Below are 71,780 nucleotides of genomic sequence, written 5' to 3' on the forward strand. Positions count from 1 at the left end.
GATTCAGTGGAATTGGCCCGAAAATTACGGCGAAGAGAAATTTATTATGATTCTGGGCGGTCTCCACATTGAAATGGCGGCTCTGAGGAAGGCAGGCAGTTGGTTGCAGGGTAGCGGGTGGGCAGAAACCCTGGTGCAAGCCGATATTGCCAGCCTGGGAACTGCAAACTCTTTCCTAAAGGCTGCTCACGTCACACGCACCAGGTGAGGCCATCTGATAACAGCAGCAACCCTGAACATCCTACAGCACAAGGCAAATACACTGAAGATGCCCAAAGTGATGGTCATGAGCCCCTAGAGTTTGGTGTCTGGTGTCAGTAAAGGGGTGAATGTTGTCCCCAGTTTCAGTACTGGGCAACCACCCTCAACCTAGAGTTAAGTATCTTTATGTTTGTTAGATCACTACGAGGATCAAACTTCTCGCTATACAGTTACTATTGTTTTGTATCACACAGTGAACAGTTCCAAGAGAAACAAGAAGTAAGCAGAGATTATTAATTTAAACTGTTATGTGACGTAGACCAAAATAACATGAGCGGAATAATTTGGCTCAATAAATATCAACAGAAGAATGAACATTCCTTTCATATTACGGTGCAGCTTCTGTTTTACTACCTGGAGAGATCTCCTTTGGTAAGGTATTAATATATTAATACTGTTACAGTTCAATGGTTTTATTCATTCCTATACAATATTGATTTAAATAAATATACATACAGGAATTTAACAATTTCATATAAGACATTATATATATCTTTTATCAACATTATCCTTCATACACATAAAGGTATTAACGTACATCTATTTAAAAGAAAAAAGTTTGCTTATTTATCAAAGTATGCAGCAAAATCATAATCATCATCATCATTATTATCTTTAAGCCCTGAAAACTTCTGGAAGGCAGATGTGAGATCGTCTGTTCTCTTGACGTTACGCTGGCTTTCTTTGCGTGTTTTCTTCTGCATCTTCTTCTGGAATTTCTTCATGGACATGGTTTGTGGATCAAACTCCTGTAGAGGAGTCTCCCAACGTTTCTTCTTCTCAGTACTGTCAGCAGGCTTACTGCTGCCTGAACCATCATCCATATTAATGCATACATCTTTAGGCAACTGTCAAAGAAAAAAATAATTGATCACTGTACTTTCATGGTCAGCATTCAAGGTACACAAATATTAAGCCCAAGCATGAAAGAACACGAGAAAAACAAGTACGATTGATGTAATATGACCAACACAAATATAAATATTTCATAATGGGAGATGGAATAGTAATAGAATGGCTGACAACTGTGTACAAGGTACATATGACAGAGGAGATGGTACCAAAGCAATGACGGTGACCATTTATAGTTACCTTATATAAAAAAAGGAGATAAAACATTATTGAAGAAGTCTTTTGAGTGTCAGAGGGTGTGTATTAAAGGACAAGCAAGGTATAGTTCAAAAGAGGATTTGTGGATCAAGAGTTTGTATTACGAGAACATAATTAGATAGTAAAGTAATGTAGGAATATATAGAAAGTTGGTGAATGTTGTCCAAAGATTTTATGGGTAGAATGAAAAATATGTCAAGGGTGTGATAGGAAGAGGAGAACTGAACCGGTATGGTAACTAGGAGTAAACGGAACACAAATCATAACTTACTGTCAGGCCTCCTTCAACAATGCCTTCCTCCTCTTCTTCCATCTTTTCCTCCTCTTCTTCACTTTCCTCTTCCAACTCTTCCTGATCATTGACCTCCATAACTGGTCCCAAGGAATCCACTACCATTGTCTGGGAAGGTCTATATGTGGGTAAAGCTTTCAGCATTGATCCCTCTTCTGACAAGAGACTGTCTATGTCAAACTCTTTACTTAACTCGGTTATCAATGTTGTTCCTACTTTAGTGTCGGGTACTTCTGGAGGTTGTGTGTAGAATTTGATATGACCTCTGCAATAAAAGTAATATTAGAATACAAATGATTACTGCCACAAGAAACAATATAAAGCATTTGATTCCTTACTTAAATACAGTCTGGTAACAAGTGGTAAAGAGTTCCTCAAGACACTGGGACAGAAAAGACTCACGTGTTCCAATCTTGTAAAACTTTGCGTGCGGCCATTGCTCTGTCTGGGATACCTTTCTTTTTCAATTTCCCCAAGCGCTTTGCCAGCAATGCCAGAAATTGATCTACCGTTTGAAAATCTGGTATCTGGTAGTAGATCATCAGCTGTGGAAATAAAACATTTTTATGGTACAGTACAAGAGTTTGTTTCATTACAACTTAAAGAATTATATAATTTCCACAAATATTAAACACCTAACATGCTGGGTCTGTTGTTCAAAGGTCTGTAGCAAGTGATGATAAATGGTATGTGAGCACACAAGTGTCTCTATGTTTATAAGACCCCCCCACCCCCCAATTAAGTCTAAATACACGCACGCGCACACACATTGAAACATGGTAACTTGCTATTGAGATACAACTGAAGGTTAATAAATCTTCTAGCTTTACTCCTTAACCACTTTAGTGTGATGTGGTTCATGTGATGCAGATACAGGTAGTAAAAGATGAAGTGAGATGTGGTAGACGTGGGTGACCCAAGATCAGTAAAACACACAAAAAAAGGACAAAATTGTAACACCAACATACACATACGTTCTTTCCCTGCTTTGTGCAAAACATTATGTAAACCTAAGTCATTTTAATGTAAAAGAAGCCATCTAATGCAGCGATTATCTAAAAACTAGTAACAGGAGGCAGGGTGGTACAACCAGAATCTTCCTTTCTAAAGATGTTTACCTGATTTTTGTTTGCTCGAGCCAGAATGGCCTCAACAGGTTTTATGGGGTCATCCAGTTGCTCAATCTTGACAGCATTTCTGAGTGCTGCTGAAGCATCAGAAGTATCCCCACCAGGAAGAATAATACCTGGGCAGTCAAGCAGTTGTATTTTGGAGTCCAATTGAACTGGTTGCATTGTTCTGTTAAAAGCAGATGCAACAATTTAGTCAACATTATTTAATGTCTACCAATAGGAACTGCAAAATTAATAGCTTATGTCTCTACATTTTGCATTATAAATAGCTAAATATAGACTTACAAATACATATGAAACTAGAACCGAGGAGAAAATTACAATCCTGAAGAAGAAAATAAAGAAATAGGGGCTGATCCCAAACCTTATCTTAGCTATAACCAAACCTGGACAGAATTCCTCAAGACTATGCCCAGGGAAGCTTTAACCATGAAGCTGAGGCTAGTTATGAGATTAACCTTCTCAATGACTATCCTAACTTATATAAAGTGGTAACGGTATGAAAGAGGCTACAGTTGCCTTGAAGTTAGATGAGTAATGATCACCACACGCAGCACAGCTTTGGCTCTGTTGTATTGTGAGACCATCCTGTTTCACACAACGGTAATAAGTAACTAGCAACCCCTTAACAGGATACTATACACAGACCCAACTCCTGAAGCAGGAATCATGAATGCACACTATCCCATCCACTACAGACCCTCCCAAGCTGCCCAGACCACACTGTGAATCAACCATCAGCACAGAGCAGATTCTCAGTTACTTGATGCATAATATCTTATGAACTGCTTATAAAATAAACAGCACTCTACTTTATTACCTTAAGCAACACCTATAACATTTAATCTTCAGACTAAGGGGTTCCTAAGCCACAAGCCTTTGGTATGTACATTGAAGAGTCCTTCTAAATAGGAGTAGATGACAAAGAACAGGTAAGGAGAGAGGATATTTCTTACTTTGTGAAGCCAGGTGTTGATCCAACGCCACAAGACTTGCTGCGCTTCAAACTGTTGATGACACTACTCTTCCCAACATTGGGAAGGCCTACAACACCAACTGAAATTGCCGTCTTGATGTCCTTGTTCCGGCAGTAGTTCTTCAGGAGCTGCATAAGAACATCAGCTCCCAGACATTTTGAAGACTGCACAAGTTCTTCCGATGATTTCATAATTCTGACGAAGTAAAAGTAATTTCTCCGATAATTCTCTCTCTATTTCTAATGTACTACAACTCTGAAGGATGGAAATAGGCGAGTGAAAAGTATAAAATGAGTAAAACTGTAAAATAATAGTGTACAGTGTGAAAGGTGTTATTACTTTGAGAGTTGCATGAATACTGGAAAGAGATAAAAGTGCTAAGCAATCTTATGCAAGTTGTACTGATATAATAATTTTACTACATGACCATGAGGATTTTTCTGGATGATGGCTCTCTAATTAGCATTGCCACAAATAATCTACAACGCATAGTTTCAACCTCAGTATAATCCAACGTACTGTACAATACAATTTTCCATTTACTAAGATTGTTTGTATTTGATTCCTTCCTGTCTAATTGGTCTATTTCACATATGGATCAAGTTAACGAATAAATTAGGTCAATACAAACCATTGGTGAATAATTGTCAACTTACTTAGCAGAGGACTGAGCCAAACGGGAACCCTGGAGTTGTGTGCTCGACTTGAACGCTATTGTTGGATATTCACGACGAAGATACTGTAACCACTTCTCAAGGTTCTCTCGAGGAACTAAGTCAGCCTTGTTCAGTAGCAATACAAGCTTCTTACCAGACTGGCCCGTCACTGTGGATTCCATTTGGGGCACTCGGGTTCCAAGAGGATCACGCGCATCCAGCACCTCCAAGACGACATCTGCAGCTTCAACAACCTACATAAGTAAACACAATGCTGTTCTCATCACCCAATAGCAATCATTATCTGGATATACGACAATTTTGTTTAGTGAAGAGCATCCTAAGATATTTTCCAAGAATCTCATTGTTAGTTGTTTCCTTTGGTGATGCAAGATATTCCAACTTACCTTTTTGAATTCTTTGTAATATGCCTTTGCAGATCTGTCACTCAGATTACCATGTGTGTTTGCTGTGACTGCTTGATCGGCCTCAAATTTGACGCCTCTTTCTTCAGCTGTACGAATGAGTTCATTGATGTTTCTAATGATTGGGGGAAGAGAGGCTCATCTTCCTTACTTTATAAAGAAATTAGACAAATATATTCATTATAAAACTTCTATGTTTAAATAAAAAGAAAAAACTGACCTTGATATCCATTTACTGACAAAACTAGTTCCCTGTAACCAAGATGCAATAATCTTGTATAAATCAATCAAAATATCTAGAATCTTTTGATAGGATAGTATTGAACCCATCTGTCACTAAGTCCTGCCTTAATCACATCAGAAGGAAGACAAGGTATCTACATCATGACCACTTCAGGCCTCCTAAGTTACTTGAATGAAAACCTTCGCTTCTACTCTTCCTTATGGTTGTCCGGGGGTTAAACAGACTAACCATAAAATTAGCCCTAACCACCAGTTACAAGTCTCTTGGATCTAGACCAAATGTTAACAAGCACATTCCACAAGCAAGGGAAAATAGTCTCTCTATAATTAAACAAAGGAGGTAAATAAAGCATTGTACAAGAGAAGAGTATTAACAAACCCAATATCTCTCTTTTTGGCAATGGCTTGGGCTCTCAGTTCACGTCTTTTAAGTTTATCTTCCTCCCTGCGACGCTCCTGGGCCGCCTTTGCTTCTTCTGCTTCCTTTATCACCTGGTCATAGAATGGAAGTGTCTTAGGCACTCCAGGATCTTTGGTCCTTTCTGAAATTAAATTAAATTTAAATTCCAATATTTTAATAAACCAGTTGAAATAATTATACAGCACGTACATCCTAAATGCTTAGAGCAATGTTCAATGTGGTAACTTCCCTTGATGGGTGACCTTCAGAGAGGTTTATGAGCTACTGTGCATGTCTAGCCCACTCTACCCTTATAAAGCCCTTACACAGTACAGTACATTCTTCCCCCTTTTTGGGCTGTAAAGTTCCCATCACCTGCCCTTTTACTTCACTCCTGTACACACACTTTGTAATCCCACCTCCCATAATTCTCTCCACAGAGCCATCACCATCATACTGTATATATATGTGACAGAACCCATAATAGGATATATGACCTATTATCTATTTGGATACACCCCATTTCGTAATCAATCCACATCGTCACCGACCGGGTTCGTCACCACTGACAGTCTCTGGTATTAGTGACAAATTGTAAGTTATTATTTTACACCAATAGAAATTACACATGTATACAGACGACTCGAGAAGCATTGTGTTATTATTATACATGAATATTAATTATTTAATAAAGAAAATGATTAAAACATTGGTAAATAAACAAAATACAGAACAAATGAAGGTGATTCGGCACCAGCGCACGAACCACCGAGCAGTGAGATGATTGCAGGAGTATTAACAATGTTTTTGTTTTCGTCTTTAATAAATTGTCTTGGTGTTTTTTATTATTTTATATCACAAGCAACAGTTATTTCCGTGTATATATTGATGGGAATGAACGGGGTGACGAAAGGGGTAAGGCAGTGGTTACGAAACGAGTTAAAAATAGTGGCGACGAAGTGGGTTGTTAACGATATAGGCAGACCCCATCTATTTCTTAAGTTAAAACACATTTACTTTATACTTACTTCTAAACTTTTCTGGATGTTTTCTCTTCTCTTTCTTCAGCTTCTTGTGGTGGTCTCTCACTTTCTTCTGAACCTTGTACTTGAGCTTTAGAGTCAAGCGCTTGGTTTTCCTTTCTGTTGACAACAGTAAATATGATTAGATCTCGATTTATAGTATTAATTCAGGTTAATTCAGGTGGAACCGATATTTAAGGGAAAGGAAGAAGAGAAATTAAAGAATATCACTATCAGAAAAGAGGATGTTCTTAAGAAGATAAATAAACTAAAGAAAACAAAATCCCCAGGACCGGATGAAATTTTCCCTCGAGTCTTGAAAGAGTGTAGGGAACAGATTAGCGGACCCCTCGTAAACTTATTTACAAAATCATTAGACACCGGAGTTGTGCCAGACTTGTGGAAACAGGCAAATGTAGTACAGTGGTCCCTCTGTTAACGAGCGCCTCGGTTAACGAGATTTCGGTTAACGATTTACCTCCTAAACCTAAACTTATCCAACTTGAATCCGTTGCTCCGAGTCCTATCCTGCTCGGATATTATAAGAACTTTATCTAAATCCCCTTTATTGATTCCTTTCACCCACTTAAATACTTTTATCATATCTCCCCGCACTCTTCGTCTTTCTAGGGAATGCAAGTTAAGTTTCTTTAACCTATCCTGATATGGAAGGTTTCTAAGTCCCGGAATCATTTTTGTCATTCTTCGCTGCACCGACTCTAGTGAATTGATATCCATTCTATAATAGGGGCACCAGAACTGAACCGCATAATTGAGGTGCGGCCTGACTAGCGCAAGATATAGTTGCAATAAGACCTCTGCACTCTTGTTACTTACACTTCTAGATATAAAACCCAATACTCTGTTTGCCGTATTTCGAACATTAACGCACTGTTTTCTAGGCCGTATGTCCGGGCTTACAAGTACCCCTAGGTCTCTTTCACAAGTCGACTTCTCTAGGTATTTGTTCTTCCAATATTAAGTACGCTGCACTTGCTGGTGTTGAATTTCATTTGCCATTTTTCAGACCACCCCTGCAGTTTATTTAGATCCTCCTGTAATGCATTTGCATCCTGCCCTGAATTAATCTGCCGCCCTATTTTGGTGTCATCCGCAAACTTGCTTATGTCACTGCTGATCCCAGTATCTAGATCATTGATGTCGATTATGAACAAGAGTGGGCCTAGTACTGACCCCTGGGGAACCCCACTGGTTACACGGCCCCACTCAGATTTAACACCATCTACGCTGACCCCCGCCAACCGCGGTCCGACTAATTACCCAAATGTAGCCACAATGAAGTCAAATAATGGTCCTACATGAATAAATCGGACTGCTAATCACTTCTCGACTAGTATTTGGTGTCACAGTCACAAAAAATTGGTAAACTTAATTTAATCTGAGTTGGGTTGTGTTAGGTTATGTTAGATTAGGTTAGGTTATGTTAGTCTGGGTTGGGTTGGGTTAGGTTAGTTTGGGTTGGGTTAGGTTAGTAAAATACAAATTAATAAAACTTCCAATATGATCTATGTCTAAATAAACACAATCAGTAAAAAAATAAAAAGTCTCATTTATAGACCAATTGATGTCATAGCGGCCTTAAAATACAACATTACCAAGAACTAACCATCTACTTACTTTTAGCGACCATTATGATGTAGTTAAGGTGTAGTTATTAGGTTAATGACACAGAGTTAACAGCAGGAGACACTCGTTCCCTCACACGTGTTTACTGTCCGCCATGAGCACCTTCTATCACTCCTGTACGGCCTCTTTAACAGTGTCAGCCAGCCAATGAGATCACGAGTTATAAAATATCTTCGTTCTGATTGGATATGAAGCTGGAGACGATACCACTTCTATCACTTCTGTACGGCCTCTTTAACAATGTCAGCCAGCCAATGAGATCAAGAGTTATAAAATATCTTCGTTCTGATTGGATATGGAGCTGGAGACGATACCACTTCTATCACTCCTCTACGGCCTCTTTAACACTGTCAGTCAGCCAATGAAATCAAGAGTTATAAAATATCTTCGTTCTGATTGGATATAATGGTGATTAATAACGATATAAGGAACACATAGCTACGGTCACAACAAAGATGGAAGACGTGGCAGAGGTGAACACTGTCCGGGTACGAGACCATTTAGCCCACTGGGAGGATGACAGGACACCATTAGCACCATTAATGCCACAGGAACGTGATTCTATTATTGAGTTAACGTCTGTGTCTGTCTGGAGGGCTCTACCGTCAGGGATAGAGGATGAGGAGGATAGAGGTGATGTGTTGGACTCTACCAGGGGAGGCCCTAAAGCTGACACCCTGGCTCAATATCACCTCCCTGATAGTCTCTCCCGATTAAAACTTGGAGATGTTAAGATAGAATCAAGTCAACAGGTTAGTATTATCTCATTATGCTGGAGTTTGATCGATTAAGTGAATATTCTTTGTAAGGTAGCAGTAGATATGATGGCACCCACTGTAGGGGCCATGGTCAGTCATCAGCCCAGGGTCCTCCCAACACCAGGAGTCACAATTATTAATGTTGTAGCCCTAATGACACAGGCTATGGCAGTCAGTAATTAAATCAAGTTCAAGTCTACCATTAAAGTTGAGATGGGTTATCGTTTAACTAACTACTGTAGGGCGTATCACCATAGAACATGATAACTCTCCTATCTAAAGAAAATGCTTAATATAAATGTTATGTTTATTTATCTGACAGGTAAAGATGACAAGCTTCACATATCCCGTATGATATTATTTAATACGGTTGTCACTTTGAAAAATATTAATGATGTCCGTTTCTAAAACACAATTTCCCTTGAATGTAAATAACAAATAATAATCGAATTCTGACTTTTACAGTTTCTCTCGTGGTTCGCCGGCGTGGAGAGGGAGATGTGCGAGGAACACGACGGGCCTTACCGGGACTATGTGAAGCAGTTGAAAGCTCACCGATCAGAATGCCATACACTCCTCGCACAGCTGGACCACGCCTTGGACAACCTGCAGTATCTCTCCTCACAGGTACTGCAGTGGGTTAAGTCTTCATTAAAACATTGGATCTATGAATATCCTAATAGAGTAATATCTTAATGTTATGTTCTTTCAGTAACTTTATGGCTTATTCCCTCCATCTAGCAACCTCCTCGGGTGTGAGTATTTTAGCCAGAGATATTTCCCGTCAAAAGTAGGTGTGTTCATATCTGAGTTTGATTAATTCTGTGTTTTATCGGCACATTTTTATGATTTTTTAGTGAACTTTTTTTATAGTTGTTCAGTCTTCCTTCACAGTATTATTATTATTGTGTTTGTTGTATTAGTATTGTGTTCAGTTTGATGTTGAGGGAGAGCTTTCATTTAACAAGTGGGAAATATACATTAATGCATTTAATTGTTTCTTTCAGTACACCAGTGTATCAAATAAGACGGGTGCTCTACACACCGACTGTGAACACTTGCTGGCAGAGCAGACACGACTTACCAATAAAGCAGACACTATTGAGAGCAAACTTACATACTTCAGGGAGGTCGACAGAATCAGTCAGAAGCTCAACTCTCCGGCATTCCAAGTTACTAGTGAAGGTTTTATTCCGCTCTTGGCCAAGATTGATGAGTGTATTGGTTACATGAATGGAAACCCATCATTTCAAGAGTCGTCTCTATATTTAGCTAAATATAAACATTGCTTGAGTAGGGCTCTTGGTATGGTAAAGTCATATGTAACAAAATCTTTAGAAAATGCCACCCAGCAAGTTTCGTCTAAACCCGGCACTGAAAAACCAACGACTGACAATGCTGCCGTGCTTTACTACGGGAAGTTTCGGACTAATGCCCCAAGAATAAAGTCACTGATGGCAGAGATTGAAGATAGAGTTGAAAACAGCCCTGAATACACTACCCTGCTGAGTGACTGCCATCAGTGTTATTTTTCTCAGCGACAGAGACTAATGGGCCCATGTGTTAATGATGCAGTTGCTCAGTTATCACAAAAATATGAACGAGATTACTGTAAGCTAGTGAGAAGTGGATGTGCTTTTCTCATCCACGTATGTGAAGATGAACACACACTTTTCCACCAGGTGAGTAGAGTCTATGTTAGTTCCTTCTTGTACTGTAAGATGGGGGTCATAAATGTAATTTTGTCGCTGCAGATTTTTGCCTATTTTTTTTTTTTTTTTTTTAGTTTATCAGAAGCTACCCTCAGACTGTCCGGTCAGGCTTTAGCAGGAATAACCATTCAATTATCACTGTTGTCTGAAGTTACCCCATGTCACAGAAAATGTACAATGTTTGCTGAATTTCTGTTGACATGTACATGTATGTATAGCCCATTAGTTCACATACCAATAGCTTACTTAACATGGGCTTTTAGCCTTCAAACTTAAACTGCAGCTTAAATAAACCTCAAACATTCTCACCGAACATAAACTATTGAACGACACCGACAATGTATTAACGAGTGTACAATATTCCATCCAAGTATCGGTAATTTATTTATTTATTTTATTTACCTGACCTACTCCAGATTCCAATGGGGTTGATTAAAAGGACCTTTTGCTGTATACTGTATTTGAAGTATTTTATAAAAGATTTAAACATTTTATCTACTACATAAGTAAAGCAGTCTTGAACTCTACTTTAATAACAGTTATAATATATGTGCAGTATTGAAAAGAGTGTCTACTAAATTTTGACTGAGATTTATATATTTTTTTTATTGTATATTTTCTTTGATTAATGAAAGTGAAAATTTTACAGTTTTTTACCGCTGGAACCCCAGACCTGGACGGATTTCTTCAAGGTCTCTGTACAGGACTATATGATGTTTTACGGCCTCACATCATCCACGTCGACCATTTAGAGACACTCTCAGAACTCTGCAATATCCTCAGAAGAGGGTGAGTGTTTATGTTCTTTATAGCCTGTTATCTTTAGGCACATTATACCCTGACCCCGTTCATTGACTTAATCCTATGACTACTGTGTAGGTTGAGTTTGGCTATGGTAGACATTTAACACTCCAGCCAGATGATGATGTGTATATTAACTCTATTAGCTTCTCATACACTGTGTTAATTGATCAGCCATATTTCATTTTGTTATGATTTGAAGATGCACTCGGCTAACTCTTCTTTGGGCACTAGATAGCTTAAATGATTGTGATTGTCTTTATGTAGGAGAAATAAGAATTTACTCATGTTTTAATTTTTCTAGTACACTACATAACATTATTGTACAGTAATCTAACATATTTTGATACAATACATTTATTTTACAGGATGATAGAGGAGCACTTGCAGAACAACCCAACACAGTTAGCTCCTCTCACTTCAGTAGTCAACCAGATGCTAGAGGATGCACAAGAAAGACTGGTGTATCGCACCCACATCTACATCAATACAGATATTGCCAACTTCCGTCCCTCACCTGGAGACCTTGCATATCCTGGTAAACTTCAATTGATGGAAACCATTGCCGACGGTTTAGCTAATCAGCGGAAAATGCATTCTCGCAATGCTTCTGTTTCTTCCATGTCCTCTGTAAGGTAAGTAGGGTTTTGTCTCACTGTATTAACTTATGTGTCTCCTAAATGACTCATAGATTATCTCATTAGGTCTATGGGGTTAATGCTACACTAAACCTCTCATCACTGGTAGCTGTGACTAATTTATTAGTAAGTTATGCCTTCCACTTGTACCCATAGCCCTTAAAAATGGTCTCAGAAGCAAAAGTTGCCACTCCAAGCCGAAGGCAACAAGCTGCATCATCACATCAACTGTGTTCACCTTTACCTTATCATTGCCCATATTTTAACTACCAGGATTAGACTACTCAGTTGCAGCAGCTATCTCGTGTCACTTTTAAGATGTCGATGTCTTGGTCTTGACTTTTTTTTATAACATCAGGTCAACTCAGCCACCACCAGCAACAAGCCAGTCTGTTTGGTGTGTGTCCCCGGGAGCTGGTTGGTACCTTCCACCTCCCTTTTCTAGGTGGCTAAAGGGTTAGAGTTTCAACAGGAATATATAACTAATTAATGGATTAATCTCTGTTATCGTATCCTTTTTTCTGTTACCTGGTACACATGGTAGGGTGGTACAGTACAGTAGGCACCTCTTCTAACAACACGCATTAAATTTAACGTTCAGTCCCTCATTTACTGGTGTTCTTTGATAATTATAATCTCTGATAACTTTCATTCCACAGGGAGACATGTTGGTTTACTTATGTCCAACCCATGTTTGTTGATAGGATTCAGAAAAAAACATCCATTGTAAAGCAGATGAATTATATATACTGTATGATCAAATGTTTCAGATCAGCAACCAGTGAAGAAGTTGCAAGCATCACCGGGGCCGCAGATGAAAGGTTTTCACGTGTGGGTACGTCACCAGCAGATCTTCACGGCATGTGGTATCCAACAGTCCGTCGCACACTCATGTGTCTCTTTAAACTCTATCGATGTGTTGATAGAAGTATATTCCAGGTACTGTAATGGTAATTTTTTTGTACCTGTAGCTCAAAAAGTTTGTAATACTGTACTGCTTATAGCAATATACATATTAATTTGGGGAAGTCCTAAAACTTAAAGCCTCTCTCTTCCTGAAGGTGACGCCTCATTTACTTGGGTAGAGTTTTCTTTACTTGTTATTTTACCTCACACCGATTAATTAATATTTTATAACGACAACTATTAAGTCCTTGATCTGGGATTAACCTGTTTGAAATTTGGCACAAAAGGCTACATAATTTATTCCCTTGTGCAGTAATGGAAGAATCTTTAGACCATGTCTACTGAGTCAGATCACTTAAGATCAAGACCCCCTTGTTCTGCACCCTCAAATTTATTCTAATGGCTTTAGCTGTGGTAAATTTCAATATATAAGGCACTTCTGCCTCAGAAATCTTGATTTTTTTTGTATATATTTATCATTTGTGAATGAATTGGCCTTCTGCTGCCAAATATCAATTTAAAGTGAAGATACAATTCCACAAGGGCATACTACAGTATTTTTCTTTACATAACAAAGTGAGAGAAGTGATATCAGAGTGGATGAAGCAAAGGGATACTTCCATTGAAAATGTAGCCACTTAATATTGTTGGTTATACCTAAAACAACTCCCAGGCTAACTAAAATAACTTGACATATTGATGGGTGATAATGATATGAATAAAAGTGTAAGTTGTTTTTTAACGTTGTTCAGATAATACGCTATACAGCACAGTACACTAGTAAATACGAAATGGTGGTTCATTAAAACACATACTGTAATATGGTTTATGTATATTCTTCTCCTTTTTCTTGTTGGAACAGGGTGTTTCATTGGAGGCACTAGCTGCGTGCATGCAGAGCCTGAGCCTTGCCTCTTCATCCATCAGCAAGACATCCTCACCCTTAGATGCTCAACTTTTTGAGATTAAACATCTCCTCATTCTTCGAGAACAAATGGCACCCTTTCAGGTCTGTCCAGGTGCTATGACTGAAATATGATCTACAATGATGGTTGACTAAGACACTTTGTTAAGCTTATAAAGGTGAAAGCTAAGGAGTTCTAATGGTTCTCCTGGCAGTGATAGATAAAGTCCAGGAAGCTGACAATAATCCTAATTTTTGATCGACAGTTTGCTGTCCCCTCAATGAGAGATATTTAATCATCTTGAATCTCTTGTTGTTGTTGTTAATAGGTTGATGCCTGCTTGCACGAGACCAGTTTAGACTGGAGTAAGGTCCGCACTGCAGCACTTGGCTTGATGCAGAAACGAGGTCGACTCTTTTCCTTATCCTCTACCAATGCTCTTCTAGAGTTCATTGTAGAAGGCACTCCACAGGTAAACATCTTTAATCATACCTTAAGGTTTTATGACTAGAAGTTTGCAGTGACAATCCTGTAATTACTTTGGTCAGATTTAAGCTATGAAAAGTGTCTCCACTTTCACATGAGCAAAGGAAGAATTGGGAAAGAAGGTACAAGTGGGAAAAAGTTTTACTACATGCATGTGAAGGATACTTTTGAAAAGAGTTATGACAAAGCCCCACTTTACATTCTCAAAGTGGCCCTGTTAGCACACCCTTGTCAGTAAGAGGAGGATGGCCACAATCTTGATATAGAAAACTGTAAGAGTTAAGTTTTAAAGTACACCTTTTCACATATCCGTTGAGATATTGTTACATAACTATTTGACAAATTTCATAACCGAATGACAGAACACATATCGAATGACAATCTAAAATAACTGTTCGTTCATGCTAACGGAAATGATTGACATAAGTTATGAAGTTGACAGACGTGAACAATAAACCGACAGTCTACATATAGTTTGAGAATGTAACAACAGGAGAATGACAGACCACCAACAGTTATTTTAGATTGTCATTCGAGATGTGTTACGTCATTCGGTTATGAAATTTGTCAAATAGTTATGTAACGATGTCTCAACGGATATGTGAAAAGGTGTACTGTATTTTTATTGGTTCATTACCAAAGCCTAAAGTGGAGTGTACCCACAGTTAGCTCTGTGGCTCATCTATCAATTGTTTTGCCACTGGAAGTTAGGAGTGTTAATGTAATGAAAGGGTTGATATTACTTGGTATCTCTCCTGATGTAAGAGAATGCCATACAATATCCCATGTTTTTAAGATTAATTACATTGTCTACATTTCAGGTGATGGAGCAGAGGCTGGACTCAAAGAGGGATCTAGATAATCGATTGAAAAAATTGTGTGAGCTTCTGATATTCACATGTACTGAAACCCTTTCCAGTCCATTGATAATGTTTCTAACAAAGGCTGAAGTTATACTGCAGATGAACCAGGAGGAGACTGTTAAACCCATCATGCTAAAGAATCAACCATTTGCTGTACCTGAGAAAGTGAGTTATGATTTTTATTGTACTTTGTGTTAGTGCCTCATGGATGGTCTTATTCGTGTGTGTTTTATAACCTTTTGTCAGTTGTAAAGCCTCGCTCACAGTATCTGTCGTGTATAATATGTACGGAACTGGCGGGAGAAATGTGATGTTGTGTGACAGTGAAACGGGACAGTTAAAAAAGATGCGAGTGGTGAGATATACTGTATGTGTAATGTGACATTGTCAGATAGGAAACCCTGTTCAAAACTAAGAGAATGGCTTGGTATTGAGAGAATTAGAGAGGTTGGCTGTGATGGTCCAGGCATGGAGGAGACCAACTGGGTCAAGAGATGAATGAGTATTAATGTGGAGAGAGATGAGCCGGGAGAATACCAAGAATGACACGGGGAGAGGGTGTAAGAAATGACCTCGGAGATAGGAACCTAACGAGAGAGGCTACTAGAGACTGATCAGCATAAAGAGCTGTCATTAGGAAACATGGTTAACCCTCTCAAACATGGAAAATGGTCTTAAAACAGTGATGATGACAGCCTCAGTCAGGAATCAATATTTAGTAGATGCAAATTTGACTAATGTACCCACAAGAATGAATGATCTGATTCAAATTGTTATACTGTGTGTCTTTACAGGTGGCCGATGTCATGAGCAGTTGTCAGAAGAATATTCGCACTCACTTACCAAACATTCAGCGCAGCATGCAGCTCTATCTGGCCAATCGCGATACAGAGTTTATCCTTTTCAAGCCCGTGCGTATAAATGTACTCGGTTCATTCTCCAGGGTCCAGAATATATTAGTCAATAATTACAGTGAGGATGACAGAATAATTATAGCTTGTCCATCTCAGGAGGAAGTCTCTGTTCTTCTCTCCTCCCTGTTTAAGAGCTAATGGTGCTAATGTATATATATATGTAGGATATATAATTAGTGGGGTTTAATACAACTTTATTTCTTTTGTAAGGATTTGAGTGATTAGAATCTTAATTATCAACATCATCTAAAGTTGGTATTTGTTATATCTGTATATAATTTTTTTTTATATTCCATAGCTAGACAAAATAGCTGGATGTATAAAGTTTGTGACATGGATAATCAAGAATATTGTAGTTTTGTTCCTTGTTAATTGATTTGTAGGTGGAAATGTAAGATTAGGTAAATCAATTATATATCTATGCAATATTTTTTCTTCTCATTATGTCATTTGAATAACAAGATACAGTATTCCCATGTATTGCATAATTGTTTTACCTGGTTTTAATATGCAATAATTCAAGTGTGTACTAAAAGTAAAAAATGAATTGCCTTATATCATGAAATCTTTAGTGTGTGTGGCACTTCCCTCACTCATCATGGTAGGAGGAAGCTACATTCTTGCCAAAGCATTTTGATTGCTTCAGAACTGGAATGAGTTTGTTGAACAGCTGTTTTTTTTTCTCTACCTAAGTTGCAACATAAATTGTATTGTAGTTGCAGTAAGGTTGTCTACATTCCATATCCCAAATTGTGTGTTAGGTGAAGTGTTCAGCCAGCTGTTCATCAGATATAATTAACCATTAATTTTCTTTTTAACTTTACCTTTGAATATCTTTTTAAAATTATTTGATTAATAGTTTATCATTTTATTCTTAGTCATATGAGTTACAGGAGAATGTGGTGTTCTGAGCACTTGTTTGTCTAATTTAAAGATGTGCTGTTTACTTTAATCAAATTAGTGTATCAGCGTATGATTAGGTGTGAGACTGATCACTGTTCTAATGTTCTTGAGGGTCTCAGACATAACATAGCATAGTTTCCTTTCCTGAGTATGTTGCATTGCACAAATTTATACTAAACTAAACTATGGCCAAATATTAGATATAAGCGAAACATGAAGCGTGAGTGACCTGATAATATCTTGGCAATGTAGGAGAGCTGCTTGTGGCTGTATTATAGCGAGTTTGTATGGCTTGGTTGTAAGGGAGTAAGTGCTCTTGTGTTTATGCATCATTAGGGTGTTGTAGATTCCAGTGTACAGTTCTTCACCCATTTTTTTATTTATATTGTTGTTTGTTGACTCAGAATATATTTATTTCTTTCAGTAACTGGTTTTGTATTTATTATCTCAAGTTTTGTTTGTGTCTTGTTGTCAAAGTGCCTTGAGTATGGTCTGTTAGGATCCTACAACATGCAGTTATACAGATAAGATGTTTCACTCATGAAGCCTTAATTACTTGCTATGACTTAATGACACTGATAATTAGAAATGTTGGCAAGGTTAAATGAACAACTAATATTGAATGACAAAAAAAAGTACTGACCATTTTGTGTCCTGTGATTTCCACAAAGTTGATCATAGTTCAGTCCATATCTACTTACCTAACCTTATTAACCCCTTCACTGCGGGGACACCACTTGGGTATTTTAATTAGCTAATGCAGACCATTTTATTTAGCTCAGAAGGGCTTAAGGATCCCAGATGTTAAGGCCATAACCTAAATACTAAACTTTTCTTATTATTAGTTGTGTGTTTGCAGGATGAGAAGTACAAGACTTTACTCTTTCCAAAACTTGCTGGATGGGTAAGTATTTTAACCCAATAAGAGAAGAGACTACAATACTTAATAGGAATGAATAAAACTAAATGTTGATTGAATATACTGCTAGCTCTCTCCTTGTTCCTATGATGGGATGTATGGAGAAGAATAGCTGAAGGTATTCTCTTAAAATGGACCATTATATGGGAATATATTTGTGATCAACTCTTCCCAGACTCGGTGCCTGTAGTGGATGAGTGGTGTCACTAGTGCCCTGAGTGAGGCATCTCTTCCTCTCTCAACCCAAATTTAACCAGTTGAAAAATTCCTCCCAACAGATCTGAAAATTAATAAATAAATTTGTGGTCTCAAAATCTTAAAAAAAAAAATAGAACTGAAAAGGAGATGTCAAGACCTGTACTGTTGGCTGATATTACTTTCAGATTATGCCAACAATTCTACAAGGATTGGTAACATTTACTGTAATCTAATTTCATTTATAAAGTATAATAAAAAGAGTTCATTAATTACACTGTTTATTCAATATCGTAATGCTGGTTAAAGATATAAATTAAACATGAATAATTTATCATACATACAGTAAACTTATCATTCTTGCAGTGATAGGCTTTAACAGTTAATGTACCAATGTTCACACTAATATTTCTCACAACTTTATGTACACTATATCACCGAGACAACAATATTAATTAAATTTTATACAAGAAATTCAATAACACTGGACTTTAAACAACTACGTTACTTATTAACAAATCAAATATGCATAAACAGAATTTTCTGGTCATACTTTATCTAGCTGCAAATTTTAATAATGAATTGTTAATGAAGATAATAACAATTTTCTGTACTAATATGAATAAAAGGAAAACTAACAATTCCTAACAGAGATATATTGTAGCAAAACATATTCATAACAGTCTATGTAAGTGTGAGGTTGTAACGCACTACTTGAGGTACGTATCTACATTTAAGAAATCTCAAAGTGAGTATTGTACAGTAGTGTATTCAAACCATTTCATCATCTCTTGCATAATCTTCATATTTATCAACTAATAACTGTGAATATTTACGAAGCTTAACTGAAACCTTATCTGAATCCTCCTCGTACTTCCCCACCTTCACGATAACAACACGAGAAATATTCAGGAAATCTGGGTTAACGCTGGATGGTCCTTTCACTACATCCACTTCATCTCCTTCATGTAACTGAAACAATATTTTCATAATAAGCAATCAGTGTTGTAGAGAACATGTATTGTTATATACAGTACCATACATACAGCCATTATTGTACACTTCAATATGTATACTCACTCTAAAAAGTATCTTTACGATTTTGTGTGAGGTAATACGACACAACGGAGGAATGATTATGACAACCCTACCGAGACGACAGGAGTCACAGTGTTCGTTTTGGAATTTATCAGATCTTCCGTTAAGATACATTTTGAAGTGAGTGCTTACCTGAGGCACACATCATGCAGTAAAGTCTTCAAACTAGATGTGGATGAGAGAAAAAATAATCATACAATACCTGTTTGCTCTTTTTCAATATTTTACTGCCATTAACACGAATTTTGCTTCCATAAAATGCTGCTTCCACTTTACTGAAATAAAATACATAAAAGGAAATTGTATTAATTCATATTTATATAATATAGGGAAGCATATTGCCTCAAACAATATATTCACCCTTAAAACAATATATTGCCCCTTTTTTTTCAATTTTTATTCCATTATAACATACATAATTGGCCCTAAACGTACTTTCGGGACATGCCCAGCCCAGCTTTCAAAATTGCGTCCATTCGAAGAGACGGCACTCGAGCTTTTATGTCCCTGAAATCTTTTCCAGACTCCAACTCCATATCATCATCCTCACTCTCGTCATCATCTGAAAACTGGTGAGAAAAAAAGTTTATCAGGGCTTCATTGACCCTTACCAAGAGCTTTAAATGTAGAGAATCAAACCATTTCATATGCAGTATATTAAAAAATATACAACTTTTCCCTCAATGAATTCTGCACCACTACACAAGGTGCCATTAATTCATAATTAACCTTATATAAGCATCTAATTGGGAAGACAAAAATCACAAAACTGATTATGATAAGTAAATTAAGAGTTCATTCTTCACATATGTAACAAATTCTACACCTATATTCATCTTGCATAAGTTGACATAGCCTGACTGGCATAAGAGCTGTCAATTTATAGTTATATCTCACATGAGTGATATGTTACCTCCTCTTGTCCACGCGTGCCCCTCTTCCCGCTCTTCCCCTTCGACTTATTCCTTGTGGCCAAGACCATACATGGGGTTTTCAAAGTCAGCACGTTAATGGGTGTTAGCTCGTCACTGAAGCTCCTCCTGAGATATGTGTTGGTCAGCGATGATAAATTCCTTGACGGTGAAAATGGACTGTTGAGTGAACTTTCCTCCCTGGTGTAGCCACTTCCATACAGCCCATAGCAGTCATTTCTCTTTGTTGTAATTAAATTTTTTGGGAAACACATTTGACTAAGACCACGGGGGTTTACACTTCTTTTTGTATATTCACGGATGATAATATTGTTGTTTCTGATATACTGTAAAACACAAACATTATTTACAACACAGAGAGCCATTGTTGATGTCTACCAACCAGCTGTTCAACTCAACTATATATTTATCATGTCCGTCCTCATTTATTCAAGTTTTTTATTATTATTTTAGAGTTTAATATCTTGATGGTGTACAGACCTTGATTTTCTTATAGATATTTCATTTATATAACATGAGTACAACAATACTAAAGGGTACAACAATAGGTGGTCAGTGTACGATAAACCTTGTTGTCATTACTGTTTACTACATGGTGCGGCACGAGTGACTGCGGCTGCGTGCGGTACTAGTGACTGTGGCTGCGGCAAGACTAGACTGACAGAAGTGAGGGAGAACCTGTCTTTTAATCATGCCTACTGTCTCTGTTAACCGAGATGCACTCTTTAAGGCTCTTGGTAAAACATATTGTAAGTATTTTAACTCTTGATGTTGTTTAAAGATTTGTCACTTATAAACACCATATGCTATACCAGGTGTCTGATGCAATGCTCTACTATGGTAACTTAATGTTTATCAGTAATTATTATCATATATTTTGGTTATTAATATCATGGAGTGTCATAAGTTACTTTATATAGACATTGTAGATAACAGTATTGACCCCTTGCATGAGTACTGATCTGCCATTCCATGTAAACTTAACCTAACCTAACCTGGTACTTCCATCCTAGGGTAAGTAGTTTAAGTAAATTTTATTGATTCATCTACAAAATTAATATGTGTAACTAAACTACTGTATATATTATAATTACTTTTCAGTACAGATGGGAATTCTATGGTACAGTATTATCGTTTCAGTCATCCGGGGAATCTTAGGAGGTTAAGTTAGGTTAGGTTATAGTTTTTGGATTATGTGGCTGGGTTGGTTAGGTTAGGTAAGATCAAAATCATTTAAAACACGTCAAAAACTGCCGGGAAAAACATAGGGATGACCGAAACGATAATTTTACCGATTCTACGATTGTTTCTTACATTTTTGCTTAATTTTGTTTCTACAGCGGATGAAGAATTTGATGAGCTGTGCTTCCAGTATGGGTTGGAGGTAGATGACATAGTTGATGAGCCGGAGAAAGGAATCACGTACAAGATTGAAGTTGGAGCTAATCGTTATGACCTTTTGTGTATCGAGGGAATTGCCCGTTCTCTGTCGGTGTACTTGGGGAAGGAGTCTCAACCCAACTATCGTGTGTTGCCGCCCAAGGAACCAGAGAATTACAAGCTCATAGTGAAGCCTTCAACTAGCCAGGTATGAGAGTTATGAGCTTATTACTTCATGCTGTTAAAGACCAATGAATCAGTGGAATAATATTTTTATTTGATAAGCTCTTGTGAGTTATAATTATGCATTGAATGAACACATACTAGTCTTGCCTCTCCCATTGCATCAATTATTCATATGTCTTATATTGTATATTTACTTGTCACGTGTAAAGTATACAGTATTTGGACTTAGTTTAAAGGAAAATTCTGTAGCTAGACAAGAGTACGGTTAGATTATGAGGTTGTAATAAACATTCATTGAGTTATCAGTTAATGGTACTTTAGTTCACTGGAGGTTGTTAAGTACTGTACTGTATCTAGTTTACCTTATAAAACCTTCTGACTGCTTGGTAGTAATACTGTACCAAATTCAGATTAATGAGTAGTATAGAAAACACAGGTTTGTGACTGGCTGGTTGTCCTTTTTTAGGTCGTGAAGTTGCGTTGTGTAATAGCTTATTAATGAACAGACTTGTAAACTTTTGTTACTCAAAGATTTGACGTGATAAATCTCTGCAGGTGCGTCCATACGTGGTTGGAGCCGTCTTAAGGAATATAAAATTCACTCAGGCCGTATATGATTCTTTCATAGATCTACAGGACAAGCTGCATCAGAACCTGGCCCGTAAACGTACCTTAGTAGCAATTGGTAAGTAACTATCAAGCTTGCAGTTTATATTACAAAATCATGTGTAAACAGCTTTAAAAAAGGTATTAATGAGACCCAAACTTCCCTTAACCAGCCTCAACATTCTCAGGGTACAGCACAGTTCAGTACACCTTTGTTACTTCACCTCTTTTAACTTTGCCAATGGTTTTATTTTCTTATTTTAAAGTGCCCTGAAATTGTTTGTTTTGTTTCCACACTATGCACCCTCCTCCCCCGTGGCTAATTTTGAGGTGGGTGACATTGAAGGCTGGTTTGTTGTGATTCATCAATAGAATGTGTAATGCTAATGTAGCAGTAGAGTGCCTTTACAGTGCTTAATTGTAGAGGAAAGATGAGACTTGTCAATTGATTAGTCTTAGTTGCCTTTTCAAGAGGTTAATCTGGGTTTTAGCTCAGTAGGCTTAGTTTGTTGCATGCTGCTCTGTCTAGCCTTTGTCATAAAATGGGATTTCAGAATCATTATAATTTTCTTAAAAATCTTAATTTTTATTCATAACCTGCTATTTCATTTTTAAAGTTTCATTTCAGTCTGTGATGATATACATAGAGTATTTGGTTATCTTTAGGCACGTACTATCTGGCAGATATTAAAATGATAATATTTTATTTATTTTATAGGCACCCATGATTTAGACACCATCATAGGACCTTTTATATATGATGCAAGACCACCACAAGACATTTCATTTGTGCCTTTGAACCAGACTCAAGCTTATAGAGCGGACAAACTTCTGGAAATGTACTCATGTGATTCACATCTTAAGGAATATGTACCCATTATAAAGGTTAGTTATTTTGTAAAGTTTGTTATCATGAATCATGCTCACTATTAGATCTTAGGAGTGATGTTTATTTACTTAAATGTTGAGGCCATTCCACTCCATATTCTCACTTAAGTCTGTATCTACATTATCCAAAAGCAGTACTGTATTGTCTTTAATTTTTAAGGGTTTTTTATGTAAGTAAATTAATTTTAAAAGTATTTTGTATGAAATTTATTGTCTTAATATCCTTCATGTATCATTGCCTATACCATTGAGGCGGCTTGTATGTTTCTATAGCATGAACAGTCGCCATGTTTAAGAACTGTGTGAGGGATAATGGTGTGGCAGACCTCTGTGGTGGGAGGGAGGTGGAGCTAACCTAAGAAAGATCTTCCATTTCTTTAGATCCTTCATATTTCTCATGAGATTCTTAATATCCTTCATCCTTGACCACAACATTAACAGGTCCCTTAGGTAATTTTCCTCAATATAACCAGCATCTTGTGCAATCCCACACAATTTTACCTTTCAGTTTTAATTACTCTGCTTGATCTAATTTTTTTCTTTGCAGGACAAACCTGTGTATCCAGTAATAACTGACCAGAAGGGGGTTGTGTTGTCCCTGCCACCCATCATCAATGGTAACCACTCCAAGATTACTCTAAATACACGTAATGTTTTCATCGAGTGTACTGCTACTGATCGTTACAAGGCTCAGATTGTATTGGACACTCTTGTGTGTATGTTCTCAGGTTACTGTGACCAACCTTACACTGCCGAGTCTGTTCAGGTACAGTAATTTATTTTTACTTCTCATTACAGTATTGTGGTTTAGCTTTTCATGTAAGTATACTGTACAGCAGACTACAGTGTAATGAGCATATAATATCAAGGTTCATTTCTTTTATGTTGAGCACTACAGGATTTTTTATTTGTAAAGTGAAATGTTGCTTTTGGGGAAATAAAATGTAAGGTCCTGTTATTATAATGCAGTTTGTAGGGTTTATTAGGCATTTTTCTTTTTATTCATTACATGTGACTAACAGAGGAGATAATGGAAATTTGCTGATGGAAATACTGGTATGTTTTTGTTTTCATATTAAAGAAAATAGATTCCATATTGGTGTGAGGTAATGTGGTAGTGTTTACATAGGAAGAAGAAACGTACATGAAGTTTGATAATATAGCTAGAGAGGTTATGTATGTGTACAGTAGTATAATCAAACTCCTACATGGATAGAATTGTATTTTAGGTTGAATATCCTGATGGAGAGAAGGTCCAGTACCCAAAACTGCAGTACCGTCAGCAAGTGGCGTCTGTTTCTTATTGCAACATATTGGCCGGAGTGAGTGAAAAGGCAGAGGACATTGCAAAAATGCTTACCTCGATGAGTCTTTCAGCTGATCCCGATGGCCAGGACAAAGTTGTGGTTAAGGTGCCTCCAACTAGGTATGCAAATGTTTTCTTGTTTGTCCAAAAAAATTTAATTATAAAAAATGGGAAGAAGTATTTTAGTGAGGTCTCGGTAATTTGTGGGTACCTCTATTACTACCTCTTAATGTGACTTGGGTGCTTCAGTGTGACTTAGAAATAAAGGAAATATAAAACTATAAAATAAGAAAAATTAAAAGTAGTACATAAGTGAATTTTTGTGGGATTCAGGGCAGTTGTCTGGTGTAATGGACATATGGGAATCTTTCAGAGGGTATAATAGGCAGGTACCTATGGCCAAGTAGTTTAGTGGGACCAGTTATGTAGTATTATTTCAGCCTATTTCCCATTAAGAGTGATAACATAGCAGGTTTGAGTAAGATGAAATGGTGAGGTGCAGAGGTCCCTATTCAGAGCTAAGTGAGGTAGACTGAGATGATTTGCAGAGAATTGATGAAACCATTTGTGTAGAGAATGATGAATTTATAGTATTTTAGTGGGATCATAAACCACTTTTGTAATCTGTCTGGTGTTTTTATATGTACAGTACAGTATGTATATATTTTTATTACCAGGTATGATGTTCTTCATGAGTGTGACATAGCTGAAGACTTTGCTGTAGCTTATGGGTTTGACCGGTTGGCAGCTGACATGCAGATGCCCCCTACAAATACCATTGGCCAGGAATTTGAACTGAACTATCTCAGTGATAAATTGAGGCTATTGATGTCTCAGAATAACTACACAGAAGTTGCCACTTTCTCCTTATATTCAAAGGTAAGGAAAGTTTGATTAGTGCTGTACTGTACCTGTACTTGATTCATGTTACTCTCTTATACCCCAACAATCTACTGTTGTCCCCTAAACCTGGAAGTGAGAATTATAAATGCCAGATATGGTTGGTTTAACTTTAGGGTCTAGTTTTAGGATTTTAGTATACGGTAGTGATAACAATGCATATGTACTGTGACACTACAGGTGATGCTGTAATGTCTTAAATATTACATGCCTGTTTTTATTTCATTGAAGAATTAAACTAAAAAAAAAATAACCTGGATTAATTTGATATTTATCCATACAAAATTTTTAGCACCAAGCATAATGATATTTGGGCTATCATTGAAGACCACAGAGTTGTTTGTATTATTTCACACCTTTTCTCCCCATCTATTTAAGGTGACCATGGGAGACTGTCCATTGATGTTAATTTTACCTCATTATTTTCAGATGGATATGGGGGAAAGAATGAGGGTTAACCTAGATAATGAATCGTGGGTTAAAGTTGCCAACCCCAAAACCACAGAGTGCGAGGCTGTGAGAATTAGCCTTTTACCCGGGTTAATGAAAACTTTAGCGGCTAACAAGCACATCTCTCTACCTCTGAAGTTATTTGAGGTATCTATATAAACCATTGCTTTTGTTGATATAAATTATGATACAGTATATTTAAGTAGTCCCAAAATAGTGTGACCTGGATTGATAAAATTAATATATTTTCTGTACATTTATGTTGGTCTGAGTTAGTGGTTCATACTCATGTTTTAAATGACTTAGGATTATACATGTTATCTCATGAATTGATCAGGAGTATAGTTTATTTTTAAAGTATACTGTGGTTGTATTTCTTATTATTATTATCATGAAGATTTATAGTACATAGCTGATGGTAAACACTTAAATTACAGTTGTCTTTTACTCATAAACTTAAATACATACAGACATAACAGTAATGTATAGGGAAATTTGCCTTGCAGGTCGCTGATGTAGTGTTTCGTGACAGTTGCCCCACTACAACTAGAGGTACTGGGGCCCGTAATGAACGACACCTGTGTGCCATTAACTACAACGTTAAAGCTGGTATAGAAATAGTTCAGGGTCTCTTGGACAATATAATGATTGCTCTCAAGGTCCCTTTCACTCCTGACAACAGCGCACAGGGATATTATCTAGAAGGCAAAGACCGTAAGTACTAGATTTACATTTCCTTCTGGTTTGTGTGTTTCTTAATCGTTTAAATAAATACTAATTAATTTTACATATTTGTTTATCTTTTGCTGTGATTAGGTGTGAATTTAATATGTATTTGTATTAATTATAATGCTACAGGCTGTCTAAAATTATTGGCATGACTTTATCCGTTAAACATCTGGGTACAATGTCATTATACTGTTTAACGGCTGTGATAGGAGGAATTATGCAGTACCAGTCGTTAATATTGAGGATTTATCTGTGTTGTTACTAGCACTTATTAGGCACTCAGCATAATTCTCCTTGTTATTAAGCGAGTCATAATATGGGATTTTCAAGGGAAGTTCATCATTACACTGTCAGTATCTTAGTTTGCTCGTAGTGATACTGTATTTTTTTCCACTGCTTAATCATAGACTAGTCTTTCTTTTAATAGGCTTATACTGTAGTTTAACATCCACATTGAAAGCTTATAAATAGATCTTAAGGTTTTGTGTATTTGATGCTTGCCGAGGCTGTACGATCATCTCGGTCTTTTCAGGCAAAAATCTTCCATCTACAAAGTTTTTCTTATCTTTTTCTGTGCCTCTTTTCTACAATATACCAATAGATCTTTTTCATGAGAGACTTTTTTATATATAGCCTGTAAGTGAAAGCTGTTTGTTAAAAGAAAATACTTAATTATGATCTTTTTTTCTCAGATCCAAGTTATTTCCCTGGATTCTGTGGCAATGTGATAGTCAATGATGTGGCTGTTGGCCAGATAGGACTCATCCACCCAGAGGTTATCACCAACTTCAACCTCAACAATCCTGCTGCTGCTTTTGAAATTAATATTGAGAAAGTTTTAGAAATCACAAATTTTGGGCATTGATTATAAAACTGTGTCATAATTCTCCATATTGTATCTATATTTTGTCAAGTAAAATAACTTTTGTGTGTTGAAACTACAGTACTGTTGTGGATGTTGAACTTATCAAAGTAATTTTGTGGATTAGCTTCATAGTGTTAATGACCACTAGTAGTTGAAGACCTCATGAGTTTGTTTAGGAAATTTACTGAAAATTTCTGTTTTTTTTTCATTTGACTCACAGATAAAGGAAGTAATTATTATTGATTCACATGAAAAAAAGCCTTACAAGATCGCACAGGATACCTTGGCAATACTGTACTACTGTATACCGTGGGATATGTACAGTAGAAGTAAAGGAACATGAAAATTTGTGTAAGGCAGAAGGAAATATAATGTAAATGGAAATATAATACTTCTGATACATACTGCACTGTGAATGTTGGGAAAATATGACGATTGTATTGTTGAGGCAAGAATGTAAAAAACATTACCGTTACTGTGTACGTGATTACCAGGGCTATGCAATATAAAATAATATTAAAATTTGTTCTTTTTAAATATCCTTATCATCGTTGTTTTATGGCCGTTTTTCACACTTGCATGACTTAAGCCGCAGCAGCTCTTCTTGTTGCACTCATATCTCTACCCTTGTAAGTATTCTTGATTACATTCTTCTTCCAACCGTCTCAAATGGTACATTCCATCCAATACTTTCAGCATTTTTATACCAGTCCCAGAGCTTCCAACTGTCTTCCCATTTTTCTTCATTATCAACAATCAGCATCCATGTTTCTACCCACTATATGCCTGGTTATTCTGAAGACCTCTCATCTTCCAGTCCTTATACTGTGCAGTCTCTATCCGTGTGAGTCTATCCTCTTACTCCACCACTGTACTAACACAGTCTTATGCAGGGCAATTTAAGACAAAATTTCACACTAACCTTGATGCAACACCAGTTAGGAGGCTACAACTACCCCATTGAATTGAGCTGGTCCGTAACAACCAGTGATGGAACTCTTTCGTTTAACAAGATGGAAGAAAAACATAAGATATACTACAACAAGGATGAACAAATGTAAATTGAGCTGAAGAGGATCAAGGAGAAATAAATGTGGGTGGGTATAGTTGACAGCCAGTTGTCCCAAGCTTCAGAGTGGCATCATATGGAAAGGATATTTTGCACAGTTATAGAAGGTCCTCACTCCTGTGTTTGGATCCATAATACTATATATCATATGTCTTAAACATGAACCTGTCTTCAACTATTTTAAATAAGTTTGTTAGTCTGAGACGTTCTTCCAGCAAGACATCTTTCTGAGTTATGTTTCCTTTTGTATGTAGCAATTGATTTTAATATTTAGTTTTAGATATACTAAATAGAAGACCTGCAAAATATACTGTACTGTACTGTGGCAGTGCATATGCCTCTCACTACTGCGCCTCCAGTTCAATCCACAATCTAGTTTTTCTGGGTATTCCGATTTCTTCCTGTACTAACCCTGGGCAATAATGGGGTATTTTATATTAGTGCACAGTTCTATCTAACGTAAACTAATGAGGGGGGCTCTGACCCCCTGATTAGGTTAGGTTGGTTTTTGGTGATTTTCTGTTTTTTTAATATTTATAATACCCAAAGAAAGAATGGTGTTCTACTATAAATTGACCAATAATGGCCCTAACAAAGAACAGACTGACCGCCCAAACGTTTAATAAACTAACAATTAGTGGAAATGATAGATTAAAAATGAAAGAAAGAGTTACTCCTAGGCATTCATAGAAAACGGGATTTCACCACAACAATATTCTTGCGTTCATAGAAAGCAAATCAATGAAAATATGTTAAAAGAGTAAATGTCAGCAAATTTAAATATATAAAACTTATTAAAGTATTTTTAATAAATATAGTACCATATATTAAGTGACAGAAACAGTCATGACATCAGTTTATGAGTCAGTAATCAGTAGGTTATATCACCGATGAACGCCTCGATACAAGACCAAGGACGCCATTACGCTGTAGACTCACACTCCACTGATACTCCTTGACTATCATACAAATATTGGTTGATTTTAGAAGAAATCATAAGTAAGTATGGCATTTATTATTAATATATATTATAATGCAAACTTTGGCATAAGTTGAAGAATAATCAGCATGTATATTAAGCTAAATAAGACGAGAGTTGACTGTGTTGACCCTGAGTAACTGAACCTCTCCGTCCAATACTTGTATCAGTGTGTCCATGGTGCTCATACTACATCCTCAATACTGTAATTGGTAGCTTTATCTATTAAGCATCGGTCGTGACTGTGACTGTAATTGGTAGTTTTATCTATTAAGCATCGGTCGTGACTGTAATTGGTAGTTTTATCTATTAAGCATCGGTCGTGACTGTGACTGTAATTGGTAGTTTTATCTATTAAGCATCGGTCGTGACTGTGACTGTAATTGGTAGTTTTATCTATTAAGCATTGGTCGTGACTGTAATCTATGTGTACACTTCATGTTGACCTCTTGTGTAAGTACTAACCATCGTGTGCAGGTTTTGGGTAACTAATAATAAAAATTAATTAGTAATTGTTTGATGGTAAAGCCTTTTTATAGTTTTGGATTTTTAAATGTTAGGTCAGGTCTTTAAAGGTTTGATTGGTGTTATTTTTAGTATTTTACCTCACATTTTTCCTCGACTTCAAAGCCCTGCCCACTTAAAACAAGTACATGTAATATTATTGGTAATTTTATCAGTTTAAAATACTCAAAAAATGCTGAATATGGTGGTTTTGACGATAGTTTGGCAATTCTGATCGAACTACTCAGTGAATCTTCTTTTGTGATAAGAATTCTTCCTGTAATTTATGCTGAATGTGTGTTTAATGTTTTGTTTACGCTGACAGACTGACTGAACGTTGGTACTGGAGTTAGAGATGTCGACCCGTCCTCACGCAAGGGGTCATCGGGGTGGTGGACGAGGGGGGTATGGTCAGCGGGGAGGGGGCGGCCACTGGGCTGGTCATCGTGGAGGTCATCGAGGCGGAAGATCGGAGTACTATCAACAAAACCACGGGGTCAGGTCACCTCGACCCTTCCAGCGGCAGCCCGATCCAGAGAAACTGTTTGCTTCACTGGGACCTGATGCTCAACTGGCTCTTACAACAGCAATTATCAATTCTGTGCTAAAAACTTCCGTGAGTATATATATGTGAGACGAGAAGTTTACATATTGTTAATAATTTGTAAGTTTTCTTTTACCTGTAAGTCTGTATTTAATCAGGTTCATATGCTCCAGGAGAGTGGCTAGTACTTACAGTATTGGAATTCAGTTGTCTGATATTTAGAGAATTTCTTACATTATCTATCAGTTTATTTGGTCTTAATATGTGAGTCACATTGCAGTTGTTAAGCGAGAATATTAATGTGATAAATAGTAAAGATATGAAGACTTAGTTTACGATGTCAAGATATGCTCGTCTAATACAAAGTCGTTACGTAGGAGGATAAAGAGGGACGTGGCTCATTCCGGGAGAACCGTGACCTAAACTACCGTCATCAGAGGGATAATCGCCGTGAAGGCCGGGGAGGCTATTACAGGGTAAGTCTCTACAGTGTGTGAGATTAATTTTTTCAAGAGATTAATTTTGGGAGGCTTTCATTAGTTAGCAATTAGGATATAATTAACCCTATGTTATTATGAAACTTGCATATCTACCTTGTGTGGGGTAATTATGATGTTTTTAATAAGATGAAGTTTATTGTATTGGAAAGCTATTTGAGATTTTTTAATCATTAATAATTATTAGGGTTTAGTATTTCTTAAATAATATTAAGATTTCATTGGTGAAAGTCGATACTCCTAGAGTCCACATAATAAAAAAGAAGAGAAGTTGACCATAAATTAATGACATATTAAAAGATTTCACATTGAAGCTCATATGGAAGCACTCCTATCACTCACCACTGTTAACTGGAACCTAAACCCTCAAATGAGAGTGTAACTAAAGATTGCTTGCTGAAAATATAAATGTAGAAAATGTGGGGCTATTTGTCTCTTTGAAAGATATACCAATCAGTATTGAGAAAAAATAACTTACTGTGTCAGATCTTGGAAGATATGGCAGCCTCACTAAAGAGATTACAAGCTGCTAAAATCCCAATAGCCTGTGTAATTTGTGAATGGGATTTCCCAGTTACCCATTAGGGTGCTGACAACAACAATATTCTAATTGGACTTGGGTAGCATTCCAAGATTCAAAATTGATGTTATCAGAGATGCAGCCCTGTGCATTCTAGGCACTTAGATGTAGTATTTACTTAATTACATTGTTTGGAGGTTATCATTAGCCAGCCACCAGGCAGTGCCTTAGGCTGATGTGATGAACCTCAAGCCGTGAGTCTCATTCATTCAGGAGGAGATGCGACCGCGCAGACAATATGCTGAGGCCCGCAGATATGAAACCAGGTGGTACAACGAGGAGGGGCGGGGCCATCACTATGAACGAGAGAAACCCTCTGCTGGCCCCCCTCGCTACCGATATGGCAACAGATACCCTGGCCCATCCAAGAGGCGGCCCTCACCCCACGGCCACCCTGGGCCTACATACAAGCGACAGAGGTAAACACCACGGAAAGAACGTGTCATGATTTAAATGAGTTTCTGATTCTTCCAGCAATGAAGGAAGCAAGTAGTGAATTTAATATGGAACAGTGTACAGTACCTATTGTGGATGCGAAAGGCTAATCATCACAAGCCAACAAGAATGGAGAATCCACCTCATGAAACTTTGACCAGCTTGTATGTCAGGAAATATAAAGTGATTTGATATGTGAATGTGTATGTATATATACAGGTATACATATATGTATATATATATTGATATGTGTATGTATATTATGTATGTATGTATATGCATATATATTTATATTAATGCATGTATATACGTATAAGTTTGGAGGGGTTGCACATGATATTACAAATTACATGAATTGTTTTGGACTGCTAAGTAAGATAGTGTGACCACACACTCATGAACTTACCATAACATATATGTCACCTGGTACTCATCATGGTATTTTTGTACTAAAGTGTAATAACAGGCAATGGGTAGTAGAGGGGGATGGTATTTTGGTGTTTTCCTGTGAGTAAAGAGTGACAGGCGTGATAATGTAATTAACTGAAAAATATATAGATGCCACATTGAAATAGAAAACTGCAGGGAAGAACACTGGAGAAATAGTTCCACGGTCGGATGCTTTCGGCTGTCAGTAAATGTATACGGCAATTTAGTTTACTTTGGTCTGTGATCTTTTAAAACCTGCAGATATGGATTTCTATAGTACAGTAGTACAGTTCTGCACCACATGCTTGGACATGGTATTGGTTTGGAAGAGTCCTGGTACATGGATGTGTAGGTATGCTCATTTAAGCACTCTTATCCCTACCTAAATGTATTTCAAGAGTCTGACAGTAAAATTAGACTCTACTTCTGGTGTTTCCTACTACTGTGCCTCTAGGGGTCATTGTTGGGAAAAAAGATAATTGTAGGTAACTTTTCTCTGCTCAGATTTCTACCTTGTCACATAATAATGAATCAGGTGATGGGAAAAATGAGGATGGAATTTGTCTCATCCATACTGCCTCAACTTGGTGTCATTGACGACTTAAGCCATTCGTGTGAGAGAGGTGAGGTCGGGCTAGAAGTTCTTATTGTTCCATTACTGTGACTTAGCTTCAAGATAAAACCGAGATCATTGATTAGGAGTTACATTGGGATATTGGTGTGAAAAATTGAGTAGGACACATCCCTATACCAGGAGGCATTGACACTTGCATACAGATTGTGTCTGATCAAGCTAAACATGGGGAATTAATTTTGTTCAGCTTTCTAAATCATCCATATATTTTCTGATTGCTGAGAACATTTTACAGCCAATGGTGCAGTAGCAATAGTGGTCCCTGTAACAGTATGTTAGCTTACCAATTCTGCATAAATAAGAGCAATTAAACCATTTGGAGGCTTAGTTACAGAATCCACCTGTCACTGAAGGTCGCTCCTCAATATCAAGAGCCCAGTGTACCTACAGAGAGTGTTTATATAGTAAGGGGTTCAGGGGACACAAGTGTAATTATTAATGATTTGAGACTTAGAAATTATTAACCATTTGGAAATTAATCATGTTCGTTATTGTCTTTTTTAGTTTTATGCATTGGTTCATAATTACATTCTAGTTCAGTATTCAGGGGAAGAGTTTGATGATTTCCTTTGTTCATATCCACTTTTGTTTATAGATTTGAAGACCTGAAAGAAATAAGCAAAATTTTGTAAAGGAAGAAAATGCCAAGTAAATACCAGAGAGGGTTAAGGTAAGCTGTTACTTTAAGCTTAACGCGGTGTTTGCGTGGGACGCTGGACTATTTTATTTTGCAAAAAGAAGACCCATGCACAATGGGGTTAATCTTATATTAATGAGACGTTACTAAATTTCATAGGATCCCGAGATAAGTCGAATGTTGTGTAACTGCCATCAACTGGTACTGTATTTTGTTCATGGCCAAGTGGATCTACGTTAAAATAACCAACACTTATTTAATCTAACTGTTCAAGATGCATTTATTATACTTAGAGCAAAAAAGGTAATATAAGTCAAAGTAGAATTAAAGGCAACGAGTTAATAATAGACACGTACGACTTTGATGAAGTGGTGCCGGGTATCTCGCCGCAAATCAGTTTATGCTTGATCTATAGAACGTAACCTAATGTAACTCATCTTTTGCTTACATCAGGACAACATTATCCCACTTTTGTTCAAGGTTTTGTCAACTCATAATCAGTTTTAAGACAAAGTAAAAAAAAATTGAACTGAGGAAGATCATTCTTTCCCTTTGGACGATGAAATGGAATGTAGCTTACAGTTTGGTGTTCATTTTCTTAGTTGTAAAATTTGTGACCCTCTTGCATTTAACTGCCTGTTTTTAATTAGGGGAAAGTTAAAAGACTACTGTCCTTCAGTATCTAAATACAGTAATATGTACACGGTATGTCTGTTAGCCGGGATCCCTCACACCCGGAACTCTCCGATAGCCGGAATTGAAATTTTCTCTGAAAATTTCCGGAAAATTCTGCAAAAAATTTCCCGATACCTGGAAAATTCCGGGGATGGGAGATTTTTTCCGTATTTGAGAGAGTCGCCTCGTTACCCGGAAACCTCTCATTCCCGGAAGTGCTCTGCACCAATTGTTCCGGCTAACAGAGATATCACTACCTGGTTAAGTTTTTACAGTAAAATAAACTTAAATATATGTAAACTTGCTTAACCAAACACTACATATATGTAATTGATTAAATAACAAAGTGAATCTATGTATATATTACTGTACCATACATCATGAATGTTATTTGTAATAATTGGGATATGTTGCCCTGGGGTTGAAAAAGCAACATGTTCTTCACAATACAGTGCAGCAAAAAAGTAATGGAAGGCATCCAAATTCACATGAGCCTTTAGTGTTTGGGTAATAAAACCTTCCTGGCAGTATTTATGTCTGGGGAGGTAAACTCAAGAGTTTTTTGTCACAAATTTGAATTACTACCCTTTAATTTTCTTCAATATCTCCATTAGCCGGAATCCCTCAAACCCAGAACTCTCCAATAGCCGGAATTGAAATTTTCTCGGGAAAATCATTCCCAAAGTCAGATTTTCCGAAAAATTCTGTCTTTGGGAACGATTTTCCGAGGGGCACATTTTCTGGAAAAATACGAGTAAGTTTTTCCAGTACCCAGAAAATTCCGGGGATGGGGCAGTTTTTTTCGGGGTCGAGAGACGATGTAAAGTGCAATTTCTGGAACTGACGAGAACATTTTTCCGTTACCTGGAATATTCTGGGGATAAGGGTTCTTCTGGCTTTGAGAGAGCCATCTCGTTATCCAGAAATCTCTCATTCCCGGAAATGCCCTGCACCAATTGTTCCGGCTAACAGAGATATATCGCTGTACAGCTGCGTACATTTAAACAAAAATTTAATTCTGTATAATGAAGTTTTGTTGCCTTCTTAACTGCTTAATGTAATCATGCACATTTTTTTTTAATATTTCTTTTAAGTTTAGTGGGACATTTGAGGAACTTAGCATCCAAAACAAAATGTAAACAAATACCACATGTTTTTTGTAATGTCATTGGAACCCCTGTATGTATATACACAATTAGTGCTCAGGCACATACACAGTGAACCTAAAGGCTGACACTAAAGAAGACTATACAGTACTCCTAATAGTTGAGAAAAAACTAAGGAAATCTACTTCAGCATCAGAACAATTCATGGCTATTAAGAAGATAAGCAGAATGAAGTGATGAAGTTTGAGCTGCCAGCAACCTCCATCCTCCTTCTCTCACACTATAAGGGTGGAAACATTATACAAGGACCATAAAGGGATAAGTAACTACACAATGTTTCATGACTAATTACACAGCTAAGTATTTTATCGTCTGACTCAAATATTTTACTTGTGAGTGAAAGCCAAGTTATTCTTAGTATGGTGTTGTTTTCAGTAGTGTTAAGAATAGCTTGTGGATGTTTGTGATAAGAATGGAACAAATTGCACAAAAAATATGTTTTGAGTGACAGTGGTGAGATGTGGATGACTTCACTCAAATAATATCTTAGATTTTAATGAATATTAATTATTTTTAGAGGGGAGAAGAACACACACAAAGTGAGTGTTTGTGTGCACATACCAGCTATCACAACCACGTGCATTAATTACACTGTACAGTCAGATTATATAATTTTTTCCATATGCAGTATTTGAATTAAAAAAAGTCATGGCCGAAGCAGCAAGATTATAACCTATTGTTTGCAGTTTCACGATGTACTTCCTCTGTATTTTTGGTAGTTCTTTTGTTTGTCTTCTTATCTTGTAAGAATTGTAAATGTTAACAGTACTGTAATTGGTAGCAGAATTTGGGAGAGGAAAGGTAACTTCTGAGGTTGAGAATTATGCATTGTTTCATATAGAATTTCAGTAGTGTAGCAAACAGTTGATGGTGAATGGATTATCTTAATTGCCTTGTTCTGTTAGGGCTCTCCTTTGAGGGGGCGGCCATGACAGAAGATCCTCCAGCTCACAACATGTCTTTTATCATCTCCCCCTTTGCTCCTTAACTTATTAATCCACAGAGTCCACAGTGCCTTCTACAGTACCCTTTTACAGCCTATCCCCGGCTATACTGTACCATACCATTTTGGAAACTCTCTTTTTTCCCCATTTTATATCTCATTGTCACCCCCTTTAGCTCTCTTATTTCTCATCTCTTCCATTCAGCAGCTCTCTCTCTCTCTCTCCTCATGTGTGTTTGACTTCCATGTTTTCAGTTAGGAAGTTATATTGAGCACTGTTAAACCTCGACAACTTAGCTGTCTGTGTTGGGGGGATGGGGCCCTGAAAATTTAGATGCCTCAGGAAATTAACTACAGCATTTTCTCAAGTAAAAAGTAAAAAAAAATTCTAACAGTTTAATTGGATACTTAGTAGTTTAGACAGGAAAAATATAAGTAAACAGTTTAGTAGCACAAACAGGTACTGTATATTAATACAGTTATTCATTAGATTATATTTGATGACTTCATTAATAAAGTGCTATATGGAAAAATCACTTTGGAAAACCATGGGAATGAACAAGAGACCAAACACTATACAGGGGGCCTCCCAAGTTCGCGGATTTTTACTTTGCGGTTCTCAGTTTTTTGCGGATGTACCCAAGAATGTCTGTGGGTAGTTTTAAAGTTGTCGGCATTTTTGCGGCTGGGACAGGGAGCCATTCATTCTAGAGACAGTAATTTCCTTTACCTGTAGTATTGTAAATATATGTGTGTGTGTGCGTGTGTGTGTAGACACACACACACACACACACACAAAACACACACAAATAAATAATGATGGGAAAATGCTCTCACAAATTTATTAAAAATGTGACATTTTACCCTCAAGTTCGTGCTCTATTGCAGTACTGTGTTAATAGAGCATGGACTTGAGGGTTGACTGTCACATTTTTAATACATTTGTTTGATTATTTGTGAGAGGATTTTCCAATTATTATTTATTTGTATGTGTTTTGTGGGTGTGTGTGTACTCACACATATATACAATACTACAGGTAAAAGAAATATTTGTCCTAAGGGCAAACACAAAAAGGGAATATACATTTCTTTGTACAAAAGTAATGTACCCCCGTCCGCCAATTTTATTCGCGGATTTGGCGATTCGCGGCCATTTTGAGAACCTAATCCCTGTGAATTTGGGGGGCCCTCTATAATTGTTGATGTCTTTTAAGGGATAAATGCAAGGGGAATATATAACTACATTAAGTACTCCCTCTGTGTAAGTGCTCTGTTAGATGAAGCAAATCTGTAGAAGGCTTGAAGGTGAATGACGATCTGAAGGTTAGTTTAATCCTTTCACACCTTAACACAGTTCAGTACTGTAGTGGACTGCTATTAGACTCAAGTCACAAGATTTGGTTATGTGGAGCCCTATTGTGATGACTGGACTTGAGTTTTTATTTGGCCGAGTGCTGGCAGGAGGATGGCTTTCTCTCCATCTCAAAGGTGCTCGGCAAGAGAAGTTCAGTACGTGGTGGTGGACTTTATATATTCATAATTGCCATAGAGTTACTTAACCGCTTGTGATTTTAAATAAATACACGATTTTATATTATTTGAATTTTTATAGTTAAACTTAATAGGATTTTATTTTATTTATATCATAGTTTTAAATTATTAGTTTCATTTTCAGCGTCAAATGGCCACAGGCTGTGATGCCAGATATTTTACCCAATCAATCAACTGCTTGTTTCATAATTTGCAGTTTAATTTTCAGTAATCAAATTGGTCCCTGGGACGTGATGGGGGGGGGTGTCACCTTGTAGACTCATCTCTTTTGAAATAAAAAGGGATTTCAGGTTCATTTTTCCTTTTTTCAGAACTGTATTTTATTAACATTTCTATTCTTTTACATTAACCTGACCATCATAGGGCGACGTTATCTATACTTTACTGTACTTTTTTTCTTGTGAAGTTCCACTACACATACAAATTGTGACGCAGGTGTTAATATCATATACATGTCATCTGATGTTTGTCTGTTTAAGAATTACATTCTATAAAAGTGCTTTTACTGAGGAATTTGTGGTGTGCAAGTGTGTGAGATGTGTATGAATGTTATGGATTATTCTTTTTGTGTGTTTTGATGCCAATGAATTTATTACAGTAACCTTCTTCTTGTAAATCGTGTATTCATAAGAAAATGTGGGAGTCTAGAGCTTTTATAATTTGTAGTTGAAATATTAAATTTAATCAAAATTGAATATTCATGCAGAATTTTTTCATAGCTCAAGCCTGCAGATTTGATTGAAAATAAATAATACTATACATGCTTTTCTTTCTGTTTTAATGGGGAAAACTCATCCAAGATTTAATTACAATGTTATTGATTTTTTAATGCCACTGCCCATCAGAATGGAGAGGTTCGAAACAGGTGAAGGTGACGGTGTACCTCGCCGAGAAGTTGAGTTTATGGAGGAGGGCGGCGGCGAGGAGAACGAGAGGTCGCGCGATCGCGAGCGTCACAGTTCTCTTCCCGAGGAGGATCGTAGCAGACGGGATGTTGGCGGCGGCAGCGGCGTTGGGGGAAGCAAGGAGAACGACGTTGGCCCCAGCGGTGTTCAGGTGACCATCCGAGCCGACGGGGAGCGAGCGGTCAACAGCGAGGGGCACGTGCGGCGAGTAGCCGGAAGACTCTTTGTAGAATTGCGATGCCCACATTGTCCAAATCAGAAATCTATTACTTTTAAGGTATGTGAATGTTGTATATAATTAAAATGTCAAGTCTATTACTTTTTGAAGCATTTTCATGGGTACAGGACTACACCGTCATAACCTACAGATGATCATATGTATGTCAGTTGACTCATGGGTTCTTATAATGATGCCAAGATACTCACATGTTCTCAGAATAATGCCATATGACTCACTTCAGTTTTAGAACTCATCAGTTGTCTTCTGGTCTACCAAGTTTTTCAAATGTTGTTTGTGTCTTTGTAAATGTTTGGCAATTTTTAAAGTAATAATGAATGACATATCTTTTGACACAATTATAGAAAAGTTACGTTGGATTTTTTAGGAGAACTGTGTTATGAAAGTTTGATTTCAGGAAGTCAGATTTGTAATTCATACATGACGCTATGACAAGTTGCTGTGTAATCATCCTACTCTATGAAGCACAGTGTATACTAGTGATATTTATACTGTTATGTTATATATTTTTCAGGAATACAAATTACACTTGGTAAGTGACCATCACAAGACACAGTTGAATCGACTTGCCAGGAAACATTCGGTGGTGTTGCGTAAAATACGTATCCAACAAAGGCAGGAACAGAAGGAGATTGAAGCTAAATGGAGAGAGGAATATTCTGAAGAATTTCAAACAGAAGTTTCAAGGTAAAATTATATACATTGTATAGCATTAAAAGACATAAATATGTGACGCTTAACTGTACCACCTCTAAATGGCCAGTCACTACCAGTTAGTCATGATGGTGATGTCACACAAAACTCAGAGATTGTAGTGGAATTACTCGTATATTGTGCCATTGTAGTGTAAGTGACACCTTTAAAATAACATCATTGTCCTGGCCCTGAATTGTTTATAGTCTGTGTATGTATGTAAGTGTGCATGAACTGCAAAAATCTCGTGTGTGTATTTATTTTGTCATGTGTGTTAACAAGAATGTGATGTAGCTCCAGGTGTATATTCTAACTAGCTTGGCTCCTTGTTGCAGGTCCAGGTTTGAATAATACTGTATGGGATGAACACATGGGTAGTTTAAAGTGCGCTAATAATACACTAATACTTCAATCTCTTTTTTGTAAATTCTTTGTGATAATGCCTGTCATAATGTGGCATAGCCTTGTCAACTCTCACCTTGCTTAATTGATGTTCAGCTAAACTTTTAAGACAATATCTTATGTAAATTGAACCACAAAGTATTTGAAGGTGCCTTTTGTGTCATAGGAACAGAAGAGGTTATCAAGAATGCATTCAAGTATTGTATGTGGATGGAGTCCAATATTTTAGGGCTTACCTAATCCAGCCAAATAATTATATTAAAGGAATGTTAATAACGTAAGATGTGGGTTGCATATTATATTTTAAAGGTATCTGTCATTGATTACTGAAGGTAGCTTTATAACTCTCTAATTTTACTTTTATATTCCTTGAAATGCTCTTAACATTAGTTTTCAGATATATTTGCTGTAGATTTTCAGATGCTTTCACCACATTTAATATACTATAAGTTTTCTCAACCCCATGTAAACCCAACAGTTGGTTGTGTCCAGCCTTAGAGATAGACTTAGGGTAAGGGTGATGAAGCTTCAATATCTTCTAATTTTTTTATTCTTTTCTTCATGACAGATTCTGTGGTACTTGCAAGTTGGCATATAAATGCTTGGGCAGCAATAGCAGTGAAGGCAGTAGTATCCACAATCGTAGTAAGCTGCACAGGGTGAGGAAGAGGAGACACATTTGTGATTTATTTTATGTCTTTATTAGAAGCAGAAGGTTGCCTTAACATATGCTAGATTCAAAATTACATACTGTACAAAGTTTGTGATTAGTTCATCATTGCACATATATCCCCATTCAGATCTTAAAATTATTTTATCTTAAATTACTATTCTGATAATTAGCTTATTTAGATTAGTTTTTATCAGTAATTACATGTAACTTTTTTCAGGTGATGCAAAATATACAAATGTCTTACTCTAAAACTCTATGATTTTCATGGCCATTTTCTCTCAGATGCAGCGGCACTACCTTCATCCGCGGTGTGGCCTCTGCCGCATTACCTTTCCCAGCCGTATGGTCTATGAGCACCACATCGCCTCAATCAACCATCTCAGGGTAAGTTATGACCAAAGTGTACCAGCATCTTTCAAGAAGGTTGTAGAACTTGGGAAATGGCTGTGCTTTCCTTGTGATCAATGATACATACCACACTGACACCTGAACGAGCCCATAAAAGCCATGTAGCCAGTACGTTTGTTAGCTTCCACCAATCATTGCACTGTTACCAGCTCTGTTTAAACAAAGCTCGAGAATTTTATAAATATTATATAATTATTTTGTGTGTATTCTTGAATTTTGCATTAGCAGTATCAGGTTAAAAAATAACCAGATAGCTTTGCACATAATATATTGTGGAGTATTTTTCACTTCCTCTTGCACCTAACTGGGATATGAGGATCCATCTAAAATAAAAAAACAAGTCTCACTTAACCTCATTAGTGAAAACAAACTTTTTAAACTTAAACAGTGAAAACAAGACTCAGTGAACCTTAGCAGTAGTGTTTTGTGGACAGCTGTATGTGTTAAGCAGTGTAAAGCTTCAGATCAAAGATTTTATAAAGCATTCATAGGTTACCAGGAAAATTAAAAACAAATCTGACTTGCTTTGTTTTGTCAATATGAAGTGTTCATTTTCCTAAATTTTAATACAGTATTAGAAAAAATACATGCCACTGAGCTAATTATGCAGATTAAAGGGATTAGTGTGTGTGTGATGGATTGAGGGCGAGCTGTATAAGCAAATACAGTAGTATGGAGGGTGAATTTACAGCTGAGAGTTTTTAATTCATCTTAATTTTTTTTGTATTTACAGGTTAGGACAGCCACAATTGACAACCAGGGTGGTAGTCGCCGTAGTGATGACCACAATCATGAAGAAGATGGAGATGATCTGGACTTGGCCAACTTTATGACTCTTGATTCAGTGGGAGAAGATGGTTAGTATTTAAGTCTCTCTGCTGGAGGTCCTCTCTCTCTCTCTCTAAATCAATCCTGAGTATATAGCTGATTAACATTCAAGGTTGCTCAGTTCAGTGCGACTTACTAGTTAAACATTAAAAAAGTCATAATTAACTTACAGATAACTTTTAGAGCTGATAAACTGTCAAGAGTATATCAGAGATGTCTTATGGTCACTTTTGATTCTCGTCGCTTAGGGTGTACAAGAAAAGGCTTGCAAAAATAAACGGAAATTAATTCCCAGAAATTATGTGCGAGTAAATCATGTAAAAAGGAACCTGGCTTAACCTAACTGATGTGTGTTGGATGTACCTTATGTGATTCTAAAACTATGAGTATTCTTGATTAACTTTTATGCTGGATGTTATAGATGATGAAGTTGGGTCAGAACATGAGGAAATAACTGGAGGGCTGGATGCTGTTGAAGCGGCAGAGGAAGAAGCAGCTACAGCAGAGGATGACGAGGATGATTTGGAAGATTCTCCCATAGAGAGGAAGAGAGAAGGACATAGCTCTTCACGGCGAGATAAAGGTTCGGGGTATGATAGAGAGCAGAGAGATGAGTCACAAGGGAAACAAAACAGAGGGCTAGAAGAGGAAGATGATGATGATGCTCAGCTGGAGAGTGACTGGGAGAAGGAGCAACCAGAGGATGAAGAAGAAGAAGGACGTAAGCCACTAGGTGTGTGTGACTTACTCTCTTTATATTATTTCTTCAGATATTGTGTTCATTTCTTCCACAAGACATTGGCAGAGATTGTGACTGGAAGTATAATTTCAATTCCAAATTCATTTTTTCTGCAGTACAACGTCAATGATGGTGTTTGTTTTATACCTTAAAAATATACCTACTGTAGTATTATAGTAAAATTAACATGGACAAAAATATGAACTCCATACCATGGATGAGACACAGAGGTCACACTGTTCATTCTTTTTCAGTTTGTTTCATTGCCTCCACTCCATTGTCATCTCACTATAAATAATAATTTTGTTGTCTAGCAGAGATGACACACAAGGATTACTTTGTTATCTTGTATCTGAGATTCAACAATGATTTAATTAGAGTAACTGATTGTGTTCAACTGTTGCTGCTGATAATTGGGTTGTTGTAGAAAATAATTCAGTTTGTCACTCCACAGGAACTGAGTATGTTCGTCGTATTGAAGCGTACTTCTGCAAACTCTGCTACAAGATTATCCGTGCCGATTCTTCTCTTGGTTCACGGGCAGTTCAGCGTCACTGTCGTTCCTTCAACCACCTGTCACACTACTGGGACCATCACCCGGCACCACTTCAGGTAAATTGAGATGACTGCATATTAGGTATTAGATGTGAGAGTAGATTTCTAATAATTTTTGTGAGATTTTCCGTCTTAGCATGAGAGATCTGTTCCTACTCAAGGGTTATGGATACTATAAAATTCACAATTACTGAGGCTTTTTTTTAATTAAAGTTCCTTATATATTTCCTACCAGCTTGTAAGAATTATTTTCCTATATTTTTTCCACGTCTAAGTTTATAAAATGAGGTAAACAGACACAAAGAAATTGTCCATAAAAGACTTGAATTATCACGTGTTCTTGCTGTCACTTGTTGTTTGGTCCATGTCGCTGTCACTCATCATACGTTCAGTTTCCACAATCAGGGTGATGTTTAGACCTGTCTACCTGTCCTAACGGTAAAGGTATGTCTTATAATCAGTGAATACTATGATTAACTGAAGTTTTCACCTACTCTTTCAGGATGAAGATGCACCTAGTGGGGATGAAGGGGAAGGGGAAGGTGAAGGTGAAGGTGAAGGTGATGGTGGTATTGAAGAAGATCAAGAGCGGGACAAGTTATGGGAGGAAGTGGATAAAGGCCTAACTGCTCTTCAGGGTAGGTGCATAGTTATTAATCTTACTGGATGTATCCCTTCTCTCAGACCAAGTTAGAGGAGGAAAGGGTAGGAATTCAACACCATTGTTTATTTCTTACTGCAAACAATAATCAAAATATTCCCCCCCCCCCCAATAAAAATCTGAAAATATTTACTCCTTCCACTTACATTTGTTAAGTAATTTTTATATATATATTTTTTTTGGGAAGATGACGTCGAATGCCACTTATCATGTGTTGTTGCGAGTTGTTTTTTAATTGATGTATTTTCATGTTTTAAGGTGAAATCATGACCGAAATAGAGAGTGAAGATGTCACAGAAGACCAAGACAAGGAGGAGAAAGTCAACGGCACCGAGGTGAAGAAGGAAGATGGTGACGAGGCCGATGAAAAAGACAGCAAAGATGGTAAAGAGGATGCAGAAGCTGTTGATGTGGAAGACGAAACTAAAAGTAAGGTTAGTAGTACGTACGTTGGCCATAAGATAGACCGTAACTTGTCTTTGGCTTACTGTGGTACTCTTAATTGATGGTTTTATTATTATTTATTTTATATATTTATTTTTAGCAAAGGTACAGTTAATCATGTCAGCTTTGTTAGGTCATGGTTCACCTTATAAAGACATAAATTCAAAAAGGTAGAATTATAGTATTGGGAAAAGGGAATTTTATTTTTAGATACATTATATATATTACAAATACAGCACAAAATTCATATACAGTAGTACAAATCACAAATAAATTTCTATATATATATATATATCTGTTTTAGAAAATGATACAGTACCGGTGTATTAAATATTACAAGAAAGAAGGAGGAAGAGGAAGATATGATTCACTGGATTCGTCTCTGTAATGATAGATTATGGAATTAAACTACAGTATCTTGTCAATTGTAGATGTTCCTTTATACATGAGGTTGTATCCCTAAATGTTTAATGAATGTACGCTGGTAGTATACTGGGACGAATTACATGTATACTTTGTCATACGTTGTTTTGTTTACACGGTGAAACCTCCATATAACGGACTTCGCTCTTTCCATATAATGTTAAATGGGGGTTTCACTTGAAATAACCCTCGATATAATGGACTTTCATCTCTATATAGTTCATTATATAGAGGTTTCATTGTACATTGTTAATGGCTTCTGGAAAAGTAAGTTAACGTAATATAATTAATTTTTTAACCAGACTTTTCGTTTATAAATCAAATCATGGAAGTTCAGATGTTTGTAAAATGATAAAATGTGAGGAAGAAAATATTAAACAGAGCCTAGATCAGTGTGTAAAGTGGGAGTCTTTGTTGAATATTAGTTTAAATTAATAAGAACTTTGTGTTTTCAGTTGCCAAATGAAAAGAAAGAAAATATCAGCCATGACTCAAATTTGGACAAAGAAGCTTGGGATGAAGTCGGCGATGACTATACTGGCTAGAAATTTGTTGTTTGTGGGTTATGAATGGGTGCCGTAAAGGCGTATGGTTGAGTCTTATGGTGGTACAGTACAGGAGGGATGATGCTACTGTTTGAGCACAATGATCATGTATTAGAAACAGCCAGTAATAAAAGAAAGTGCTGGTTCAGTACAGTATATGGTAATACTTTGTGAAATAAAAGACTGTTATGAATGATTTTAATCTGTACATTGTATGTTTTGTGGGTAACTAAGGCTTAATGTAGTGTAGTGGCTAAGAACATTATTGGGATTTATGGAACAAAATTGTGAAAAATAGGGACGGGTAAGTGATGACTGCTGAGTTACCAAAAATTGGGTACTGTAGTTAAGCCATTCAACAGTCTTATTACCAGTTAAAGACAAATCCTTTACTAAAATGAAGTTATTGTGCAAAATACAGTACAGTACAGTATTGAGAACATATTCACAATACAAATAAAATGACTGAATTGTTCATGTGGGTATTGTTTAACCTCATTCATCCCAATAGGTAAATTTGAAGTACTGTATGTTAAGGCAGCTTTTCTTACTAGCATAAAGATAAAAGAGATTGTTTATCACCAGAAAGTTGTAATGTATGATGAGAAATCCTTTCTTTTTGTACTGTTATTGAATTTTTTTTTTAAGCTGCTACATTTACCCATTGAAGTTGTTTGAGGAAAGTTGAGTGATTGATAACTTTTTATCACTGTAAAATATTAGTTTCAAAGTAGAAATGATATACATTTCTTATGATTGCTTAAACAAAAAGATACGCCACCATGATGGCATGAAATATTGTAGGTGTTTTTTTTGCACTGCTTCTTGTATTGTTATTATTTTTGATAAATGAGTGATTGTGTGTTGCTCTTATTGTGCCATACAGGAAATGGCTTACAAACATTATAAGTTAACATAATTCATCTGTATCTTATGATAGATATTTGTATACATACTTGTCCAGCAAAGAGAAGAATCCTTCATTAATGTGATGTAGGTCAGTTTTCTTCTTGACACTGGAATTATTTAATATTCCAAGATTTTCTTTATATTTACATTGTATTTCTTTGTATTAAAAATGCTTTTGTTATGACAGAAGCCCCTGAGAATAAATGTATAATAAACAAAGGAGTTGTACTTTAATATGCAAGTCATAGAGGTGAAGTAGAATTAATATTATCCACATTTGTATTTACTATCCACCAGTATCAGTTATCTCCATATTATTGTTGTTGGGACGTCAGTGTGAGTATCAAGTGGAATTAAAAAGTGGTCGTCTTTCACTTTTGCTGTTACTCTATGGCCTAAACACAAAGGTATTATAATCATGGAATAACTCAGAGAAATTATTCAAGTGTGTAAATGAATCATAAGGAGTTAGTCTTAATAACTACAAGGTAAAGTAATCCTTAAACACATTTGGATTATGGTGTAAATATTTTTTCACCAGCAGAAAGGTAACATAGGTCTTGGTGGTGACTGTTAGTTGTCTGTATAAATTCACATGCTCAGGATTGTTCATGAGCAGAGAGTAGGAGCTGTATACTGTAATTTCAGGATTAATTAAATTGAAATAAGTTAGATGATGTTAAGCTCAAATATTTGTGGTAAATCGGTAAATAAATAATGTTATTTGATTATTCAAAGTGAACGTCTAGATAGGAAAAGTCACTTGAGGAAAAACACCGATTTATTCTTTCATGGTATAGTATTAGTGTATGTTGTTTCATGCTGTACTTTATTATTATTACTTACATCAGTGATAAATTAAAACTCATATTAGACTTAAGTTCAGCTTCAGACAAGCCTTGCAGTTTTGTACTGGACATACAGACCCCTGAACTTGACCACACGTGGCATACAGTATACTGCTTGGATGTGAATAAAAAACAATCTGAACTCTCCATTATTGGGTATGGAGTTGTAGGATGTTAGCTTAGGTGTTTTGAGATATTGAAGAACATGTTTTGCAGTTGAGGAATTTCATGTGCATAATTATAAAGTAGGGCTCTATGGGTTTACTATTAAACTTATTTCTCGGTTTAATAAAAGATGTGGAAGGTGAGTTAAAGAATGGAATGCACGGATGTTGCCAATGTCATATAAAACCTATGATATCAGTGCATCATATTCTTTAACCCACTTACCACATCTCTTTTTAAACTGAAATTTGTAAATAACTATTAAAGATTTAGCAAATAACTCCAACTTTTTTTTCTTTTTTTTTTTATCATGAATGGAGGTCACTTTGCAGAATTTTGTACGGTATCTTATAAAATCTTGCACACACTCAATTTTGTATATAGTATTGACCCTAAAATGACATGTCACAGGTTGTTATTTTTTGTAGTTTGCCAGTAGTTGAAACCTGTTGGGATTTGTGTCTGTAGCATCATCAGTCAGCTCTGGAGAAACCTTTCCTAAATACTGACTAGCAGAAGGTTCTTCTTTCCCATAAAGAGGTACCTTCTTATGGTAGCCCTGACCTGTACCTTTTGAGCTGCCTGTGGATGCCTTGCCTGATTGTAGGATGTTTGGGCCAGGGTGGCTAGGACCTTACCTAACCAACAACTGTCCGCTCAGTGCCCTCCCTCCCTCCTTGCACTCTTGGCTTGTTATTTTTTGGGGGGGCTACCTACTGCAGCCCCAGAATACACACACTCATGTACCACTAATGATCACTTCATGCATTACTTGACACTTTACTCTTACTTTGTCACAAAAACCACTATAGGCATATACAGTACAGTACAGGACTGCATTCAGACACCTTGCTTCTTTACTTATTATAGATCATATAACAATTAGGTGTTAAGAATAGGTTAGTATTAACTAGATTAATAATGAAAAGATTTGGAATTAATAATGGGCACTTGGGCAGGTTAGGTTAAGTAGTGTGCCATTATATTAAATGATGCCAATGATGGATCGCTTTTTTTAATAAATAAAATTTGAGGATGACTTGCCACTTATTGCCAAGACTAAAAAATTTGAGACCACTACAGTAGTGATAAAAAGAATTCTAAGTTGTCTGTGCGCATGCAATAATTTTTATTTGTATAGTGCATGGAATGAGAGTGTGGGACCAAGTGCAATGGACTGTAAAATATGATGGTTTAGGCATGTAGGTATATCTCGATTGAGTATATACAGTACTTCATTTGGTGACTTGTATCATCTTTATCTTCTTAAAACAAGGAAAAACTTAATACTGTACTACAAGAGAATGTACTTTATATTGTGTGTGTGGTGTTCTGGATTGTGAATACTGTATACTGTAAATGTTGGGTGAGTTGAATAGGGACAAAAAGGTTGATAAAAACAAACTTATTGGTAAAGTAAACTTGTTAAATATATAAGTAATTGAGAGGAGTCTTTCTTTAGGCTCCCCATTATGTCATGATTTTTATCTGAATTAAGTTTAAGTAATTAGTGTTTGGGATGAGGGTATATCAGCTTCTAGTAGAGGAAACTTTGTTATTACAGTATTTTAATAAACAAAAACTAATATACCGGTAGTACAGTAGTTGGAAATTTAGGGTAATAATAATAATTATCTAAAGGGTGTTGACTTGCAGAGATATTCAGTGTTTGGTGGGGGGATTTTCTTGTCACTTTAAACAAGGCAAGTTGAGAAATTTTTATACCCCCAAATAACTAATTCTGACGGTGATAAGTGTGTGAAGGAAATGCAGTTGATAAATGTTTTCTTCGTAATGAAATTGGCTGTTTCTCTACATTTGTCTTACGACATTCATCAAGATTTAATTTCTGCTACAGATGGGGGTGAGGGATGGAGGGTGCAGCTGTGATCAACTACTAGTGAGACGGACTTTTGCCTGGGTATTTACAGTAACATTAATAAAACTCAAAACTATCACACAAGCTTTCATCTCACTGGCTGTTTAATGTGTAGAATTCAATGAAGACTTTATATTTGTTATTGTTGGTAGTTTATAGTGTGCCTGTGGAAGTACAACATATAAGGATTTTGTTTAGTTTTGTTATTTACCTGCGTTAACATCTCATCCACTTACTCTGGGGCACACACCATAGCTTTCTTCTTCAGATTACATTTTTTATAATAATTCTCATTTTTATAATAATTCTCATTTTGTTCTACTTGTTTTTGCACTTAACTCGTTTCCCAAATTGTGCTTTTCCCCTTATCTATATTTAATGGAACAGCCCCAAATATTTTCAATCATTCTAATGTCTTGTTGCAAATTGATGGTAATTGTTTCACTTGCTTGATGATTCGACCAACATGCAGAATTTTTGTATGAAATGTGGGACTGTACTGTAGATGGAAACTAAAAATGAAGTTTTGAAATTGGTGATGGGTTTAAAGAATGTCAATATGTGTATCAATTTGAGAAGCAGTTAAGAATAATTGAATATGGTTTAAAATTTTCAAATGTCAAAAAACAAAAAAAAAATCCACTCCCTATCCTACCATTTTTATGTTACCCACGATAGAATACACATGACCCGTCCACCTTCATGACACATATATTCAACAACTTAATAAAGGCTGTGTGGATCGAGTAAAGTTTGTTCTGCAGCTTCTTATCATAGTTATATAGAATAAGGTCAATAATTGGTATTTTCATTATATTTATCTTTAATTTTGGCTCTGTTGTAATTGTTTATTTCATCTGAATTATTATGGAATTATCTTCTGTATATACTTAGATCATCATCATCAATGGACTGAACATTATCATATATAAAAAAAGTCCTCCTGAAATATTGTATTTATGTAGTCTTTGTCATTGTGGTTTTTATACCCCACTGTAGTATGGAGGGGACATGTAGTTCTACAACCCTATCCATCTGTTGTACAAAATATTTCAGTAGAATTTAATAATGGTTATTGTTCAACTCTGTGAGGGTACAGTGCAGTACTGTATATCACCGTTAAGTAATTTATAATATCTTTGCATTTTTTAATTGTTTGGTAATAGATAACAAGTGTATTAACCTTTATTTTATTGAAATAAGGAAAAAAAAATTATAACCTTATTTTGGACATTTACAGTATGATAATATTGTGTTCTTGTCTACTGGAAGCTGTAGTGGGTTCATTTGTTATTTTTCAATGGTAAATCAAAAGGGAACAAGTGATGTGACTCAACAAATAAGAAAGACATTAAAGATAGGTCATATAAGTGTACTACAGTGTACGTACGTATTCATATTTTTTAACTGTCGTGTAAGTTATGATTACTACAATGATTTAGCTTAATTTCTCTTAAGTAATTGTCATTCTATTCATTTATATTATTTAAGGTTTTCATTCTTATACATGAGGATGGAAATAATTTGGGTTAAAAATCTTCATATTTTATTTGTATATATTGTATTGTAGATAAGCTTAGGTATGGTAGCTGAACCTTATATCAAGAGGAACTTGGCAGACTGGTCTAAGGGGCCCTGGTTTTACTGTACTGTACCTGAAGGTGACCTAACAACTAAGATTAAAGGTCAGTGTTCTTAATGGTTAGTCCAGGTTGGGGTCTCTCAGAAGCGGTAAACAATTAGAAGATAGAATTAGTGGTGATAGGTCCTCAACCCCACTCACCCTTAATGCCTTTTATAATATGGATTAAAAGGTTATTCTCTTTTTGTATTGATCTTCATTGTCAGTTCACTAATTGGTACAACAAATTAGTAACATGTTTCAGTACCTGTAGCTTATAAACTTTCAAAACATTTCTTTGAGTGCTGTTTGATGTACATGAATTGTGAACTTGTTCTTCGTGTAATGTTTATATCGTATTAAATATTCTTGTGTTGAATATTATGATTCTTACACACCATGTAACCTGTGGAGTCCAGAGTGTTTACAGTGTATCCTTATGCTTACTGTGCAGTCTTGGTAGTATATTGGTAAAGTCATTCGTCCATTGTGTCATATTGCCTCACAGTTTCATAAAGATAGTTTTATGAGTGAGTGTACATTGTAGTATATCTGTTTTAGATGGTGATTAAGTATTATAGAAAATTCAATTGAGAGCAATGTTTCAGAGACTAGTTTCCTATAGTCCTTCACTATTGTGGGTCAGTCTGGCAGTAGTCCTTCACTATTGTGGGTCAGTCTGGCAGTAGTCCTTCACTATTGTGGGTCAGTCTGGCAGTAGTCCTTCACTATTGTGGGTCAGTCTGGCAGTAGTCCTTCACTATTGTGGGTCAGTCTGGCAGTAGTCCTTCACTATTGTGGGTCAGTCTGGCAGTAGTCCTTCACTATTGTGGGTCAGTCTGGCAGTAGTCCTTCACTATTGTGGGTCAGTCTGGCAGTAGTCCTTCACTATTGTGGGTCAGTCTGGCAGTAGTCCTTCACTATTGTGGGTCAGTCTGGCAGTAGTCCTTCACTATTGTGGGTCAGTCTGGCAGTAGTCCTTCACTATTGTGGGTCAGTCTGGCAGTAGTCCTTCACTATTGTGGGTCAGTCTGGCAGTAGTCCTTCACTATTGTGGGTCAGTCTGGCAGTAGTCCTTCACTATTGTGGGTCAGTCTGGCAGTATTAAGTTCAACACACTAAGCTCGTAGATTGTTATTTCTAGAATATGGAGTTCAATGCCTCCTTCCTTCAATTGGCTTAGCTGGCTTGTGCAAACATGAGTTGTTTGATTGTCTGTGTCGTTTACAAATTGGGGATTGATTCTGAAATTCAGTTTTATAACAAGCCCTGTTGACTTTCACCCTAATGATCACAATTATAACCTGAATAGATCTCTGTTTTATCTTCTGTACGCTCTATCTCATGTATCTCAACTGCTTTTATTCTCCATCTCTTCTTTATTACTTTTAATCTATCCTCGTTTCTATCCTTTTCTCGCTTATTTATCTCCCCTCTTCATCTCTCATACTTTCCTCCACATTTCTTATCACTTCATCCATTTGTCGCCTCCTCTGTAATCCTTCTTCACCTCTAACTTGTTACACGCTTTTCTTACTCTCCTCATCTCGCCTTTTCTCACCCCTCCACTTATATCCTTTTCTCTTCTCCCCTTTCTCTTCTTTCACCTTCATGTATTTTTACCCTACACTTCTCACTACCTTTCTAGCCTCTCATTTCTTACCCCAGCCTCTGTTACTCTCTGCCTCACCACAAGAAAACAGCCTAGTGTCTTACCCCAGCCTCTGTTACTCTCTGCCTCACCACAAGATAACACACCCTAGTGTACAGTACGTATATAGTGTCTGTTTTTATTCTACAGGTTGTCAGGAAGTTCAATAGCTACAGTCGTGCACACTACTGTACTGTGCATCCATCTCACAGAGTTTTAATTTTTACGGTCTAATAACTGGGGGGAGTTCAAAACATCACGAAACGAAAAAGAGAGGAAAATAAAGAGTAAAGAGGAAGTGGAAATCAAGAAAAGAGGAACAGTGACAAAAGCTCTCAAGAAAACTCTAAAATGGTAACAAAACCAAACTAGGAAAGTCAGGTACGTGCTTTTATTATTAGCTAAAGATCTTGTTTAACTACATCTTAAAGGCAGTCTCCTGAATTCAGACTCCCCAACCTAAAAGAACCAATGATGTATGAGAGAGGTTGCTACCACCAACAAACGTATACATTTTTGCTTCACAAAGTTCTTATCATTATAGTAAGGATTTTAAAAGCGGCGACATTTACTAGAATTATCGTCACAATAATTGTATGAAGAACTAAAGGTTGGTAAATGGTAGAGTTGTTTGGAGAAAGGTGATGGTAATTTAGTTAAAAGTAGTGATTTTCTTTTTCGCTAACAATGCAATTATCTGTGGAGATAAAGTAAAGAATTACCCATATTAGAGACGCAACATTACCTAGGAGAGAATTCCACATTCATATACAGTACAGTAAACACTAAAATATCTTCGACACTCCAGTTGGTTATTTGCATATGTAATCATAAACTGATGACCCATAGTCGATATTGGAACACTGATAAATAAATCACTCGGTTTTATTGTGAACTTATGATGGTAAATATAGTAGATAATATTTACAGTGTACAAAAAAATTCCCCATGGAGAAGTGTTCAAGTTATATTGTGGGGTATGTGATGTTTGGTTCTCACTCAGGATGGGATGGAGAAAGGAAACTCACAATGTGCTCTCTGTATACATGTTGTATTGGATGTACAATGCAGCTTGGTGCTGGGAAGGCAGCATGGTTACAAGCGTTGAGTAGAGAGAGCTGGTTGGTGAGGGTGCTCAGAGGAGGACCAGCTTGTGGGTCGTCATGCTCGCCGGCGGGAGCGAGGGCCGCCAGGCAGGCGGAGGAGGAGGAGGTGTTGCTGGCTGGTTGGTGTAGGTAGAAAGAGAGAGGTCACCACGAGGTCAGGTCTTAAATAGCGGGGGGTAGGCGTGGCTTAGTAGTTGACCTCCGTGATGTATGGCGGCGCTGGTTGACCCAGACCACGAGGCATACACTGGGGAATTCACGGGGTCGGCAACTCAGCGACAAACAGCGTTTGTAGGGGAGAAATCCACTACAATATCACGTACTTGCCAAGAGACCCTTGTTGCTGGTTTTCCGTTTTCTATACAGCTTCAAGAATGAAAAAGATTTGTCCCACAAGCAAGCTGCTCAGGAACCACCAGGCAAGGATTTGGAGTTGGCAAAAACAACTTCAGCATCTACCTGGTTCCTTGCTTTTGGCGTTTTGACATATTGACCTACCACCAAAGTCTCTTATTTATGTTATTTGAGGAGCACTGTCTTATTTACCTGCTTTCTGTCTATACATAAACCATAATCCGTAAATCATCGGCATGAGTTGGACAAAAATACACTCATGTATAGTAATGCAATGGCTGTTAAAAATAAAAATGTATATGGCTTATGACAGGAGTCTACGCTCGTTCTCGAGACCGTTACACCTATCACGCAAGACAGCAGAACGTCACACACTCATCCGTCCTGAGACGTCCCCACACAACACCTCGTGCCACCTGCTGGACTACCACCATCGCCTTTAACACATGGAACTGCACTTTTCGAAGCTTTGGAAGAGTCTCGAAGCAAGTTTCCTGGTGGGAATTATAAGCTAGTAGTACTCAAAATATCGAAACTTCCAGAGCTTCGAAAAGGTGATATTCCTGAAACAAGATCAGGGTGATCGTAAATGGCGTCGTACACCCCATGACTGTTCTTGAATACGGCCCTTAATTAAGACTTACTGATGAAGGGACGATGCTTATCACCTGCAGGCTTTGTATTACAGTATTTAGTTAATATGTACTTGAGAATTGACAATTACACGTTTTCTATGATGAGGGAGCTTTGATGCCGAAAATAGTTAAAATAATTTGGGTAAAAATAAAATCGGCTTTCTTAGCACCATGAAACAGGAGCTTCAAGAGAAATGTGCCTCGTCTTGACATGCTTAAAGACAAGACGAAGTATGACTCATCACAAATTCCATTTTATTCTCCTTTCGTCTGTCTGTCTGTCTGCTGGGAAAAACATCTCTTGGTAATACTGAACGTCTTAATATTTACTTGATTTTTCATGGAAGACTTAAGGCTATTCTCTTAATGGTCTTATTTGTTAGGCGGGAGCTGTCGACTTCATTAAATAATAGGTTTCCACCCATCAGACATCTGTCACAGCGTAACCACGAGGGACAAAAAAAATAAAAACAGTTTGAAGTACGAGTGACGCCATTGTTTCTATCACAAGCTGCTCCGAGTAAGAGAACAATAACTTTCCTCCCTCCTTTGTGTAAATTATTCTTTGTACGATATGCGTCGCTTTGTCTCACTCAGAAATTCATGGAGAAGTCTCAGCTAGGAGGTTGGAGGAGTGAGTAGCTGTGAGAATATATACAAGCTCCTGGCGGCCAGCCCTCAGGAGTTTAGAGCGTAAGAGTCGGTGTTTTTCTTGTGTGGAGTCTTGGGTAAATGTGACCAGTAGTCTGTTATTGTTTTTATCACCTGAAGATTAACCTGTACCTTAGTCCAGCCTTAACCTAACCTACTTTATTCCACCTTAATGTTAACCTAACTTAACCTAGCTTAACTTAACACCCTCCTTCCCCCCAGGCAGCTTAAGTGTGTTTGTACTGTTTAATCATCAGGTGAAATAAGCCGAGGGATAATCTTCATGTGTGTGTGTGGTGGTAGTGATGTTGGTTGTCCTGGCTGGAGGTCTCAGTTGTAAGGGCCCTTTGTTTTATGTTTGAAGGGGCAGTTATGTGAATGGTTGATCTCCCCCTTAACCCTCTCTTCACCCCCCCTTACTCCCCCTTCTCTCACTCTTCCCCTTACACTCCTCTCACCCTCCTCCTTCCCCTCCTCTTACTCTCCCCCTTTTCTCACCCTCCCTCTTACCCTTTTCCTCCTACTCCCACCCATCATCCCTCTCCTTCTTACCCCCCTCCTCTCATCCTCTCCCTCCTACCTCTTTCCTCCCATCTCCCTCTTTCCTACCTTCCCTCCTCCCATCTACCCCCCTCCCTCATACCCACGTCCTTCAAGCCTCTTTGTTCCCAATATCGATCTGGCTCTTCAACACAAACTCGTCCTGGGTCTTGGGATCGTGTCGGTCAACGTTCGAATCCCGTTTGATCTGTTACTGAACCACCGTTTCAAAGAATGGTGACTGAACCCCGTTAATATTGTCTGATCACCTGAGGATTAGCCACCCTTAACCTAACCTAATGGTTAAGTGTCGATTAAAAAATATAGACGGTAGAGTGGTTGTGTTCGTTGTACTGGCATAAATTAATATTGGTTGTTTGTTATCTGTCTCCTTTTGTCACTATGGGCTGCTGAAAGTGTGTGTGTGTATATAATTTACTCTTTCAACGCCTATCGCCGGAAATGAATGAATCCATTTCCCCTTTGATGTACACTTATTCCCACCTCACGTAAAAGGGAAATCTTTATCGTAAACCGTATATATATAACAGTGTATTTCAGCTCTTCCGGAAATCCATAAATCAGCTGTCCCACTAAAGTAAATATTATTCAGTATGTTTTTTCTTGTTTTTATGTGTGTTTGTGTATGTGTGTGTGTGTGTATATGTATGCGTGTGTGTATGTACTAGTAGATGTGGGATAGTTGCGTGTGTATTGGTGGAGGTTCCATGTTTGTGTGTATGTTCGTGGTTGTGCATTTATGTGTGTACAGTATGTGTGGGGTTCCGTGTGTGTGTAAGTATATGTGTAAAGGGGAGTGACGATGTATACGTCTGTGTTTATTATATATATATATATATTTTTAAGATATGTCAAGGTTAACTCTGCAAGGGCCATTGTTTGAGGACGGGGCGCTCAGAAGGGGGCTGTCTGGAGCAGTGTGTGTGTGTGTGTGTGTTATGAAAATTTCTATAGGATCATTATGGGAAGATGTTGTGTGAGAAATTGGTGTTACAAGATCTTGATGTTTACAGTGGGATGGAGAGAGGGGGAGGAGGTTGAGTCAATCTATGCGTCAATCTTTGCGTCAATGTTTGCGTTTCTGTCAATCTTTATGCCAGTCTTTGCGTGTCTGTCACTCCTTGCGATGCCTTGATTCTGTCGGGTGGACGGGTGGGTGGTTGATGGGAACACGATCGCTGTATTTTCTGTTCCTTGCGGTTGTCTAAGTTTCCCTCTGGCTTTGGGGGTGCTACAGGCTGTGATGGGTTCTCTGAAGTGCTACAGGCTGGGATGGGATGGGTTCTCTAAGGTGCTACAGGCTGGGATGAATTCTCTAAGATGCTACAGGCTGGGATGACTTCTCTAAGGTACTACAGGCTGGGATGACTTTTCTAAGGTGCTACAGGCTGGGATGAATTCTCTAAGATGCTACAGGCTGGGATGACTTCTCTAAGGTACTACAGGCTGGGATGACTTTTCTAAGGTGCTACAGGCTGGGATGAATTCTCTAAGGTGCTACAGGCTAAGATGCTACAGGCTGGGATGACTTCTCTAAGGTACTACAGGCTGGGATGACTTCTCTAAGGTACTACAGGCTGGGATGACTTTTCTAAGGTGCTACAGGCTGGGATGAATTCTCTAAGGTGCTACAGGCTAGTATAGACTTCAACATAAACGCTTATCATGGCCACTTTGCCACCCACGTAAACACCCAGCCTGGAGGGGGTAACTTCTCTGTGCCTTATTGTTGAAGACCTTTTAACCTTTCAAGAATAGTGGAGGACGAATGGATCTCTGGTGTGACTCAGGGGACGGGAGATGGGGCCCTACGTGTGGAGTAACTTGTTAACAGCATGATTCAGGGGCGTTAGGGGGGTGGGTGGGTTGTTTCAGCGGGTGTTTACGTATGGATTGGGCGATTAGGATGGTTACAAGGACTGTTTTTCATGAGTTTGGCGTTCTCTTGACATAACACAGACCAGTCGATCATTCTTTTCTGTGTGTGGAGGAGAAGTGGTGGAGTTATCCTAGTGGGTGTTGACGTATCACTCAATATTGTGTCATAGGTTCGAGTCCTGCTCTGGCCCGGACACACATGAGATGGGAGTTGTTCAGGTTTCCCACACTGGGGGCCACGGCAAGATTTAAGGGGAGCCATGGCAGGCTAGTGTAAGTAGTATATGTTTGGAGAAAATGTGGAAACTCTGATTCAACTTTTTTTTGTTACTTTGCCTTGCTAGGGAAGAAATCTTTTTTACGTCATTTTTTGTGTGTAATCATAATACCCATACGGTACAGTTTACACAGTATGGTGCAGCAGCTAGTTTTTCATTTCCAACGGATTCGCTCAGATTGCACGACAGTATCCTGTTCAGCTAGTTTTTCATTTCCAACGGATTCGCTCAGATTGCACGATTCTAGTTCCTGTTCAGACGAATTCCTTGATCTCAGAACGATTCTGCTGCCAGAGACCTCTATGAAGAAAATGACTGTATTCTGGTGCTCAATGTATCAGTCATATCCAAAAGTTAGTGAGATCGCACTTGGAGTCCTCTTGCCATTTTCTACTACTTATTTATGTGAATCTGGTTTCTCCACCTTCTTCAAATAGAGAATAAAAGCCGAAGCCAGTTACATGTGGACCCAGACGTGAGATGTGCTTTATCAGTGACTCAACCTCGAATCGGTCGACTGACTGAAAGGAAACAATGTCATCCATCCCATTGAACTGTAACAAAATATGCATTCTGTTTGATGATTGAAAACTTTAAAATAAAGGAAGAGAACCAAAACAGTTTATTGTCATCATTATTTGTGAGGGGCTTGGGAGAGAACTGAAGGGGGGGCCATGTTGAGAGTTGCTCATGGGGGGGGATGGAGTGAAAAAGTTTGAGAAACACTAGTCTAGACCAACCACCCGAACGTCTAGTGAGCTAATAAGTGGCGAAGTAAAATATAATAGACGGAAATAAAGATAATGAGGTACTGGGAAACGGAAAGATTATAAACTGTGCCGGACGGATATATACAACACGTAGATTATAAGAGTGATATTGTAATATATATATAATGAATTGAAAACAAAAATCTTACTAATATACCAACTGGAAACAAGCATCTGATCCTGGGTTAAATTGGCTCACTGTTGAATGTTTTATTCCTGTACTGTCAAGGTAAAGTACAATGGAAACTGTATACCTTTTCTATGTACCTGCCTTGTGTATACTGGTGCTGTACTGTATAATGTCTCTATATATCATACATGTCCACCCAATTGTAAGTTTAAACGACGATTGAATGAACTATTATTATTATTATTATTATTATTATTATTATTATTATTATTATTATTATTATTATTATTGTTATTATTATTATTATTATTATTATTATTATTATTCATCTTCGAAGAGGCTTAATCGACAGTGAGGTAAAGGAGGCCATTTTACCTCAGGTGGTCTCAATGGTGGGAGAGAGATGGACATGTTAAAATGGTCAGGGAGGTTTTCTAGGTCGTCAAATGGCCAAAAGAGTTTCTGTAGGTTGTCACATGGCCAAGGGAGGCTGTCAAGGTTGTCACATGGCCAAGGAAGGGTTTTCTAGGATGTCTACATGGCCAATTTTTAAGGTCGTTATATTGTCAGGTTTTATAAGTCGTCACATGGCCAGGTTCTATAAATCGCCACATGGCCAGATTTTATAAGTCGACACATGGCCAGGATGTACAAGTCGTGACATGGCCAGGTTTTATAAGTTGTCACAAGGCCAAACAACTTCCTTTAACACGATCAATATCTTACATTCCCAGTAGAGGTCAGGGGCGGCATGTATGGTCATCCTGGGTCAAGAATAACCCCATAAGGTCATCCTGGGTCAAGAATAACCCCATACGATCATCCTGGGTCAAGAATAACCCCATACGGTCATCCTGGGTCAAGAATAACCCCATAAGGTCATCCTGGGTCAAGAATAACCCCATAAGGTCATCCTGGGTCAAGAATAACCCCATACGGTCATCCTGGGTCAAGAATAACCCCATACGGTCATCCTGGGTCAAGAATAACCCCATAAGGTCATCCTGGGTCAAGAATAACCCCATAAGGTCATCCTGGGTCAAGAATAACTCCACATATTTAGAGCAGTTAAGCTTGTCTAAGGTTTTTTTTTCCCAAGCTTTTACCCCGTGGCGAGAAAAGCTTATCTTTTTTGCCCAAGGAGATGAAAGACTCTCTCTCTCTCTCTCTCTCTCTCTCTCTCTCTCTCTCTCTCTCTCTCTCTCTTCTCAAAGCAGGAAGTCATTTTTTTTGTATACGTGATATGAAAATATCCATAAACATTTCGTCTTGCAATTTTTCGTTGATGCTCAGATTTTAAAGGATATATATAATTTTTTTTTAAGCCTGCTCAGTAACACTTGGTATTTTTTAAAAGCCACGAAGAGGGTGGGTGTGTTTTTTATTTCGTAACAAGGAGGGGATTAGACGAGGGGGGTTGGGGAGGGAAGGGGTTGGTGGTGTTTTATGGTGATGTCAGATATATACTATGAACTGTGAAGGCTGTCATAGGTGTTGTCCGCTGGTAAACAATTTCTTATTAGGCGGCGTTATCAGCAATTTATATCGTTCGATCGTTTAACCTGACGGGATCCCAAATTGATTATCGTTATCTGTCAGGGATAAATATTTATTGTTCAACCAGTGGGAGTGAACACACAGTAACATTGCAGTGTACTGTTGAACATGTTGAGATTGAAGTTCAAAATAGTGGAGGTGATTGTGCCACTCACGTAATACTCCGCTAACCTGGATGACGGAGAATCCGCTGGAACTCCCATGCTAACCAACCCTCCCGACGACCCCCCGACAAATAATCTCTCTGGAAATGATAAACTAAACAAGCGTGAAAAGTTGGTAACATATCTTATACTGTTTATTTTATTCATAAATAATCAACTAAAAATGTTAAGAAAGTTATAATGAGTTTTTATGTGAAGGATTTCTGGGAAAGGTGATTTTGTCAAGGTAATGGGCTGGCCGCCGTGTGTCGGAGCGTTCGAGCCTCTGTAAACACCTGACGTGCGCTTCGCTGGGGCCTCACCTCCCACACAGGAAAACGGTGACAATCACAAATTTAGTAAGTACACGTTGACGCTGTGCAGTTGTCGTGGAAACAAAATAACAACATTAATACATGTAAATGAGGTATTTAAGATAAAGAGCATCGGGGCTCCCTGCGCAGGTGTTAGGAGGCGGCGGTGTGGCTGTTCGTCATCACGCAGCAGAGCGCAGTCACCGGCCAGTCGCTGAGCCGTGGAGGTATGTCAGTTGCACTGCTGACACCCCGAACTAAAGTTCTTAAACCACCAGTTGAGTCCAGGTTTATAGAGGCCCGGAACGCGGGGAAACAGGTGTGCGAGAGCGACGTTAAGGACCGCTTGGTTTAGCGTGTCTGGGAGGGAAGGGAAGGGGAGGGGGAGCTGGGATGCTCGTGTGCAATCAGGAGTTGTTGTTGACAAACTGTCAGGCCACAACTGACGGGGAAGTCCTGTGGTGGCGCGGCCCACCACATACTGCAGTACCGCGATAAGTGGCCATAATACCGCCCACATGGCCCTGCCGCCCACGGTGTGTGTTACAGTACCCTCAGTAAAGTTGGCAAGTCGTCGCTCGCTCGCAACATGTTGAGGATTTCTTTTGGACACGAGTAGCGGCGCGGCTGTCCGACCTTGGTAGGGTAATGGTCGGGCCTTGATTAGTGGCGTCCCGTGACCAACACAGTGTGCACCTCACCTACAGTGTGTGTCTGCGTCGCCAGTGTGGAACTTGTGGGCGTGAACCACCGCCGCCCACCTGCTGCACCACCCACGCCCACCACCACTATGGTAAGTCATATACTGCCCTCCTACACTTATGTCTACCTGTAGTGACACTGTCCTACACCTGTGTCTACCTGTAGTGACACTGTCTCTCCTGTGTCTACCTGTAGTGATACTGTCCTACACCTGTGTCTACCTGTAGTGACACTGTCCTGCACCTGTCTACCTGTAGTGACACTGTCTCACCTGTGTCTACCTGTAGTGACACTGTCTCATCTGTGTCTACCTGTAGTGACACTGTCTCACTTGTGTCTACCTGTAGTGACACTGTCTCATCTGTGTCTACCTGTAGTGACACTGTCTCACCTGTGTCTACCTGTAGTGACACTGTCCTGCACCTGTCTACCTGTAGTGACACTGTCTCACTTGTGTCTACCTGTAGTGACACTGTCTCATCTGTGTCTACCTGTAGTGACACTGTCTCACCTGTGTCTACCTGTAGTGACACTGTCTCACCTGTGTCTACCTGTAGTGACACTGTCTCACCTGTGTCTACCTGTTGTGACACTGTCTCACCTGTGTCTACCTGTAGTGACACTGTCTCATCTGTGTCTACCTGTAGTGACACTGTCTCACCTGTGTCTACCTGTAGTGACACTGTCTCACTTGTGTCTACCTATAGTGACACTGTCTCACCTGTGTCTACCTGTAGTGACACTGTCTCACCTGTGTCTACCTGTTGTGACACTGTCTCACCTGTGTCTACCTGTAGTGACACTGTCTCACCTGTGTCTACCTGTAGTGACACTGTCTCACCTGCGTCTACCTGTAGTGACACTCACCACCACCATCCACCACCACCCCCCCGGTAGCAAGGTAATTAAGATGCTAATTACCTAATAAGTAACTACAGTAATTAACAACTAACTGAATGACTAAGAAGCTGTGCCATTACCTGAAGATTAGCCCCCCAGCTTATTTCACCTGATGATTAAACACCTATACCTGGATGGCCATAACAGTGGGCAGATGTTGGGTGGCCATTAGAGCGGGCAGGTGTTGGGTGGCCACAAGAACGAACATGAATTGGGTGGCCACAAGAACGAACATGTATTGGTTGGCCACACGAACGAACATGTATTGGGTGGCCACAAGAACGAACATGTATTGGGTGGCCACAAGAACGAACATGTATTGGTTGGCCACACGAACGAACTTGTATTGGGTGGCCACAAGAACGAACATGTATTGGTTGGCCACACGAACGAACATATATTGGGTGGCCACAAGAACGAACATACATTGGGTGGCCACAAAAACGAACAGGGAGGACAAGCGGCAGATATACAGGTGTTGGGTGGCCACGAGCGGGCGGTGGAGGGGGCGGCAAGTGTACTCTCATACACTTGACGGGTGACAGGTAAAAACCCACGTTGACAAGGGTTTATTTTGATCTCTCTATTGTTGACTCTGTATCACCTGGCCAAATACACACCTGGATAATAGTGGCGTTAATTAATAGTGTCCATAGTAATGGTGATAATGGCGGGGTGTAGTGAAGATAGCGAGTGCGGGTGAAAAGAGTGTGTGCGTGTGAAAATAGAGCGAGTGTGTGTAGAAAGAGTGTGTGCGTGTAGAAAGAGCGAGTGTGTGTGGAAATAGAGCGAGTGTGTGTGGAAAGAGCGAGTGTGTGTGAAAATAGAGCGAGTGTGTGTGGAAAGAGCGAGTGTGTGTAGAAAGAGTGTGTGCGTGTAGAAAGAGCGAGTGTGTGTGAAAATAGAGCAAGTGTGTGTGGAAATAGAGCCAGTGTGTGTGGAAAGAGCAAGTGTGTGTGTAAATAGAGCCAGTGTGTGTGGAAAGAGCGAGTGTGTGAAAATGTACAGATAATCCCCTCTATATAAACACACACACACACACACACACACACACACACACACACACACACACACACACACACACACACACACACACACTTTTGAGTGACCATATAAACGTTAAGCTTTGTTAACTCTTTATGTGTATGTTAATCTGTGTACGTGTGTGTGTGTGCGTATGTTAATCTGTGTACGTGTGTGTATGTTAATCTGTACGTTAGTCTGTGTATGTGTGTATGTGTACGTGAGTCTGTGTATGTGTGAATGTTTGCCTGTGTATGTGTGTAGGTGTATGTTAATTTGTGTACGTGTGCATATTAATCTGTGTACATGTGTGTGTATGTGTGTGTGATAATCTGTGTACGTGTGCATGTTAATCTGTGTACATGTGTGTGTGTGTGTGTGATAATCTGTGTACGTGTGCATGTTAATCTGTGTACATGTGTGTGTGTGTGTGATAATCTGTGTATGTTAATCTGTGTATGTGTGCATGTAAATCTGTGTACGTGTGTGTTTTAGACTGTGTATGTATGTATGTTAACCGTCATGACCATAGCCCTGTCGTCCTTGTGCGTATAAAAAATGCGTACATGAACCTTCTCGTGTGTACCTTTCGTGTGTGTTTGTTATGTACGTGTTGTCAATTCTCGTTAAACAATATTTTTTTAGCCAATTTCATGTTTTCGTTAGTTTGTGTATCCGTTAATATGTCCGTTATGTATCCGTGTATACGTGTGTGTGTGTGTGTGTGTACGTGATGCTTCTGTGTAAACATTTGTCATTGTGTTTGTACAGTAGATCTTCAACTGTGTGTACATGCGTGTGTATGTAACTGTTCTGTTTGCCTGTATATCTGTATATCCGTTTTACGACCGTGTTTGTCCGTGGTTATGTTCGGATATCTACGTGTATGCTTGTGTTTATGTACGTCCGTGTTCGTATGTATACATTTGTGCTTGTGTGTGTATGTATGCGTTCGTATGTGTAGATGTTCGCTTGTATGTACGTGTATCTGTCCGTGTATTTTTGTTTTCATCTCAGCTATGTACGTTAATCTGCCTGATGGACTAAATCGGCGATATTAAATCTGGTCAAATAACCCTTAATCCTTTTAATCTGCTAATCTAACTCTTTTCGCTAATCTGTCTTGTAATCTGAATATATTTTACCTAATATGTCCAATCAACAACTTCTCCGCAAATCTGTACGATAAACAAGAGAAAATCGGGGAAATCGGGTAATCTGTCCGGTATACCAGAGAAAATCGGTCATTTGTCTGGTAAACTAGACAAAAATCGGGTAAATCGGATATCTGTCCGAAAAAACAGAAAAAATCGGGTAATATGTCCGGTAAACTAGAGAAAATCGGGTAACTCATGAATCTGTCCGGTAAACCAGAGAAAATCGGGTAATCTATCCGGTAAACTAGAGAAAATCGGGTAACTCGGGAATCTGTCCGGTAAACCAGAGAAAATCGGGTAATATGTCCGGTAAACCGAACACTTTCCGCTATTCAATCCGGTAAATCAAATGAACGAAAGTACGTTCTTTATCGCTCATCATAATAATCGTTAATCAAGTTGAGAGATAATTAATATTTCGCGTTAATTACCTCATTAACCACCTCGTTAATTACCTCGTTAACCACCTGTACTGACTTAACTAATGGATGTATACGGTATCGTTAATTATGTGTCCGTTATTCGCCTCAACCGTTATTGTACTTCTAATGTTCCCGTTTAGTATAGTCACTATTTTCTGTATCCGCTAATTTATGTGTCCGCTATGTATCCGTTAATAATTATATCCGCGAGATTAATGTGTCCTCTAAAAATATTGACCCCATTTTTTTAATTCTAATGTACATGTATCATCTGATTTATTTGTCTGATAACTTTAGCGTCTGATTATTGTCTGTATGTCCGATAATTCCGTTAGTGTCCGATAATATGTCATTGCGTCCGATAATCAGTATTAATTATAATATTTTAGCTCGAAATTACACAAATAACTAAAAAAAAACATTAATAATAATAATAATAATAATAATAATAATAATAATAATAATAATAATAATAATAATAATAAAATAATAATAATAATAATAATAAAATAATAATAATAATAATAATAATAAAATAATAATAATAATAATAATAATAATAATAATAATAATAATAATAATAATAATAATAATAATAATAATAATAACAATAACAATAACTGCCATACAACCACATACGCTACACACACACAAGCGTATATAGGAAGGACAAAAATGCGTTACTAGCTACAATGACTACTTATGACGCTCAATATAAAAGAAACACACCTGCGCTGACGTGTAATTAGCGCAACACACACCTGCGCTGACGTGTAATTAGCGTAACACACACACATGCGTTGTAGTGGAATTAGCGTAACACACCTGACTTGATAACTGGATACGCTGGCACACTCTGTGTACGTTGCATGTATATCTGACTGCGTATAATGGATAATGTAGGTGTTTTTGCGTATATACGAGCTTGTGTCGGTACTTTTGCGTATATACAAGCTTGTGTACGTGTTTTTGCGTATATACGACCTTGTGTACGTGTTTTTGCGTATATACGAGCTTGTGTCGGTATTTTTGCGTGTATACAAGCTTGTGTACGTGTTTTTGCGTATATACGACCTTGTGTCGGTATTTTTGCGTGTATACAAGCTTGTGTACGTGTTTTTGCGTATATACGACCTTGTGTACGTGTTTTTGCGGATATACGAGCTTGTGTCGGTATTTTTGCATATATATGAGCTTGTGTAGGTGTTTTTACGTATATATGAGCTTGTGTAGGTGTTTTTGCGTATACATTAGATTGTGAAATGTTTTTGCGTATTATGATATGTCCATGATTTTGTTTGCATATATATATTGGATTGTATGTATGAGTGTATGTGACGGCGTATACAACAATATGTATAGGAGACTGTAATACGTCTCTGACCGCAGGAATGTGTGGCTGGTCGCGGGAACAGTGACGGGAAGCAGGAAATTCTACACCACGTAGCCTTCAGCGTCACCGGCCGGCTGATAGAGGTAAGTTACCGACACACACACACACACACACACACACTACATTGCTGTCACTCGGAATCGAGTATGACGATCATCCAGCTATGATACAATGATATGAGTTATTTAGGATGTCACCAAAGTTGGTGAGTTTTGAGGTGACTAAAGAGGCCGACACGGGACCCGCAGCGTCGTTCACATTCGTTATACCTTTTCAATTGCCCGCCGGCGTTACGTTTACTATTCGTTAGGTGACTGTAAAGTAGCTGCTTTGGCAGTCTACTGTCGTCCACGCGGGTAACATGGCCAGTCCAGCGTAGTTGTTCATGGATAATGGTAGCCTCGATGCTCCTACAGTTGGTGTCAGCAAGAATACTGGCATTTGTTCTCTTGTCTTCCCAGCAAACTCGGAGGATGGAACGTAGACTATGTTGGTGAAAGTTTTCAAGTGCCTTGAGGTGCCTCCTGTGTGTGACCCATGTCTCACTGCCATACAGCAGGGTGGGGAGGACCACTGGTCGATATACGTGCAGTTATGTAGATAATTTCAGCTCCCAACAGCTGAAGACACGGGTACGGAGTCTGCCAAAGGCTTGAGATGCACATCTGATCCGGTGCTGAATCTCTTCATCGATGTCTGCGGTGGTGGACAGGTGGGAGCCGAGGTACCGAAAGTGGGTAACATTAGAGAGGGTAGTACCGTTAAGCTGGATGGATGGTGGAGGTGTGTCAGACCCAGGGGCAGGTTGAAAGAGAATCTGAGTCTCACGCACATTCACCTCAAGGCTGAAGTGCGCATACACATTTGCGTAGGTGTTCAGGATCTCCTGTAGGTCGTGCTCAGTGTGAGCAACAAGGGTGAGGTCGTCTGCATACTGAAGTTCAGTAATGGAAGCTGACGACACCTTTGTTCTTGCCTGGAGTCGTCTTGTGTTGAAAAGACCCTTCACCCGGTACTCGATGTTCACCCCGCCGGCTAAATTGGCACTGGCACGAGTAAGGAAGGCAGCCAAGAAAATGGAAAAGAGAGTTGGTGGCAGTACACACCCTTGTTTAACCCCGTTTGGATGGGAAGAACTCAGACTGGGTGCCGTTGTACAGGATACTTCAGTTCATGCCATCGTGGAGTTGCCTCACAACGGTGATGAATTTTGGTGGGCAGCCAAATCGGCTGAGGGTCCACCAGAGGGCTTCCCTGTTGACTGAGTCGAAGGTCTTGGTTAGGTCAATGAAAGCCATGTACAGGTCACGACGCTGTTCTCTGCACTTTTCCTGTATCTGGCAGGCAGCAAGGATCATGTAAGTGGTGCCACGTGATGGTCTAAAGCCACATTGAGATTCTGGGAGGAAGTTTTCCCAGAGAGAAGTCTGTTTAGGAGGATACACACACACACACACACACACACACACACACACACACACACACACACACACACACACACACACACACGCACACACACACACAGAGTACACCTGGATATAACCTATAATTAACAATATTCTCATGAAAATGTAATGTTCCTCCCATGGCGGAGCCTAACCTGACCCAAATTAACCTAATTAATCTTACTTATCTATTATCTAACCTGACCTGAAGATTAGCCCCCAGCTTATTTCACCTGATGATTAAAACACCCTCACGTTACCTGGAGGTTAGGTTAGGTTACGCTATGTTAGGATAGGTGAGGTTACGGTTTTTTGAAAAAGTTCAGCGGGCCGAAGACTGAAAATATACAGTGGACAAAAATGACTCATTAGGTACAGTACATTAACACGAGCGGGGGGTGGGGGTATTTAACAAAAGTTCTCATTAGACAAAGGAAAAGAACACAGCGTGAACATAGAGATTAATGTTTACAGTGGAGGTCACGTTGTGTAGTAATTCATTCACTACGACGCGACATGGGAACACTCACTCAATTAGTGTACAGACGCCTACGACAGGAGGCCTGAGTCCACCCATGCCTCTTGTCGTAGGCGTGTGTAAGTGTGAGGGTGTAGGCAAGTATGGTATATGATGGTACTGTACCCCCATTATTGACCAAACATTGACCACTTGTCATGTTAGCCAAAATAAATCAACTTTTTGTGTATATTAGTAGATTTTAAAACCGTATTCTTGCCCGCTAATGAGTATACAATTAGTCTGGTTGTTAATCGTTGTAGTTGATGCAGGTAGAAGAATGGTTGTTGTTGTGGTTGTTGTGGTAGTGGCGCAGGACCTTAATGTCGCCTCTCCTTGACGGGCGATAATTAGGGGGCGGGGTTGGGAATATCGAGTTCTTAAAGGAGTTGTGGGTAAGTTCCTCGCCACACACCCAACCCTCGCCACATACTCGCCCCTTGTTACATACTCGCCCCTTGTCACACACTCGCGCCTTGTCACACACCCAACCCTCGCCACATACTCGTCCCTTGTCACACACTCGCCCCTTGTCACACACATTTGCCCTCGTCACACACTCGCCCCTCGTCACATACAGTACCCTTCGCCAAACACACCTCTCTCTCTCTCTCTCTGGCTGAATAGATTAATCCCACAGTTATTTAGGTAACCATATCAAGGCGCTTTCGATCATCATCATCCCTTACCCTCCTTCTGCGCCTCCCCGCCCTCCACACACACACACACATTGCTATTTGCGTAGATTTGCGTACATTATGAGTGAAGGCGGCCATGTTGACGCGCTCAGCAGTTATCGGGGCTGCTGAGATTCGACAATACGACAGACGCTGTGTTTCTGTTCCGGGAAACCGTCTAAAATTAACCTAATATATCCTTTAAAATTATGTGAAAGGGTTATTTTTTATTTATATGTTTATTTACTTATTTGGGGTCATATTATGGGATGTATTTGTGACTTTGGGTGAGGAAGTAATCGGGATGTGGGATACGGGCGACGGAGGAGGGAGAGACGCGGTAAACAGAGATGATATTAGCGATGCAAAATTCATCTCTCTGACTTCATACTATTTCGCTCCAAAAACAGTATCTTCAAGGAGTGGTCGGATGAATTTCAAAATGAACATCGTAGCTAAGTCTATTGAACACCCTCGAGTATAATTTTTCTTTAGATGGTTCAACTTTCAGGATTATTAAATGTGTTCAATTTTTTTATACTCAAGGGAACAAATATTTATAAATTTTACGAAACGATGCTAATATCTACATCATTATCTATGTATTATTCCTCTTACAGAAAATACCTGTAAAATAGTCGTGTGGGTCCTACCTGTTCATATTTATCGGGCTGTTTGCCTCTTCCTTCTTTCGTTATTCCCGTGTTTCTTTTGCCAGTTAATTAAGGATAAAAAAACGCTAGTCTGTACCCACACAACTAATTATAATTGTTTTCAGTAACTCAATAACAACTTACGATATTAATGAAACCTAGAGAGAGTTTTTCATTCTTTCAATTTTCGTGAAGAGGTTTTAATTATTCACAAATTCAATGGTAAGATGATTTATATTTTAGGCTAGGAGAGGATGACGGTGTGTGTGTGTGTGTGTGTGTGTGTGTGTGTGTGTGTGTGTGTGTAGCGGGAAACAGAAACCACTTGTGTTATCGGTACGCGTAGCGCTGGTCACTTGGTTTTATGGCGTGAAAAATCTTGAGAGAAATCAAAACAAAACGATAACGCTGAGGCCCTTGAACGATCTCTTGTTGGTGTGTCTTTTTTTTTTTTTACGGGAATTAGCCCACCCGGGCCTAGGTCACTGACCCACACCGAGGCCTGGGGGACGAAGGTGTAATAATAATAATAATAATAATAATAATAATAATAATAATAATAATAATAATAATAATAATAATAATAATAATAGCAGCTCTGGATTTTTGCATTTACTATTCAAATTGTAAACTGCCCCAAAATATGCGTAATGTTGAAATGTGCAATAATAGACACCGCCAAATTTGTACTAAACATACCTCAGTGAATTTGAACATCATTAGTATAGTCGAGGTTAGATTCCCGAGCCTACAACAACTACTACTACTACTGCTACTACTTTGCTGTCACTAGGAACCGAGTATGACGATCATCCAGCTATGATACACTGATATGTGTTATTAGGGATGTCACCTTCGTTGATGAGTTCTTAGGTGACAGCCTGAAAGGCCGATGTGGGACCGGCAGTGCCGTCCACAGATGTTGCACATGTGGAGGGCTACATCTATAGTGCGGGAGGGGCGGCGGCAGTGTCTTACCGGCGTTGGCGCTTGTCTGCCTCGGTTTGCAGTCGGGCTAACTCGAAAGTATTGACACCTTTTTGTGTGGTGCTCCTCCAAGCGTTACGGTGTGGAGGAATCGTCTCCCAGGTGAGGGGGTCGATTTGGCACTTTTCCAGGTGTTTCTTAAGACTATCCTTATACCTTTTCAGTTGTCCGCCAGCTTTACGTTTACTATTCGTTAGGTGATTGTAAAGTAGCTGCTTTGGCTGTCTACTGTCGTCCACACGGGTAACATGGCCAGCCCAACGTACAGTTGTTCATGGATAATGGTAGCCTCGATGCTCCTACAGTTGGTGTCAGCGAGAATACTGGCATTTGTTCTCTTGTCTTCCCAGCAAACTCGGAGGATGGAACGTAGACTACGTTGTTGAAAGTTTTCAAGTGCCTTGAGGTGCTTCCTGTGTGTGACCCATGTCTCACTGCCGTTTAGCAGGGCCTAGAGTTACTTAGAGCCTCTGTGTCGTATTAATCAAGCTACCGTCTGGGCCGCGGAGGAGTACACACACACATCAACACACACCATCAGTCAACGGAGATTTTATCGGGAACGAAGAAAATATTGAATAAGGCCGAAAAAACCAGGGGATGAAGGTATAGCTGAGCCTCGGGGTCTTAAGGATATTTTATTTTCTTCGGGATTTTCACAGGAAATATTTGTTCTTTTATTATTCTGAATACAAATCCGGCCAGGGAGCAGAGAAGAAAAAACAGCTTGGTATTAACTTATGAAACTGTAGTCAGGCGATGGTTTATTGACAAAAAACATAACTGAACTG

The 71,780-nt window shown here is 38.3% G+C and overlaps 5 protein-coding genes across 7 annotated transcripts; 3 read left to right on the forward strand and 2 right to left on the reverse strand.

Moving 5' to 3' along the window:
- Nucleotides 1–658: 658 nt before the first annotated feature.
- LOC121863042 (guanine nucleotide-binding protein-like 3 homolog) lies at nt 659–8,271 on the reverse strand. The gene is made up of 10 exons (XM_042361512.1): nt 8,158–8,271; nt 6,526–6,639; nt 5,477–5,639; nt 4,837–4,969; nt 4,430–4,683; nt 3,753–3,968; nt 2,782–2,962; nt 2,066–2,208; nt 1,643–1,928; nt 659–1,109 (listed from the first exon to the last, which is right to left on the reverse strand). The coding sequence occupies exons 1-10, from the start codon at nt 8,168–8,170 to the stop codon at nt 825–827; spliced, it is 1,788 nt and encodes a 595-aa protein (XP_042217446.1). The 5' UTR covers nt 8,171–8,271; the 3' UTR covers nt 659–824.
- Nucleotides 8,272–8,595: 324 nt separating this feature from the next.
- LOC121863043 (conserved oligomeric Golgi complex subunit 3-like) lies at nt 8,596–17,475 on the forward strand. The gene is made up of 10 exons (XM_042361513.1): nt 8,596–8,918; nt 9,390–9,551; nt 9,932–10,606; nt 11,286–11,425; nt 11,806–12,072; nt 12,846–13,014; nt 13,844–13,990; nt 14,215–14,358; nt 15,194–15,400; nt 16,030–17,475. Exons 1-10 carry the CDS (start codon nt 8,622–8,624, stop codon nt 16,285–16,287), a joined length of 2,466 nt encoding a protein of 821 aa, XP_042217447.1. The 5' UTR covers nt 8,596–8,621; the 3' UTR covers nt 16,288–17,475.
- Nucleotides 17,476–18,433: 958 nt separating this feature from the next.
- LOC121863045 (mitochondrial transcription rescue factor 1-like) lies at nt 18,434–20,668 on the reverse strand. Its single transcript, XM_042361515.1, has 4 exons — nt 20,178–20,668; nt 19,700–19,833; nt 19,467–19,539; nt 18,434–19,138 (listed from the first exon to the last, which is right to left on the reverse strand). Exons 1-4 carry the CDS (start codon nt 20,559–20,561, stop codon nt 18,938–18,940), a joined length of 792 nt encoding a protein of 263 aa, XP_042217449.1. The 5' UTR covers nt 20,562–20,668; the 3' UTR covers nt 18,434–18,937.
- Nucleotides 20,669–20,790: 122 nt separating this feature from the next.
- Nucleotides 20,791–28,031, forward strand: LOC121863044 (phenylalanine--tRNA ligase beta subunit-like). The gene is made up of 10 exons (XM_042361514.1): nt 20,791–20,945; nt 21,537–21,784; nt 22,318–22,447; nt 23,087–23,253; nt 23,804–24,022; nt 24,486–24,682; nt 25,240–25,441; nt 25,892–26,059; nt 26,419–26,626; nt 27,334–28,031. Exons 1-10 carry the CDS (start codon nt 20,888–20,890, stop codon nt 27,504–27,506), a joined length of 1,770 nt encoding a protein of 589 aa, XP_042217448.1. The 5' UTR covers nt 20,791–20,887; the 3' UTR covers nt 27,507–28,031.
- A 1,456-nt stretch (nt 28,032–29,487) lies between these two features.
- On the forward strand, nt 29,488–51,464 carry LOC121863046 (sarcoplasmic reticulum histidine-rich calcium-binding protein-like). Of its 3 annotated transcripts, none has more exons than XM_042361516.1 (14): nt 29,488–29,574; nt 30,384–30,674; nt 30,980–31,078; nt 31,893–32,098; nt 38,995–39,331; nt 39,807–39,979; nt 40,956–41,046; nt 41,343–41,444; nt 42,202–42,325; nt 42,718–43,029; nt 43,490–43,647; nt 44,093–44,228; nt 44,510–44,685; nt 45,574–51,464. In XM_042361516.1, exons 2-14 carry the CDS (start codon nt 30,414–30,416, stop codon nt 45,661–45,663), a joined length of 2,265 nt encoding a protein of 754 aa, XP_042217450.1. In that variant the 5' UTR covers nt 29,488–29,574; nt 30,384–30,413; the 3' UTR covers nt 45,664–51,464. The 3 variants fall into 3 exon arrangements, with proteins under 3 accessions (XP_042217450.1, XP_042217451.1, XP_042217452.1); XM_042361517.1 differs by having other exon boundaries at nt 44,510–44,680; XM_042361518.1 differs by lacking the exons at nt 29,488–29,574; nt 30,384–30,674; nt 31,893–32,098.
- The last annotated feature ends 20,316 nt before the right edge of the window (nt 51,465–71,780 follow it).

This window comes from Homarus americanus, unplaced genomic scaffold (assembly GCF_018991925.1).
Source record: "Homarus americanus isolate GMGI-L3 unplaced genomic scaffold, GMGI_Hamer_2.0 scaffold54679, whole genome shotgun sequence".
Lineage (NCBI taxonomy): Eukaryota > Metazoa > Arthropoda > Malacostraca > Decapoda > Nephropidae > Homarus > Homarus americanus.

Coding starts and splice junctions, on each gene's coding strand:
- LOC121863042 (XM_042361512.1), bottom strand. Junction 2,963..3,752: donor TCAACACCTGGCTTCACAAA/GTAAGAAATATC, acceptor TGCTTTTAACAG/AACAATGCAACCAGTTCAAT. Junction 1,110..1,642: donor TTGTTGAAGGAGGCCTGACA/GTAAGTTATGAT, acceptor TTTCTTTGACAG/TTGCCTAAAGATGTATGCAT.
- LOC121863043 (XM_042361513.1), top strand. CDS start 8,622: ATGGAAGACGTGGCAGAGGTGAACACTGTCCGGGTACGAGACCATTTA. Junction 11,426..11,805: donor TGCAATATCCTCAGAAGAGG/GTGAGTGTTTAT, acceptor TTTATTTTACAG/GATGATAGAGGAGCACTTGC. Junction 15,401..16,029: donor CATTTGCTGTACCTGAGAAA/GTGAGTTATGAT, acceptor GTGTCTTTACAG/GTGGCCGATGTCATGAGCAG.
- LOC121863045 (XM_042361515.1), bottom strand. CDS start 20,561: ATGGCTCTCTGTGTTGTAAATAATGTTTGTGTTTTACAGTATATCAGA. Junction 19,540..19,699: donor GGGCTGGGCATGTCCCGAAA/GTACGTTTAGGG, acceptor ATTTTATTTCAG/TAAAGTGGAAGCAGCATTTT. Junction 19,139..19,466: donor TATTGAAAAAGAGCAAACAG/GTATTGTATGAT, acceptor ATATTGTTTCAG/TTACATGAAGGAGATGAAGT.
- LOC121863044 (XM_042361514.1), top strand. CDS start 20,888: ATGCCTACTGTCTCTGTTAACCGAGATGCACTCTTTAAGGCTCTTGGT. Junction 25,442..25,891: donor CTTTCTCCTTATATTCAAAG/GTAAGGAAAGTT, acceptor CATTATTTTCAG/ATGGATATGGGGGAAAGAAT. Junction 26,627..27,333: donor TTATCTAGAAGGCAAAGACC/GTAAGTACTAGA, acceptor TTTTTTTCTCAG/ATCCAAGTTATTTCCCTGGA.
- LOC121863046 (XM_042361516.1), top strand. CDS start 30,414: ATGTCGACCCGTCCTCACGCAAGGGGTCATCGGGGTGGTGGACGAGGG. Junction 42,326..42,717: donor TGATTCAGTGGGAGAAGATG/GTTAGTATTTAA, acceptor TGGATGTTATAG/ATGATGAAGTTGGGTCAGAA. Junction 43,030..43,489: donor AGAAGGACGTAAGCCACTAG/GTGTGTGTGACT, acceptor GTCACTCCACAG/GAACTGAGTATGTTCGTCGT.